We start from the raw sequence: 60,948 nt of genomic DNA on the forward strand, positions 1-60,948 counted from the left end.
TTATAGTAATCATAAAGATTTCAATGTTCTTACTATAATAAAGTACATAATGCTAATTATTATCATGTATGATTTCATTCAATATTGCAAAACAATGAAAATATACGTATCGGTGAATATCTTTCCTCACCTATTCAGGTGTCATATCTATCTATCTATATATATATATATATATATATATATATATATATATATATATATATATATATATATATATATATATATATATATATATATATATATATATATATATATATATATATATATATATATATATATGATTCCTTGATGGAGCCTATGCACTTAAAAGAACTGTTATTTGGAATATGATTTGTATTCGTTATATGTATGTATGTGAGTATATATATATATATATATATATATATATATATATATATATATATATATATATATATATATATATATATATATATATATATATATATATATATATATATATATATATATATATATATATCCTGTACCGAAGATTTTGTTCTCGGCGTAGGCAACTTCGACTATGTATTAAAGCCGAAGACGAATTTCACCATAAGACTAATTCGTAATATCTCAACACTTCAAGATTATCTCCCTTGGTCAGTTCTCCAGTTGATTATTTTGTTAATCATCTTTAACTTCCGGCTGGTCTTGTGTTTCTACAGTTTTCAAATAATGCCTTAGGGTCTCATTGATCCAGTGATTTTAGAGTAGGGAACATCGTCATAGAACTGGAGAATTTAATTTATCGAATTATCGCCCTGCATTTGTTTTGTTTATTTAAAGATCGCACTATTTAAAAACTTCCAGACAGCTCCGCTGGCCTAGTGGTTAGAGCATCCGCTTCGGACGCGGGAGGTCGCGGGTTTGAACCCTGCCGAATCATACGAAATAATTTTTTTAAAAATGCTAATAAAAGCTGCCTCGCTAGGCGCTTAGGATTAAAAGGTTAATGTTACGGCTGGTTGCCTGGTGTCAGGATAATTTGACTGGCCGGAACATCACGCTACCAGTCTGTGGCATGATGCACCAGTGCTAGACATCACCATAAACTGCCACACTGCAAACATCATAGCAATATGACTGGAAAATTGTTAAGGCTACGTCAAAAATCCTAATCTTACACTCAAATTTTCCGAAGGTCCGATTCTGTCATTATACCACCTACTTACGCAGACTAATATCAATGTTGGAGTCTTGAGGGCTATCTAGATTTTGTGAACGTTTGTATGGTTGCTATGATACTAGTAAGTGATCCATTCAGCGACACATTTCAAATTTGGGGTTCCAGGCGACGTTATACAAACCTTCATTGAGACTGAAGTCTGTCCCAATAAGATACAAACTTGCCACTCAAATCCAATTCAGGGATCGAATCGGCTAAAATTCTTCCGACAGCTGCTATCTAACACGTGTATCATAGGAAGTTGGGAACCTGAGTTTAATCAATGTTTTTACAACACGCCTTTACAAAGCATTATGATGCTCCTTCAGCCTTTGTAAATATGAAGTATCACTCAAAATTATTTTTTAGACAAAATTTACCTTCACCTGGTACATGCTGGTCCCTGTACCATGGTACATGAGTGACATTCACCTGGTGCATGCTGGTCCTTGTAACATGATACATGATTGACCTTCCCCTGGTGCATGCTGGTCCCTGTCACACGGTACATGAGTGACCTTCACCTGGTGCATGCTGGTCCCTGTAACATGGTACATGAGTGAACTTCACCTGCTGCATACTGGTCCCTGTAACATGGTACATGAAACATTTTTTCTAAGTATCAAAGCAGATGTGTTATAACATGTTGCTGCGACATAAACAAAAATTTTGAAGACCAATTTTCATAAAAGAGGCTTCAGAAAATATTTTTATTATTAACACCTAGAAGTAATATATTACCTAGTGGAAGTTGAAGGACATATGATAACTATGATAAACTCATTTCATGCAAGGGTTCTCAGATACATGACAAGCTTTCACTGTTCTACAGCCTGCGCATGCACATTACATAAAACAGTAGCCTGTTGAGTATAGCCTACCACAAAACACATTCATCCTGTTAAGTGTAGACTATCACAACACGCAATCAGCCTGTTGGGTGTAGCCTATCACAACAAACAATAAACCTCTGGAGTACAGCCTATCATAACGCACAGTCAACCTGCTGAGTGTAGACTATCACGACACAAAATGAACCTGATGTTATGAGGGGCGGTACTAACAGAGATGTATATAATGCTTAAGGTTCATGATTCTAGCATGAAAAATATACGAAAATAAATACCATGCTCAAAATTGAAACAAAGCCAGCAAAGCGTAAAATATGTGCCACGCTGACTTGCTTTCATGATAAGGGTTTAATGTTTCTCAAGACACACACAGTCACTAGTGTGACAAACTTTTGTAACAAAGGTGTAGTATTTATCAAAATACATCGCCTTAGATTTTAGAAATGTATAGGTTGTATACCACACGCAAGGCTCATATAGACGTCAACTAAATGCAGCTATTCTATTTTGATTAAAAAATCCTTAAATGTAGTCACAATGACTTATTTTGTTGTATGGATGATTTTAGCATGAGAAGAGCCTGACCAAGGAACTTCACAAACAAATATTTTACTATTATACATACGCACATACACACACACCTTTTTAGGCATAATTCAAACGTAGCGTAACAAAGCACATCACCTAGGACATTATCATGAAATAAACTTCAGTTACATTCACCCAATTTTGCCTTAAGTGCGTGGTACTGATAGAGATGCATATAATCAGCAAGTCCGATGATTCTAGCCTGCACAGAACTTAACAAACAAACTAAAACAAAATGTAACAAAAGTGCTTCAAATATGATATTTGGGTCACATTGACATACTTTTGTGAACAGGATCTAGTATTCATCAAAACGTTTCCCTTCACCACGATTCATTATACCAGATATAACAGTATTTATCCAGTCTGCAAAAGACGGGGAAAAACGCACAAACATAACCAGAATTGTTCAACTAGAATTTAACCCCATCTGCACGCCTACACCACCCCACCCCTACCCCACCCCATGTGATGGGGCGGGTATCAAACTAAACTATTACATAAAAAGCAAACATGGTTAGGGATATATATATATATATATATATATATATATATATATATATATATATATATATATATATATATATATATATAGAGAGAGAGAGAGAGAGAGAGAGAGAGAGAGAGAGACAGACAGACAGACAGTCAGACAGACAGACAGAAAAAGGGAGACATACAAATAGAGACAGATAAGTGGAGAAGACAAATCAAACATACAAACATTTTGGCCTTCATAACTCAGCCTGTTGGAGTCCACCTTGCCTCATGCCCTCATTTTATCTATAGATTTTATTTCTTTATTACTTGGCTTGACCTTTGAATGACACATTGCGTGTTTGTTTGTGTGTAGTAGTTACGCATTCCTACTGAACAGATACATCATAATCACGTTTCTTGGAAATTGGGTATATATTAAAACATGCAATAGGATACACTAATTTTCTCCATCGAATACTTAAAAGAAACAGCTCTTTCCATGGTAGTGCCCTTCACGGGTTACCCGGAGGTGTAGACGAAAAACATATCAATTAACCTTTTATTTATATTCCGTCATCAATCTAGCCATCGACAGGGCATGTTCCAGATGGTTGCACTGGGCTTTCCTCTAGACAAAACGAATTATAAAATTAGTTCTTGTGATAGAAACATAAACTATAATATTTATTTCAAGAGTAAGATATAAGATATCTACAATCTATATATGTGTGAGTGTGTGTGTATGTGTGTGTGTGTGTATGTGTGTATGTGCTTGTGTGTGTGTGTGTTTGTGTTGTATGTATGTGTGTATGTGTGTGTGTTTGTGTGTATGCGTGTATGTATGTGTGTGTATGTGTGTGTGTTTGTGTGTATGTTTGTGTATGTTTGTGTGTGTGTGTGTGTGTGTTTGTGTGTGTAGCAAATGATATGAGTTAATGGAGAAATGTTTCGAAAAAATTAAATATTGGCAATATTTTGTTGTACATCTAATTGACCTTTATTGTGACATTCAGAGAATGAAACGCCGATAAATGGCAGCCTTGGTATTCACAAAGTCACAAATAATTCATCGACACGATTCAATCGGGCAATCACATCCTGCGTTCGTGCTACTTGACTCTTCGACTACTGGCGATAGGTTCCACTTGTCGAATCAATAGCTTACAGGACACTCTCTCTCTCTCTGACTCTATGCTTCCGAATTTTCCATCGATTTTCAGATATCAATTATTATCTAGTCTAGTGCGACTTCAACACTTTTAGAAGGCGCTGACGTAAGCAAGGGGCGTGAATATTTAAAGAAGATTTGTCCCAATACTCATCCTCTCTCTTTAACAGTTCTGGAAAACAGGAGTGAAATGATAGAGGACACCATACGTGGATCGGTACAGATATCAGTAGTCTGACAACATACAGGCAAGAAACCAGCAAAGTTTATTTTTGCTGCTTTACAGTAAAGGTGAGTTTCATTTAAAATTCTTCTTACACATTGCAATAATTCATGATTTACAAGTGGTACAATGTCTTTATTTTCGATTAGTGTTTAATGTATCAAATAAAAGCGTATTTAGAATGAACTTACAATAAAATACAAAGGAGTTGAGCTGGGTTACACTGACAACACTGTTGTCCATGGAATATCATGTTAGCGTTTACGGAATAATATGATTTTTAAAGAAAGTAGTTCACTTTCCAATTTATGCTATTTTTATTCACAGCAAAGAAATATTTGAAATCAATCCTATCTTATTGCTAGATAAGCTAAAATAACGTGCGTGATACTTCGTCTGTTGAATTCCAATTTTGATTTCAGATAAAATTTTGATATACAAACTTTTATATGTCGAATCCATACTTGTACAGTATTCTGGAAAACCTTTATCCGTCAACTAACTGCGCGTGTCTAGTGGAATGTATATGAATCAAAGTCTTGCCTTATTCACTTTAGAATTGTGCCTGAGAATGATGGACTGTGTCGATTAAATGAAGCAAAACACGCCATTTTTAAACTTGAATGTCCAGAATAAGTCGATTGATTACTTTCTTTTTCTTAAGAGCTCTACTGGAACTGCGCAAGTCAGTATTCCATATGAACTTACTTAAAAATAAAAGACAATAGACATTGGTAGAGATCTTTTGGTACTCGATCACGTGACGCTATTTTAGCCAAGTTATCGATTGAGAATGAACAAAGTGGAAAATGACCAGAACCACGTGACGAATAATCGCTCAAAATTAATTTTGCTGTTATGTAACTCAAATGGCGTGAGAATCATATTACGTATGCGTAAACCATGATATATGATGGAATGTTATTTGAAATGAAATACATTTTTCGAAAGTTATATTTTTTAAATTTTAAAGAAAATAAAATAAGAATGTTAATAAATGAAAATAAATATTTATCGCATAGAAAAATGATTAGGTGATCTATATCATCGAGAAAGAGGAAAAGCAATTTTCGCACCGCCTTGTCACCTCTGTATCATTACGATTATTGATGTCTGTTATCAAAAGGCATACTAAAATACGAAGCAGCTCAGACTACTGTTACCATTTTTATTGGATTTTCTGTTTCTCATTTTATACAAATAAACACCTACAAATTACGAAGACATTAAAACCCCGTCGAATGTTTTCCCTTATTCGTCAACCGTAAATAGCTTTCAATACACGATAAACGCGTATGTGCATGATCAAAAAGATAGACACGACAGAAGATATCTTCCATTAATTTTAGTATCATGACCTATAAATAGGGGGCTTAATACATCTGCCTGATTTATGGGCTCTAAGAGCACTGTGTGATGCGTCATGGAAGTTTATGAACCTTTTCTTTACCAGCCCAAAATTGATACGGACTGTCACGAGGCCCTTCAGGACACACGGTGCTAATGGTATGGAAAAATGGGAACCAGCCTGGAAATGGGTGAACCTAAAATAGAGTATATATGGGTTAGGCTGACCAGGATTGGTTAATAATGTAAGTTATGTTGTATGAAAAGAATCTTTTGAGAGCTTATCCAAGTTTTAAGTGAAAATAAATAGAGACATTGTTTTATTGGTGGAATTTCAGTCCTTTAACAGTCTTGATTTTGGAACACTCGTTACTAACATTAGCACCTGACTCTTTGGTGCGGAATTGAAAGCACATGCTTCAAACACATGCAGATCCAGAAAATGCCGCGGCTCATATCCTTTCCTCTACACAGAAGCTGACATCCAGGTTTCATCTATACTGATAAACATAGGTTTGATCATGAGCACTCAAAAATTTTAAGTTATTGAATTTTTACTATCATGGTGTTTGCATAGGTTTACAAAAGGAACTGAATTAGTACCGTGAGTCCTTCAGTACGATGTATTATTATATTGTACCGAATGAGTAACAGCCCATTTTATGATAAGAAGAAAGTTAGCAATGTATAATTCCTCGAATGAAGCGCTTACCTTATACACAAAGGAGTTCGGCGGTCCATATTATGTTTTTTGGACCGGTCAGGTTACAACTAATAATAAGGACCTTGAATAAACGAGTTACACGTTTACAAGTTGTGTTTTTGCACCCCGACCGTTTTTGTATAAAAGTGACACGACGCGCGTTGTAAGGTATGCCTTGCTAAATTACACAGCTACTATATATTTAGCAAAAAGGTCATTACTTGTTTGGTAATAATATAACAAATACTGTATGCTGAAAGGTCCTATAAATGTTTTATGGACCAGTAAGTCACACACACCCCAAAAAAAGAAGTTATATGGAAGCGAAAAATGTTTGAATACACGGAACTGTTTATTTACTCTCTTCATGTGTAGATTGCCAATGAATTGTATTTAGTTAAATGGTTGTAAAAAAAGGGATTCATGAAATAAAATAAGTGATCTACTTTGATCCAAATTAACAGTTCTTTTTTACTTGCCTATAATGGGGCAATAAAAATAATTCCTTTCCTCAGGAAACAAATACTCCATGAAGCGGTTGGTGGATATGAGAGACTGGGTCCATGCTAAGATGTTATCAAATCAAAGTTATCGCCTCTATCACTGACAATATAAATGGTTTCAATTTGACCAAGAATTTCTTGTCTGGAGTCTCGACTTATGCAGGTCTGCATTATCGATAGGGCAAAGTGAGCAACGTGTCCAAGGCCCCCGAGGCTCAAGGGTCCCCGTATATTATCGTCTGATTTCACAGGCAGGGCCCCCGAGGCTCAAGGGTCCCCGTATATTATCGTCTGATTTCACAGGCAGGTCCCCCGAGGCTCAGGAGGACCCCGTATATTAGCGTCTGATTTTACAGGCAGGTCCCCCGAGGCTCAAAGGTCCCCGTATATTATCGTCTGATTTCACAGGCAGTGTTGTTAATAGTACTGTAACCATATATATGGACAAGGTAGGATAGCTATGGGCCCTTATGTTGGCTGTGCCCAGGACTCCCAAAGACCTTAATCCGGCCCTGGACTTATGCGTGCCCTTTGAATCTCTATAACGTTGATGCGTGCAACAGTTTGGCTTATTTAGAAAATACTTACATTTACGTTATAGTTTCAATAAAAGTGTCACTCAGAAGATCTCACTAATACAAATAATCATTTCCCCGATTAGACGATGACTTTAGGCTATACAGTACCAGTATATGCCATTATATTGTGTGGGTTTTTTTAATATAGAAATCATCGCAATCTTTCTTCATCTGATTATTAAAGTGGTGGGATGGACTGGTAAAGATCCGCTATTGTCAGACACATAATTTGTATTGAATTTTATATTTTGGGAAGAGCGGTATCTCATTTGGTTGAGAGTCGGACTCGAAATCCAAAGGTCGCGAGTTCGATAACCACCGAGGTTAGCCCGAGTCTTTGGGAAAGGCACTTAGCTCCTGCCTCCTCGGCATGAGAGAGCCAATAATGGAATACAAATCCGTTATAACAAAGAAGCAACAAAAGAAAAGAAGGAACAAATACCCTATAGACTGGTACACTCTCTGCTTAGTCATACAAGTTGAATTTCTCATACAAGAAAAATAGAGTACAGCTCATATATGCTATGGACGAATCAAAACAGACTACGCTGCAGTGGTTGTGTTGTCTGTATATGAAACATTACACATATACAATAAAGGCACCGTTGATAATCAATGCTCCGAAAGCCTTTGTCACTAAATTTATTTTCAAAAGGGTCAGGTAGGTGCATACTATCAGAACATCCATTGTATATGCTAGCATCTGTATGCATGTGTGCTGTAGAGGGGCGTGAAAATCCGTAAGACATATTTTGTTTTAATTAGAAACAGATGAGGAAAACACAACCATATTTCAGCAAATAAATGCGCTTGTTTTGAGTGATTGTGTACTTTTCCGTAAGACACTGTAAAAATACGACTGTAACTGTTTAATTCTAGTTTTCTGTAAGGTATTGTAAACCTGGCTGTAACTGGTTGATTCTAGTTTTATGTAAGGTTTTGTAAACCTGGCTCTAACTGGTTCATTCTAGTTTTCTGTAGGGTATTGTAAACCTGGCTGTAATTGGTTAGTTCTAGTTTTCTGTAGGATATTGTAAACCTGACTGTAACTGGTTAATTCTAGTTTTTGTCAGGTAGTGTAAACCTGGCTGTAACTGGTTCATTCTAGTTTTCTGTAGGGTATTGTAAACCTGGCTGTAACTGGTTAGTTCTAGTTTTCTGTAGGATATTGTAAACCTGGCTGTAACTGGTTCATTCAAGTTTTATGCAAGGTTTTGTAAACCTGGCTGTAACTGGTTCATTCTAGTTTTCTGTAGGTATTGTAAACCTGGCAATAACTGGTTAAGTCTAGTTTCTGTACGGTGTTGTAAACCTGGCTGTAATTGGTTAATTCTAGGCTTAAGTAAGGTTTTGCAAACCTGGCTGTAATTGGTTAATTCTAGTTTTCTGTAAGGTATTGTAAACCTGGCTGTAACTGGTTAATTCTAGGCTTAAGTAAGGTTTTGCAAACCTGGCTGTAACTGGTTCATTCTAGTTTTCTGTAGGGTATTGTAAACCTGGCAGTAACTGGTTAATTCTAGTTTTCTCTAGGGTATTGTAAACCTGGCAGTAACTGGTTAATTCTAGTTTTCTCTAGGGTATTGTAAACCTGGCTGTAATTGGTTAATTCTAGTTTTCTCTAGGGTATTGTAAACCTGGCAGTAACTGGTTAATTCTAGTGTTCTGTAGGGTATTGTACAGCTGGCGGTAATTGGTTAATTCTAGTGTTCTGTAGGGTATTGTACAGCTGGCGGTAATTGGTTAATTCTAGTGTTCTGTAGGGTATTGTACAGCTGGCGGTAATTGGTTAATTCTAGTTTTATGGGTGAGCTACATATACGACAAAAATGCTATCGTAGATACATACAATCCCTAGCATAAATCTAACAATGAATTGCAAATATGGCATCGTTTATACAGAATATGTTGCTGATTATGTCGTCTGACATGCACGTTCATGAATGATGTCGCCTGTCACAAATTAACTTCTTATTAAAGTCTGAATTTATTTATCTGCCAAAATAATTGGGAGCTATTTTGTTCTGTTTTCATGTGAAAATCGATGGTTATTATTTTCTGTATTTCAAGGAATTATTTGTTTCAGAAATTAGCACATTGGTCTTTTTTAACTACTTTAAAATTCAGCATCTTTGCTTTCATTGTGTCTCAATACTAGCTCTCAAATATTTTGGCCTGCAACACTGATGCTCAAACTTGATACTTTGGGCTTCATCATTAGCTCTCTAACGCCATACTTCAGGCTTCAACATTAGCTCTATAACAATACTTTGGGCTTTAACATTAGCGCTCTAACGCCATACTTTGGTCTTCAACATTAGCTCTCTAACGCCATACTTCGGGCTTTAACATTAGCTCTCTAACACCATACTTTTGGCTTCAACATTAGCGCTCTAACGCCATACTTTTTGCTTCAACATTAGCGCTCTAACGCCATACTTTGGTCTTCAACATTAGCTCTCTAACGCCATACTTTGGTCTTCAACATTAGCTCTACAACGCGATACTTTGGGCTTTAACATTAGCCCTCTATTGCGATGCTTTCGGTTTCAGCATATAATGTGATACTTTCATCTTAAATGTTTGTCTTCTAACACGATACTCCCAATCGCGATATATCTGTCTACAACATTTCCTCCCAATCGCGATATATCTGTCTACAACATTTCCTCTAGAACGCGATACTTCTGACTTCAACATTGACGTTCTAACGCTTCCGCGAGATAACGATATACTTCGGGGTTCGATATTCGCTGACGAATCTGAAATCCTTGTATTACCTTGGTGCAAATGGTTTGTTAAAACTTGAGACAAACAATTACGATATAACGTAATTAACATCTTTTCCAGTTATATAAGAACTCGTGAGTTTTAATACACCTTTTAATGGTTTTAATTTACACTTTTTTTTAAAATGAATTATAAATCAGAATACATAATGATAATTTTTCAGAACTTTACTTTCAATAATTAAGTGAGTTTTAGCAACCATAATATGTTATTCCTCTATTTTATTATGTTTATTTCTTTCTCTTATACTACGGCGGATAAGGACAAATAAAAGAGCTAAGTAAACTTGTTCGGCCATGTTAATCCATCATTGTCATGTACACATACACCAGGCTGACACCCTAAACCTCGCCTTTCGTGACGAGAGAATACGATATTATGCTTGCCTTAATTATGACATGTTGTGAAACTCTTGTAACCACGTCTCTATTCTTCAAAACAAGATCTGTATCCGGATACCTTGGAACCGGATTCCAAATACTCTACTCAGGTAATGTTTCTCAGAAAGCCATTTCCAATAAACAACATAAAAGAATAAAAGTAAATAGGAGTGTTCTGTCATCATTATGAACTCGCATGTTCAAATGTTCCATTAGTGGTGATATTTAAACCACGTTCTACGTCCATCTGCCATATGTATCGAGAAAAAGCAGGATGGAGTTTTTGTGGGTGAAAGATTGATGGGTGGTTTGTATTTCCGCCATACATCTTTGCTTACTCCAGTTACTGCAAATGAGAAAGCTTCTCTCGCGAAACGCTGCAGCTTTTCGAATGAGAAACCCAATAACTTTAGAATAGCTTATTCTGAAAAAAAAAATCATTTTCAGTTTTTTCTTTCCACGAGTCAAGAATCCTCATAATATTTGGGTTAAAACAGCAACGACTTTGATACTTAGAGAAATAATTTGATGATATGAACAAAAAGTACGTAAATAGATGCAACACTTGTTATAGTGTCCTGAAAACACCAACCCACTTTCCACCCGTAAAAATCCGGTAACGTTTGGAAATAATTTACAGAGTGCAGAGGGCCTGATAAAAAATAATTTGTATAATTTTTAACACAAGAAATGTCTTGTTTTTGCGTGGTTATGGAACTGAGATACATTACTAGATAATGCAGAGAAAATTATTTTATCGAACCATTCGTTGCTTTAGAGTCTGCTAGCATTGAAAGATGAGGTGTGTGATTGCGTACTTGAGTGCGTTCTTCGGTCTGTCTGTGTGTTTTTATAGTCATGGGGAATAATAAGCATACACATTTTGCAAGATGGAGCATACCTTGTACCATCTTTAAACCCTTCAACCAAAATATAATAGCCCGTTCATTTTCATTCTCTCGAAAATACATTAGTAAATGGGTTTACATTAAAAGGATGGGTAGGTAGAAAGGTGCATTACTATTACGTTCTTTATATAAAAGCAGTTAACCAGTCAAACCATAGGAGTGTAGTTTATGTAAAAGCAGTTGACCAGTCAAACTATAGCAGCGTAGTTTATGTAAAAGCAGTTAACCAGTCAAACCATAGGATTGTAGTGTACGTTAGAAGCAGTTCACCAGTCAAACTCTAGGATTGTAGTGTACGTTAGAAGCAGTTCACCGGTCAAACTCTAGGAGTGTAGTTGATGTCAAAGTAGTTCAACAGTCAAACTATAGCAGCGTAGCTTATGTAAAAGCAATTCACCAGTCAAACTGTAGCTGCGTAGTTATGTAAAAGCAGTTGACCAGTCAAACTATAGCAGTGTAGTTTTTGTAAAAGCAGTTCACCAGTCAAACTATAACAGTGTAGTGTATATAAACGCAGTTCACCAGTCAAACTATAGCAGCGTAGTTTATGTAAAAGTAGTTCACCAGTCAAACTACAGCAGTGTAGTTTATATAAACGCAGTTCACCAGTCAAACTATAGCAGCGTAGTTTATGTAAAAGTAGTTCACCAGTCAAACTATAGCAGTGTAGTTTATATAAAGCACTTCACCAGTCAAACTATAGCAGCGTAGTTTATGTAAAAGCAGTTCACCAGTTAAACTATAGCAGTGTAGTTTATATAAAAGCAGTTCAACAGTCAAACTATAGCAGTGTAGGTTTTGTAAAAGTAGTTCACCAGTCAAACTATAGCAGCGTATTTTATGTAAAGGCAGTTCACCAGTCAAACTATAGGAGTGTAGTTTTTGTAAAAGAGTTCACCGTTCAAACTATAGGAGTGTAATTTATGTAAAAGCAGTTGTCCGCTCCGGTGACTTAATGGTTAGCCAGCCGTAGGATTTTAGTGTATGTAAAAGCAGTATACAAGTGCAGGTTATGTAAAAGCCGATAACCAGTAAAACCATAAGATAGCAGTGTATGTAAACTTTGCTCATCAGACAGTTTAGGAATGTAATTGAAATAAAACAGTTCACCAGGCAAACTATATGAAAGTAATTTAAATAAAACAGTTCACCAGTCAAACTATAGGAATGCAATTTATATAAAACAGTTCACCAGTCAAACTATATTAATGTAATTTATATAAAACAGTTCACCAGTCAAACTATAGGAATGTAATTTATATAAAACAGTTCACCAGTCGAACTATAGGAGTGTAATTTATGCTCAAGATTTCTCCAGTTAAACTACAGGAATGTAATTAAAGCGAAAGAGTGCACCAGCCAAACGATAGGAATACAGTTTATGTCAGAGTTCAAACTATAGGAGTGCAATTTATATTAAAGAGATCACCAGTCAAATCATAGTAATGTCTTTTATGTAAAAGCAGTTAGTGAGATACTGAATCTAATATTTCTTCTTAAAATAAATATAGATACAATTATCTAGTGATTTACTAAGAGCATCGAGTCCATGAGCATGTGATTTACGATCAGTATTGATACCACAAACGTATGAGTTACTATCAATTTCTTCTGAGATGAAAGCAGTAAGACTTTCTGAATGGTTATTAAATAATACTTCGGCATCAGATCACGTTGGCATCAAATCACGTTAGCTTCATACATGGTGTGATTAAAAAGATTCAATGTTTTTATCCACAACGTTTTAAAGCATTTTGGAGAAGATTGGTAAAAAGACACGTGTAAAATTTTAGACTAAATTTCACCTGATTTAAATATTGCAATAGCATTCTTTAAGAAAGAAGGAAATTTACAGGACATAATTGACGACATAATTGACATGACAAAACATTTGAACAGGTGCACATAATTTATCGGCACATGTTTTTAAAAGATTACCTTAGACATTTTCACATTAGGTTCACTCTAAACTCTGAGTACATTTATGTCTAAGATGCATGAAGGTCAATGGATGGAATGCAACAGTGTATATCACATAAATAAACTGCATGACTGGAGTTTAAGACACTTTTAAATAAATTATTGAACATGTTTGCAATGTCTAATTGTAGACGTAAAAGTCTAAATTTTTTAACCTGCCTGCTTTTGTACATTTTACAAAACTACAAAGAATTTTATGGCTTTCTTGAATGGAAAATTCAAGACTTGTGATATAATCTTTGTATTTTATAATCTGGAAGTTTTGTTTGCGTTGTTTTCTCCTACCAAAAATGTATGGTTCGTTTCGAAGACTTTCACGCGTCCATACTTCACTTGTTCTCTCTCGACGCTGTCTCCCTTTCTTTAAATTCAGCAATATACATACTGGATACGCTGCCTTTGAACATTGATACCAGGCGGTTTAAACCAAGAAGACTTGAAAAATACAGTCATTCACAAATAAAATTATCTTTCTGCAGCTGACATATTTTCTTTTAAATAATTATCTAAATTTGCGTATTAGTCACCAAATAGCCTCTAATTACTGCAATAACAATGAAATATCCGGGATATAATTTGCGCTTACATAAAGTTACATAAAATGACATCTTATTGTCCATCGTTTTCTAGGTCTATATACAATATTTTCCAGCATGCGCAATAAGTTGAATAAATCAGTGGCGTTACGGAGGGGGTGGGGGTGCGGACCGCTCCGGGTGACACCATCAGAGGGGGTGACACCAAAATGACTGTCAATAAAATATTTGAATATTTGTGCAAGAAGGATGTCCTTGGAGTGACACCATGAGTTACCGCACATGAGTGTCTATACGATTTTTGAATTATTGTGCAGGAAGGAGGTCCATGGGGGTGACACCATGAGTTACCGCACTGGGTGACACCTACCCTTTCGACGCCACTGAACAAACTAGTTGAAACATATTGCATTTAAAGGTTTCATTCCTGTAGAAATAGTCATCTAAAGTTTTGAAAACACAACGGGTTTTCTGTTTTATTGTTTGTCTTGTCTCTGTTTTGTATTTGCCTTTGAAAAAGACTCATTAAAGAGTCGAAAGTGCTCATGCTAGCTAGATACTAATTTTACACTGTTCGTTGTCAGTTTATTGAATTTATCTTAATCAACCCATGCCACGCGTGATCCCTTGCTGTGCACTTGAAAGGACTGTTACTCGCCATATGGTTTGCATTCTGTACAAAGATGAAGATATATTTCAGTATTGCCATAGCGTAATTAAGAAAATAATATTTAGACGCTATCAAATCTGTAACTTTATGAATATCACTAAAGGAATATAAGTCTCATGCAGGGCTGCGACGGACAGGAGAATCAGATATGCAAATGAAACAGAATTATGCTGTATGCAGACAAAATATGGTATTGATAGTACAGGGGGTTATCAGTACAGTAACTTGTTATTTGTACTTGTATCCCGTCGAGTTTCATAGCGGAAGGAAATCGACAAATCCTGAGACCAGAAGGGTAGAGCTTGACTGATGTCTTCCCGCTATTAAATGAAATGCGACACAAACACCCAGATCTAGTTAATGCACTGATGATGTATTTATTGCATACCACAAGGCCTAAACAACTATTTTAGAGTAAGAAGAAAAGTTTTAATTTGTTGTTTTTCTTCTACATAGATTCCACCCATCTACTTGTATTGCACGCGTCCAAATATAACGTAAATATAGTAGTTCCTTCACGTGGCCGTTGTAATATGACGTCATTATTGACAGCGGAGAATCTATCAGATGTACTTCAGTCATAGTGTTTCACAACACTTAAAACAAAGTGTCCATTGATCTGTTCGAGAGCTGGGTAACCAATTAGTGACAATGCATACTGAAAACAGACGTTAGAATGGCGACATGTCTACCGTTAGTAATACTAATTCAATATGCTCATTATAAACCAGTCATGGCTTCCCAGTTCTTACAATGTGTAAAATTGCAACGACTTCGTCTTATTGCCTTGAACATTCTGTAATTGAACTTCATTCTGGTTGTGTCCGTGGTCTAAAGCGTTCGCCTTGCCGATCATTGCAAACCCACCTCTGTCTGAGTGGGTTCTAGTCTGGAGCTCGGCCGATGTGGGTATGCGAGAAAATTTGCCAGTAGCTTCCCTTGGATCGGTGGTTCTTGCTTGTTTGTTTTTTTAAGGGTTCTTTCTCACCAGTTATGCTGGCCCCCTTGAAAAGTTCATCTAGCGCTGAGAAATGGCGATAACCCTAAACAACAACACAACTCTTTCTGATGGAAATATTTCTAAGTGATTTTGCAAATGCCGTCAATGAACGAGTTTTCTTTCTCATTTTATTCAACACATACTTTATTTGAAGACAGCAAATGGATTGATAGGAGTTATTCCATTATTTAATACCTTTCACAGTATTTAACGATAAACAGATCGCCATCGATAATATTTCCAAAGGATTTTCGATTTGTAAACTGTCAGCCTATCCCAGCTCCAGGAATCGAATCATTTCAACCGAGAGGGCGTTTTACAGACAAGGTGATGGTAACGACAAGGATGTACTTATTTTTTTCTACAAAGTATAGCCGATACGCCTATTAGATTATTTAATTTTACTGTGGAATGTCACGTATGTGTTTTTCTTTAAATCCTCAATACCAAATTTGGATTATGTGGCATAACGTTCCAACAGTTATATTACAAGATTCCAAGCTAGGTTTACGTGATTTTCGGTGCATCTTTACAAAACTAATATTACAATATAATTACACTGATAATATCGGAAAATCTTACATCATGCAATATGTCAATCAGTCAATTAGTGTACCATAAGTTGCACGAGGAACGGGATGATATTCTATACATGTTTAGAAATGGAATACGTTCTTAAAGAATGATTCTTTCTCCTTGTCGTCTACGATCATTCTCCATTGTTCTCTTCCCTGAAATCTCCCAACAAGCAATAAAGAAAGCCACCAATCCCTGGCGTTGACAATCCGGAACAAAATTACACACGTTTTATCTCGAGAATGCACGAGAGATATGTCCCAAAGTCTTAACCATATCGACTCAGGCATTTTTTATTCTTAGTTTATTACCACTTATACATATTTGAGGTGTTGATGACAAGGCATACAAATCTGGCATACTTGTGCAACGTTAGCTAATTAATTTAATTATTAGTTTCCAAAATCACATTTTCTCTGATTGGCAGTGAAAAGTCAGTTATACTGGCCAGTCGGGTGATACATTTCATAAATAATTTAATGACAGATACGAATTCATCAATGCATAACCCTGATTTGAAGAAGAAAAAAAAAAACGATGAGGTGACTGAAAGATCAAGCTGAATTTGTTGCGGTTGGTAATTATATCTCGTTTTATAATGTATGAGACGGTTGGTAATTATATCTCGTATTATAATGTATGAGACGGTTGATAATTATATCTCGTTTTATCATGCATGAGACGGTTGGTAATTATATCTCGTTAGTTAATTCATGAGACGTTTGGTAAATACATCTCGTTTTATAATGTATGAGACGGTTGGTAATTATATCTCGTATTATATTGCATGAGATGGTTGATAATTATATCTCATATTATAATGCATGAGACGGTTGGTAACTATATCTCGTATTATATTGCATGAGATGGTTGGCCATAATTAAAAGCAAAGTTGTTGCCATCAATATTAGTATTTCAGATAATTTTTCCTCAAGTTTGATTTCCATTTTCTATTTGAACAAACATGCTCCATTTGAAGTTAACATTGTCACATAAAACTAATTACCTAGAATTCCAATCATAATCAAGAAAAAGTCAAAATATTTTGGCAATATCAAATGTCGCTATCTTCTCATTAGATCCACAATAATGTTCACTCTTCTTTAAAAAAAAAGATTCCAAAATAAAGAAATGAAAATAATTTTAAACCATGTATTGGAAATCATAGTGACGTTATCATATTAATTTTCTGATGTTATATTCTCACGGTTTTATGCATTTTATTCATTTCGAAACAAAGGTGTTATTACGTTATTTTAAAAATGCTTGTCTTTACCTTTTTTTAGTTCAACTCTTAAATGTCACATAATTTTAATGGCATTTATTTATTTATTTATTTATTTATTTATTTATTTATTTATTTATTTATTTATTCATTTATTTATTTATTATTACTATTATTATTATTATTATTATTATTATCATTATTACTACTACTACTACTACTACTATTATTATTATTATTATTATTATTATTATTATTATTATTATTATTATTATTATGTTCATGTTATAAAGAAAATGATGGTTCTAGTAATACACATAATCTCTTTAAACTGGTTGACGAAAAAAAATTCATTGGAAAACGCTTCTGATTAATTTGGAAAAAAATAAGAAAGTTTCGAGATACAAATCGCTGAATTTCAAACCTAACGTTTGACCTCTTTGAAAAAATAAAACCGGCTATATTTCCTGGACAAGTATTTATTTTTATAACTCCCGTGTAATTTGATGAAATATTTAGTACTTAGAATTCGGTTAAACAAATATTAACGCCATCACATAGTAACATTTAATATTATCAATAACAAAACAACGAGAACGACGACGACGACGATGATTATGATTAACTTGAATTCAGGGATATACACATTCCAATAAATATTATGCAAAAAGAAATGTAATATTTCAAATGAAATATAAAAATGATCCATTCACTGATGATTATCCCAGAACAGGAAAAAATATTTATTTATTTATTTATTTATTTATTTATTTATTTATTTATTTATTGATTGTCTGTAAGTAGTGTCAGCAAGATAGGCGTTTGCTAGAAACACGCGGTTCAGTTCTTTCTTTAGTTTGTTTGTTTATTTGTTTGCTTGGGTTTTTCTTTAACAAAACAAGTCAAAGAAACAAGCAAAAAGACACTTGTTTACATTTGTCACAAAATTAAATATAATATATGTGAGGTCCAGAAAATGCTAGAGAGAGAGAGAGAGAGGTGTACTGAAATGTTTTATTTGCTGGATTATGCTTATTGGTCGCACTACCTTTTTGATTGAGTAAGTGACTTTTATCCGGCATTTTTGAAAGTTTGGGGGACTTTGGGAATTTTCGCTTATCAATCGGTCTCACACTGTAATTTATATGAAATGAAACAACGTTTTATTTTGTTCCAATCAGAAGTTGAACCCGTGCGGATTGTAACGGCACTTATCACTCTGACCAGATTCATCAGCGATAACATTGATAAAAGGGATAATGATCAGAAACAATGTGTCCAACTCATTGCCCTCTCTCCGTTATATATTCAGAATTTAGAATCTTCTGTATTACAACTTCCTTTGATCTGCAATCGCTAAAAATGACTAGCCGAGAAAAGAAACCAATATTTAAAAAATTCGCTACATTCTATTTGCTACAAATTTTTCAAATCTCGCTAACCGGAATTTTTACGCGCGCGTGTGTGTGTGTGTGTGTGTGTGTGTGTGTGAATTTGAAATCCAGAAACAAATCAGTTGGGTCAGAGAGTGAGTTCCAATGATAATATAACATCTACGGGATCTGCTGATTTATAAATACATTCTGGCTGTGTTCTTACCTATAGTTCGGATTAACGGTTACCTACTAGAAGATTGCTATCTCATTTCTTTTGCAACTGGACATTGCCAGTTTCAAAAAGTTTCTTGTTGGACGATTTTTTCGATCGGTAAGCAGCTGTCCATTTCAAAATATATAATAATATTTCCATCACCATTCATATTATGCGATCCTATCACAAAGCAATGCCTTATGGATTTTGAAAGTAGAAAAAGTGGGATATTTTTAAGAAACCAAAAGGACTTACCGTAATCTTCAATGATGTTACAAATAAGGTCCTCTCCGTGCAAAAGGTGAATGATATATACAATTGAAAACACTAGCTATATCTAGCTATGTACGTAAATTAAGCACACAACCAGTCTGTATATATCTCTCTGTCTGTCTTTATGTGTCTCTGTATGTTAATTACAGAAAGTTAACAATAAATTAATAATCAATAAACCAGTCTTTATATCCATTCGCTCGTCCAACTGCATATTTACATACCTGCGTACATACATGCCTACATGCCTACCTACCTACGTATGTATCTATATGCCTAGATACCATATTCTGCTAATATTCGTAAAATATAAACCATGTGTCATACAAATGTTTTAAATGTAGAAAACTAAATTTAAAGTTTGTCCCAGCGTTGTACATACAATGACGATTGGCTCTTCTCTTTCTTGTAATACATTGAAACAATAGATTGCCGTTGCTAAAAGTATGAAGAAATGGTGACGTTTCCAACTCCGATGCTTGCTTTCTTCGTACTGTTGCTTTTCATATCACTATCAACTGCCACACTGCAGGCATGGTAGCGATATGACTGAAAAATTGTTAAAGCTACTTTAAAAATCCAAACACACACACACACACACACACACACACACTCTCTCTCTCTCTCTCTGTCTCTCTCTCTCTCTCTCTCTCCCTTCCTTCGTTTTGATAATGATTCTTATTGTGTAAAGCAATGTATTTACACAAAAAGGTATATTTATTTTTGGGGAAAGGTACAATTTTAAATTTGCTGAATGTTACTATCTTTACTGGAAGAATCACCCTAGGATCGAACGAAGGCCGACTAGTGTCTTCACTCATATGATCTGCAACCTACCGTCAAAGGTTGCATCGTTTTATTTGAAAAATCAAAAACCATATCTTTTGAGATTATCCCTATTAAGTGTTTGAGTTTAAGTTTCTTATGGGAATGTGCAAAAGGAAAATAAACTTCACAGCCAAATAAACTAAACCGGTCTGATGATGTCAAACCAATAACACCTGGACTGACCAAATCAATAACACCCGGACTGACCAGTTCATTAATACCCGGCCTGATGATGTCAATAGCACACGGACTGACCAAATCAATACCACCCGGCCTGGCCAAGTCAATAACACCCGGACTGACCAGTTCACTAACATCTGGTCTGACCAAGTTATTAACACCCTGAGTGACTAAGTCATTAGAGTGATTCCTAGTGTTCCAGTAGTCGATGTCTTAAGTCATAAAGACTGTGACAATAGACCATGACAATAGATCATGACAAAAGACCATGACAATAGAGCATGAAAATATACCGTGACAACAGACCATGACAATAGACCATGACAACGGACCATGACAATAGATCATGACAATAGACCATGGCAACAGACCATGACAATAGATCATGACAATAGACTATGACAATATACTCAGTGATTGCACCGTTTATACCCTATATTAACATATAGCATTATTTTTTCGCGAAAGGAGTTGATCTGTTGACACTTCTTTCCTTTAAAAAAGGAAAGTAAAAGAAAACAGTTCATATGTAGAGCAGACTGATATAGAAAAGCATAATACTGCCTGAGATTTTCAACAGAAAGGAATGATGAAAACAAAAAAGACGTGTTACATAATGAATCAAATTAAACTTAATAATGAATGTAGGGACTTTTTTCACCTGAAGCGAATGACCACAATTGGCCAACGAAATCTTAATTAGTGCTAGCAATAACATTATTGGCGGCTACTTCTCGAATTCTGTAAATGTTGAAAAGACAAATTTTGAACTGCCCGATGTTTAGACTTAACCCCCCCCCAATCCATTACAATTAATTGATAGAGTAGCGATTTTTAAATTGCACAGAAGCAAGTCATACATACATACATACATACATACATACATATATATATATATATATATATATATATATATATATATATATATATATATATATATATATATATATATATATATATATATATATATATATATATATATATATATATGCTGCTTTCTCATTTATGTAAGTTGCTTTTTTATTTAAATAAGACTGAAATATAATAGTCCCTTACTTCGCTGAAATCATTTGAGGTCCATCACTGAAACACATTTTTACAGGATCGGTTTAAATTTCTTGTTTGAATCGCATTATATTAGTGAATCGCTTCTGTTCCTTTTCATGGAGGAGGAGACTTTGTTCTGACAAATACCATTTAAGATGAGTTTTGTATGCAAGTAAGGACATGGGAATGCAATGAATGGGAAAGTATGTAATTTACAGTATATTCTTACATCGAACTACGTATTAGTTTCCGTCTTGGACTATCTAGGTGGCATGCAGCAGGTCATCTCGTGTCATGTTTGCATTCACGAATTTTCGGGATTCAAGTTTCAATATCGCTAGTTATTATTCGTTTCTGGCTAATGTGTCTGCCTTTGTGTAAAGTAACTGTATTTGTCAAAGCTATATAACGAATCGGTGTTGCGTACCAGTCAAGTCTCGATCAGTAATAAGTCTTCACTTTTTCCATGTCCGATAAAACACTCCAGAAAGCAGGGGCGTTCTCTGAGCGTGGGCAGTACACATAAAATTGGAAGTGCCTGGTAATAAATGGAACCGCAGTTAATCAACGAATCAGTTGAGAGGTAACATTTGAATGTAGTTCTTACTGCAGCTGATAGCAGGCTTCCATAACGGTATTGTCCGGTATCAGGTAAGTTTATTTATCAATCCTATTTATTAGAAATAATCTGGAACATAGAAAACTGACGATATTTTTACTACTTGTCTGTCATCAAAGTTTTCTTTTTTTCACTTCTGAAATGTAGCATTAACATTCTTAAATATATATATATATATATATATATATATATATATATATATATATATATATATATATATATATATATATATATATATATATATATATATATATATAGACACAGAAATATGGAATAAAAGAGGTCACAAGGCCCTTTGATGTGATTAGATTATGAATAGCATGGTCAAGTTTACCAACAGCTTCAGTCTTATATCAATCTTTTCCAGAAACCGCTAAAACGTGATACAGTACTGTCCAGTCAATGCCAAAATTTGATACAGTACTGTCCAGTCAATACCTAAACTTTGACACAGTACTGTCCAGTCAATCGTTAAAATATGATGGAATACTGTCCATTTAATCGCTAAACTGGAGACAGTGCTGTGCAGTCAATCACTAAAACTTGATACAGTATTGTCCAGGCAATCGCTAAAACTTAAATGCAATACTGTCCAGTCAATCGCCAAAACTTAAATGCAATAATGTCCAGTCAACCGCCAACACTTGATACAGTATTGTCCAGTCAATCGCTAAAACTTGATACAGTACTGTCCAGGCAATCGCTAAAACTTGATACAGTACTGTCCAGTCAATCGCTAAAACTTAAATGCAATACTGTCCAGACAATCGCCAACACTTGATACAGTATTGTCCAATCAATCGCTAATCCTTGATACAGTTGTGTCCAGTCAATCGCTAATCCTTGATACAGTTGTGTCCAGTCAATCGCTAATCCTTGATACAGTAGTGTCCAGTCAATCGCTAATCCTTGATACAGTAGTGTCCAGTCAATCGCTAATCCTTGATACAGTTGTGTCCAGTCAATCGCTAATCCTTGATACAGTAGTGTCCAGTCAATCGCTAATCCTTGATACAGTAGTGTCTAGTCAATCACTAAAACGTGATAGCGTGCTGTTCAGTCAATCGCAAGAACATTCGGGCAGTACTGTCCAGTTAAAAAAAATTACCCTCACGCTGGTATCAAAAGCGTCCGTAATTTTGTATGTCCCATCTAAAGTCCCATTACATATCCCAAACTACTTGGTGGACATTCATGAAACTTAGTGATATTTTTGTAGCCGTATTAATTTGGTGATGAAAGACACACATATATATAACCAGTTTAGTGGTAGTACGTATTACAGATATTGAAGAAAAATATTAAATGATTCATACGCATTTGAAAAGAATGAATTATTTAAACACAATCATTGTCATATTACATAAGCTAGAAACTAGAATGCCTGATAAATTAGGTCATCCGCTCATATTACATTTTAATAGCCAAGGAACATTATCTTCAGGTAATTAAATCAACATTTGATCTCCTTGCCTTTCCTACTCTTTTGTCTTTCGTAATGGTCTGTGCTTTAGGTAGAATTAAGTGGTAGCACTGGTGAAGGGTTTTCAGAAATATTTTTGTGAAGCTTTGGTCTTATAATTTTCGAAATTTTAGACACAACTTTTGTACACGTAGTTCCTTCCTTACGTGCGCAGAATGTAATCCATCGATCAAAATGTAAAAGTGTATTTAAATTTAATCGTGACCGCTCCGATGGCGTAAGTGGTTAGAACATCGGATGCGGGAGGTCGCGGTTTCGAGTTGGTACTACCAGCTGCCTCGCTTGGAGCTCAGCATTAAGAGGTTAGTGTTAGGACTGGTGTCAGGATAATGTGACTGGGTGGGACATGATCACACACGTCTGCAACATGATGCCCCAGTGCTAGACATCACTATAAACTGCCACACTGCAGACATCGTGGCGATATGATTGGAAAATTGTTCAAGCTGCGTTAGAAATCCAAATCACATACACACACACACACACACACACATTTACTCGTCAAAGAAGAAATTCGTTATATAAATGCACACATATTCACAAGTTGTTTTTTATAGTTTTGTTTATATTTTTTAAGTTATAAATCGTGTCCAACAGCAAAACTGCACAGACCCAGTTCTGCCCTCTCATAATGTGTTGTCTCATGTGGGCCTTTGCAGTTTGTAAGAAATAAGAAAATAGCATAACAAACAATATAAACACTGACCTGGTGGTGATCAGGGTCTATGATGGTGCACTATGTGATCAGGGTCTATGATGGTGTACTATGTGATCAGGGTCTATGATGGTGCACTATGTAATCAGGGTCTATGATGGTCACTATGCGATCAGGGTCTATGATGGTGCACTATGTGATCAGAGCCTATGATGGCGCACTATGCGATCAGGGTCCATGATTGTGTACTATGCGATCAGAGTGTATGATGGTGCACTATGCGATCAGAGTCTATGATGGTGCACTATGTGATCAGGATGTATGATGCTTGCAGTTGGACATATCGGTGAGTATATACGATAATAATCAGAGTAATGACTGTATCAGCGAATGAATCTCAATATTGATGTCGGTAAAATCAACGATAAACAGCCATTAGGACTGAGAGCACTATGCTGTCAGGTGTGATGCGGGATCTACAAAATTTTATCTTTCAATAATTACTAGACAACCCTTTAGAAAATGTGATAAAATTAGGAGAACAATCCCCAACTTGAAGATATCTGTGATGGTTGTATTGTCACGAATGGCGGTATTTATTTTACCGGTGACAGCTCCACAGTAACATTCGAGTCCTCAAGTAGTTCAATACAAGATTGCTATCTATTCTTTTAGATTCCAGAAAATGTTTAACTTAATCTGGAAACTTGCTAAATTAGAATTCCATTCAAATGGATTTTATCTTACTCACCTGGAAATTTGCTAAATTAGAATTCCATGCAAATGGATTTTATCTTACTCACCTGTGTTCTTAATAACAGATTAATAATCGTTGCAACGATCATCCAGACATGTTTCATGATACAGCGTAAGATTTCTAACCAAGCTATCGGCACCAGGCACCAAGTACATATTCACATTCATACAGATACACAAACATCTATCTATCGATCTATATATTTATTTATTTATTGCATAATGTGTGTGTGTGTGTGTGTGTGTGTGTGCGTGCGCGCGCGCGCGTGCGACTTCACTGATCCAGCTAGATAGAAATAAAGGGACATTAGCCCTCTCCATCGTTGACTATTTTCTGCCCTCAGCACCCTTGTCTCTCCCACTCATGCACTCCACCCCCTTATCCCTTGTCTGCTCTCCAGGCTCTCCTCTCAGCCTCTCCCCAGATTACTAAAACACCTTCTTAATTCATTGTTGTTTGGAATTTATTACGTTTATTTTTCCTGTTTACTGAATGCATGATAAATGTAAGAAATTGCTATTGTCTTTTTCACTTACCTAAAAGATTAAATTTTAATTTTATGTATATAAAGTCTTTTTATACCATTGTTAATAAACAAAAGTGTCATTTCTTTCAACATATGTTTCCCCCGTGCGGGCAGTACCCGTATTCCCTCCCCTCTGAATGAAATTTCTAGCTGTAAGAATGTCTACGTATAATGTAGAGAAGCAGTAAAAGAAAGAAAAAAATATTTTTTAACATGGTGGTTTTCGTCGGTAAACTAATAATTATTTTATGGTCACAGTGTATGAACTGAAAAATTTTAATATACGTGTAACCCCTATATAATATAAACTTTAGTGTCCAGGCAAGAACTATGACATTTTTGTCAGCTATAATGTATGCATTTTGATAAGAACACAATTCAGCTAATTACTATGCAACACGAAGGCAATTACTGCGTAATATTTTATCTGTTGAAACGACCAGGCTTTGTTGTATAACGCATACACCTTCGGACTGTTTCATGAGTATGTCTATAACAACCCGTCAGTAACCAATAATACAACACTCAACAAATATATAATGTTTATCATTTCAAATTGCAAGAAGCGTTTAAGTGTGTGTGCATGTGTGTGTGTGTGTGTGAGAGAGAGAGAGAGAGAGAGAGAGAGAGAGAGAGAGAGAGAGAGAGAGCAGGGGCGGGTTAAGGCTCACTGGTGCCCTAAGCACTGACAAATCTTGGTGCCCCCCTCCTTTCCACGTACACCTGGGAAGATAACCCTAGGGTGCACCATGATCAAGAAACAGAACATTATGATCGATTTGCACTAGTTTTTCAATTTGTTTTTTACAAATCTTCATTCGTTTAATTTTTTTCACCCTTTTCTCAACTTTGTGGTGCCCCCTTTGGCCCTGGTGCCCTAAGCCCGTGCTTAGTCTGCTTAATGGTTAATACGCCCCTGAGAGAGAGAGAGAGAGAGAGAGAGAGAGAGAGAGAGAGAGAGAGAGAATGAATTATCAATTATTTCTTTATGGAGTTTTAGATGTAATGATTACTTATCAAACAATTCCACTCTACAACATGATGACAGTGCATGATGATACGGTTTATCAGTTTATGAATCATAACATTTAACAGAAATTTACTATTAGAATTGTTGAAATATTAAATAAATCTACTTATTTACTTTATGAGAAGCAGAACATTTGAATAGGCTTCAAAGTTTCCAGTATTACTGTGGATTTGATTGGCTACCGATCGACCAGTCAGAAGGTGATCAACATTCTCAGATATTTTGCAGAATTTGCGGTGTTTCTGTCGCAAATTTTCATTTCATCGGATCGGCAATAAAACTAAATCAGCGATTATAAAACCACCATCAACGTCCTCACACACAACATTGTTATTTCCTAATTCCACTGGTATAAGATTAATGACAGCAAGGGATTAATGACAGCAACGGATTAATGACAGCAAGAAGAAAGGGGGTCCTTCTCCTAGTGGTACATTTTCTACTGACTCGTTTAATAGTTTTTCATATTTTCTTTTTTCATCACCTTACCTTAAACTTTTTCAGTCTTACCTAGAGATCCATACAATAGTATGCACTGTTGCTGCCAGTGAGGTCTTACAAGCAAGAAATTAAATTTCAGAGCAAGCAAAATTCCATCGAATTGACGCAACTAAGTTTTCAATCAGATTGTCTCCCCCTGAGCTGAGCTGATTATCTATTGTAGAGAACAAATCACGCATTGCACGTGCAGTAGATTCAATTCGCGGCGTAGGCAATACCGTATATATATATTTTTTTAATTTTAACAAAAATATACAACGACGAGTTGATGTGCAACGAAACAAAAATAAAAACACAGTGAATTACATCGAACATAAACAGTCACGCAAAAACCTGTATAATATAATTTTGATGGGTATATATTGAGGGAAATTTTCAAATGACACCATGGCTATTAAAATTTAAAGTTCATTATATACTGACCAACATTCGACTCTTGGGAATGGATGCGTTGTTTTTAACAAGCTCAAAATTTATGAACAATACAGTTTAAGTTTTCTTATTTTCATTTATTTGTTTACTGAGGTAATCACTACATCGTTCCTTCTTGTCAGTAGTATAGAAGTGTGAAAAAACTGTCTCGAATCGGAAAGAAGTGTTTATTTTCACAGCATTTCAGTTACTGCATTTAAACAAACACAGCGTTTTCTGCTGGTTTATTTTCACAGCATTTCAGTTACTGCATTTAAACAAACACAGCGTTTTCTACTGGTTTATTTTCACAGCATTTCAGTTACTGCATTTAAACAAACACAGCATTTTCTGCTGGTTTATTTCACAGCATTTCAGTTACTGCATTTAAACGAACAACGTTTTCTGCTGGATTATTTTCACAGCATTTCAATTGCTGCATTATAACAAACACAGCGAGTTCTGTTGGTTTATTTTCACAGCATTTCAGTTGCTGCATTATAACTAACATAGCGTTTTCTGCCGGCATATTTTCACAGCATTTCAATTGCTGCATTATAGCATACACAGCGCTTTCTTTCGGTTTATTTTCACAGCATTTCAGTTACTGTATTTAAACAAAAAACGTTTATTTCGAAAGAATCCGACAGGAATTAACACAACTTGCAGATCAGAGAACCAATACCTGGAACAAGAAACAAATTGTCAGTAGACTTGGTGGAAGTCGAATTATAGAACCAGACAATAATCATTGTTTGCTTATGTCAGCAGATCCTAATGCGGCAAAGATGACAGGGAAGAAGAAGAATAGAGCCTCCCCTGCGAGAGAAAAATCATCTCTCAAGAAAATATAAAAGACAAAGACGAAGAAGACAATGTGGTATTCCACAAGAAATACAATAAGAAAATTCGGACTCCTTTAAATGTATCATTGTTATCGCCTAAGAAAATTGACAATGAAGAAAAACATTCACTTCGAGTTACATTATAAATGCATGCCAAAAACAAATGTGTTTATGCTACCAGGTATTACGGTAACTTCTTTCAGACTTTTTCCCTTGTATAAGAATGTATTAAGCGACATGAATTTACAGCTGGGATAGGTGTGGTTTTTATTATAAAAATCAGTAATAACTTTATGTCGATTCGACGAGTAAATTTTTGTCCATTAAACCCAAGTTAAGAGCCCACAAATCGCGTTGACATTGAAAAAGCAATCCATTAATGTGCACGCTGATTGTGCAAAGAAAATCTCTCCAATTCCATGCCGGATTGTACAAAGAAAATCTATCCAAGTCCGTGCCGGATAACAGGATAGAACGCATAAATATATAGTACCATGCACGATCTCAAATATGAAAATGAGCACAATGAAAAAAGCCCACAACGAGACAAAACAAAAACAAAAGAACCAAAAGAGATGGTTCTTGCATGATATTGTTTTCGACGACAGGCTTACTCCAAGTGGTGATTTGATTTATGTCTTGATTCAGATTAAAGGTTATAAGTTATTCGCAACTTCGTTGTACAATGTGATTTTATTCAATAACAGAATGAAACATATGCATGCAAAAAAATCTTACAAATTCATGAATCCAAATCTAAGCTCTATCGCTTGTTTCACCAGTTTTTTCAATCGCTTATTTAAGAACGTGCATAACATGCGTCCGTTTTTGTCTGTGCATGTGTGTGAATGCTTGACAAACAGGGAACTTCGAAATTGTAATAATGCTGGAATATATATTAAGATGGTCAGATGTTACAAGATATGCTCCAGACTCGACTTGGAGGTGGATGTTAACTCTGAGATTATCTATCAGTTTATTCATTCTTCCAACGCGAACTAATTTAAGCGATGCAGAAATCCGAACAGTATGTGTCAAGAAGTATTTGAGGTAAAAGAGGTAAACAGACAGGATATTTAGTTAAAAATTCTACGAGTGATCAATATCTTTCGTATCGATCACATATTCATTCGACTTGACGACAAATGATCACATATTCGTTCGACTTGACGATAAATTCGATAATACAAAGAAAATCACTGTCTATATTTTTTTGTTGTTGCCCCTATTTGTATTTTACATGACTGATAAATCTATTTAGTTTTAGAAAAAGAAAAAAGATGATGAATTTGGTAAGACTATGAAGACACAAACTGGAAGTGTAAATTAAGTATATAAGAAATTTCTACTGTCACTGTATACATTCTTTAACTTCTGGCAGATGTCGGAATTTCATATTTTTGGTTCAGTTCTAATGTATTAAGCTGAGTAATTGTTGACAAATTTGCGAAAATTAAACAGAATGACGGAGCGATAGGGAATATACTTTCATGATAAATATTATGTTGCACTGCACGTACCATACATCAGTGGTATATTGTACATGAAGTAAATGGTTGTAATCATTGCAGGCTTGTATCATATAGCAATGATACATTTTACCTCAAGCAAATGGCCTGAATCATTACACGCGCCGTATAGCAGTTATATAATTTACCTCAAGTCACTTACCTGAAAGGAAACTCCACATCTTAAAAATGGGGATCATATTTACTGATGCATGAAACTGAATGAAGGAAATTTGGAAAACAGAACCCGAAGAGAGCCATTGATAGGGTTGCCGACCACAGCCTTTCTTGTCATAATCACGGAATCTAATTCCGTGTCACAGCTGTACAAAAATAACTGTTTCACATTTTCCAAAACTTGTATCCTGTCACGAGACGTTAGACTTCTGCATCGCGAATAAGGTGCAGTTAGCCTCAAAGTGTGTTACAAAAGATGAGTTGGTAACGATATATTTTCTCTTATTATCTATAATTAGGAAACTGCTCGATGACGTTTGCGGATATCTCTAGTAATCACTTTGTCCATCCGTCCATCTCTGAAGAATTGGGCTTATGCAAGATAATTTTGCTGTCAATAATTTTATTTTAATCACAGTTTAACTTTGCCAAGGCTTATTTGGTCTGACCTGAATTTGGCAGGTAACTTTTATATTGATTAGTCCCTAAGGGAGTATGGTTTCCGGTATTTCACGATATGTTTCACGTGAATTTAGTGCCCATCCTCCTGACATTGATTTCCGCAGTATTATATGCAAAGAAACTGGGACACTTCAACCAAATTTTGCATGCAACTTAGAATTGACGAGGCACTGAAAGATATCGCTTTTTAGCACAACACTACATCATCATTTACAGCAGTTATGTCCCTTTTGCCGTACTTCTGACTGGTTTCCGCATCGTAAATTTAGCAAGGTTCCTTAGAGCTTAACCTCATTTAAGAGACAACATTATGTGTATGTATCCTTAAATGAGTTTTGACTTTCAGCGTTCTACAACATCGTTTACAGAATTTATTTCAAAGAAGACTAATCAAATAAAAAATCTACAACTAATCGGAATTATTAATTTATTAAATAATTTTATTCATAAACAAATGTCTCATACAATTTTTTGACACGAATCCAACATGCAAATACAGTCTTGAAATATTATATCGATATGCATTATTTGACGAAAGAGACGTTATAGGTAATAATGAAATGCAATACGTATAGAATACGTATAGAATATGTATTGCAAACATGACGAAAATAATACTGGATATGATTGGTATAAAATTTTAATAAACATCAAGGTTACACCTGAATGAGTGCTTATTGATTTGCAATAATAACTTGTCACTAGTGAAATTCAGACTTGTCACTGGTGAATTTTCAGACTTGACACTAGTGAAATTCAGATCACTATCAGCACAAAATTCATATTTCATGGCGCAGTAACAAAAGCATAAATTTCTTGACAAATACTTAGTTAAGTCTATACGATACTACGCATTTAATCAAACTATCTTTGCAGGAGGGGTCAGAGGTCATATGAAGGCGAGACTGATTTCATATTAAATGTCAAAGTCTGTAGGCTTGTATAAAAATATAACATGTTATTTTATTAAATAATGCAAAAGCTAATTATTTTTTCTCCAACAGTTACCCGTGAAGAGAAACCACCGGGACATGGGAATTAATTAGTCATGATATATTTCTTTGCTGGTTTTATTCCCACTTTACTTGATTCTGCTTGTCTTTACAGGCGTTGTACACAATAAATAATATAACTTTGTCGACCACTTCAGTTATATGTCGTTAACAGTTTGGTCGACCCTATAACTGAGCCAAACCATTCTTTTACTAATACGTACACGGAAAACTGGATATATTTGGGTCACTGTCACATACCATAAAGCACGTGTAATACGCGGACAAAAAAAGTGTGACAGACCCCATTTATGTGATGTCACAAAAGTGTAACAAAGATATCGTCATCTAAAGCCGTATTCTTAACAGCATTCTATAATCTAAATCTGTAAAGAGATTCCTAAAACGATACCTCATGTGCTGAAAAAATGGCGTTAAACCCAACAACAACAACAACAAAAACAACATACCTCGATACATGTTATTTCAAGATATACATATTTAATATGTAATGAAATGAAATATGGTGGGTCTGTAATGTTGGAAATATGAAATAATTATAGTTTTTCTCAAACAATTACCGTGCATGCTTTGCCACTACAAAACGTCTCAAAACGAAATCCATTGGGACAAAATTATGCTAGAAAGGTTTTCGGCTTACTGTTATTAAATTTTACCTTGTACGGCTTTGGGCTGTTTCGAAACCGTTGACTACCACATGCTCTTGTTAAAATTGTTAGCTGACCACACCCACTGGCCAGGGGTTAGGTGGTCAGCTGACCACATCAATAGCCAGGGGTTAGTGGATAAGCTGGTCACACTTAAATGCCAGATGTTAAACGATCAGCTGACCACACTTAACTAATAGTGCTTTAGCTAACCACACTTAACTAATAGTGCTTTAGCTGACCACACTTAATAACAAGGAGTTAAAGGATCATCTGACCATACTTTACTGCCAGGGGTTAGGTGTTCCAGCTGGTCATACTTCACCGCCAGGAGTTAGGGAATATGAAATACATTCTTAATTGCTGGAGTCAGGGGATCAACTGCCACACTTAATTGCCAGGTATTATGGGATCAGCCCGAATACACTTAATTGCCAAGTGTTTTACGAAATCGCTCTACGAAATATACTTAATGAGATTATGGGGCTTAGCTGACCACACTTATTAGCCATGATTTAGGATAGAAGTCTCAAACACGCGGCCCGCCAAACCGTATCCTGTGGCCCGCAAAATGATTGGCGTCACAAGGTGTCAATAGAGATAACAACGGTGGTGCATCCCTTGGGCCATCACTCACCCGACCCTCAGGTTGATTAAAGTTTGAGACGCCCGAGTTAGAGTATAAGCTCGCCACGTTTGATAGCCAGGGGTTAAGGGATATGTGGGTATAAGCTCGCCACATTTGATTGCCAGGGGTTAAGGGATATGTGGGTATAAGCTCGCAACATTCGATTGCCAGGGGTTACGGGATATGTGGGTATAAGCTCGCCACATTCAATTGCCAGGGGTTAAGGTATATGCGGGTATAAGATCGCCACATTCGATTGTCAGGGGTTAAGGGATATGCGGGCTACACTTAATTTTCAAAAGTCATGATATCAGTTATAGAAAACATTTGTTTTCAGTTGTTTTTTATGTAAAAGGTATTAAATCTGTTTTTGAATTGGATACGTACTGTATAAAAAAAATGGAAGACCTATATATAAGCAATACTGGGAAATAAATGCGATTTTATCTCACACTGTTCAAATCCTAGAGGAATATCTAGCTTGTCAAGCAGTTATTTTTGGATTATTCTTTACAGAACGGATATAGATATGCCATTGTCAGGCATTATAGTTGATTGACATCAACATATATCGACAAAACATAGACAATCCTATCTGACACTTACCACATATCATCATATATCGTGTTGCTCTGTGTGTGTGTGTGATTAGGATCTTTAACGTCCCTTCAACTAATTTTCAGTCATATCGCTGCGATGTCTGCAGTATGACAGTTTATTGTGATGTCTAGCACTGGGGCATCATGCCGCAGACATGTAACATGATGTTCCACCCAGTCACATTATCCTGACACCAGGTCGACCAGTCCTATTACTAACCCCATAATTCTGAGCGCCTAGCGAGGCACCTGTTAGTAACATTTTTTATAAATCTTTGATATGACTCTGCTGGGGTTCGAACCCGCGACCTACCGCATCCGAGGCGAACTCTCTAACCACTAGGCCACCGAAGCGGTCCCGTCATATATCGACATAACAGAGACAATCCTAACTGACATTTGCCAACATATCTCGCAAGAGCTTAGACAGTCCTAAGATACGCTAACCAACATAATCGACAAAACAAAAGTAATCACAATTGATACTTACCAACATATATCGATTAAATACAGACAATCCTAATTGAATATAGACAATCCTAATTAAATATAGACAATCCTAATTTGTATACTGAACTTATAAAGAAGAAAAATATAGTTCACAATTACAAACTAAATATGCAAAAAGCAGGAGGTGACTGACACCAGAGCATGGGAAGTTTATAAACATGGTGGGAGTGTAACATTGGAACATATAACTAAGTAAACAAGCTGGACTTGAATTTTTTTGGCATTTAATTACAAATATAAAAGATATCGCTATTGATCCAGGATAGTTGGCATACCATTATATTATTCCAGAATATAGGACAGATAATTTTATTTATCCAGTATGTGGGACAAGTCATTCTATTAATCCAGAATTTGGGACAAGTCATTCTATTAATCCAGAATTTGGGACAAGTCATTCTATTAATCCAGAATGAAGGATAACTCATTCTATGGTTTTAGGTAACAAATTGCTTTTGATAAAGTCGAAAAGGGCAAATGTTCTGGAAATGTTCAAAATATAAAATAATCAAGCTACTGCATACGTATAAGAGCATTATAATTTCAGTGAGTCGATTCAAACAGAAAAACTACACCCTTATCTCATTTAAAGTTTGAGAATTCTTTGTTGTTGTTGTTGTTGTTATTGTTGTTGTTGAAATGATTCTGCTCGAAATTATAAGTTCACATGCATCTTACAAGAAAACAAAGAAAAATCATCTCTGCCTAGATACGGTGCCTAGATACGGTGAAAGGCACATACAGCGTCGGTATTTACTATGCTCTCACAATTATCCACAGTGGCAAAAGCGGTCACCTGTTTTGTTCGGTACTATTCCGATGTTATCGTAAGAACACATACTTTTTTGGACATTCATCACCATCCGAAATACATTACGTCATTCATATCTCGTTCATTGTTTCGTCTATCTAGTCTTCATTGTTATTCACGCAGAAGATTTGACGTATTTGTCACACATGAAAAACACGTGAAATGTGATGATATACTGGGTTACCCTTGACAAGCACATGCAATGGTATGATAATGGGATTACCCGTGAATGGCACGTGAAATCTGATGCTTTATTTAGGTCACTCAAGGCAAGCATGTGGAATGTAATGGAGGAAAAAAAATCATAGTCAACATCTGACCATGTAACGTCCAAAGAAGTGAAAATAGTATTGAATTTTATTATTATTATTATTATTATTATTATACACCTCGCTGCACCGAATGTCTAAAAAAAACCCCAAACAATCTCTACCGACGGCAGGTTTTGTTTTCCAGACAACCCTGCAACTCGGTGTATAACCTATTCCTTTAACACCGATTCTAAAACATGATTGATAGCATGCTTGTTCGTACATGAGAAAGGTTTATAGTCTTATTTCGTCAGGCTTCCAGTCAGATCATTACGGAGATAACTCGGTTGAGAGTATTTTCCAACTCTAGACATGAATGGCAGCCTAATCCACAGGCTTCATTATTGAAAGACTGAACAACAAAACGAAAGTCTTGACGTATGCTAATTGACAAATAAACCAGTCCATCTTAAACGGTAATCACATTTAGCTAGCTTAACTGACGCCGTAAACCATTCCAGACAAAACATTAGCGAATAATTTTACATGTGTAAGAGTTGATGAGACTCTTAATTTAAGGGGCAAACAGCTTGAAACATCTTTGCTAGATATTATTGAGAATTTTTTTGTGTTCCCATCTATCCAGAAACTCAATTAAAATATTCGATCATGCTTCGGTGACTGTTCTTGTCCTGTCGCTAGCTTTACCTTTAAAATAAACACTCTGGAAGAAACAAATGTCTTGTAAAGCTAGAACAAGGCTTTCCAAAATTTGGAAAAGTGATTTGATTGGCTGGTGAGATGAGGTGAAGTCATACGTGATTAAAATGAAGAGATTATATTATCTTACACGTAAACATTGACAAGTCTTCTGTGTCGTCTGTTTCTAAAGACAATGTGTTTGATTATATCCATTAAGCTGTAAATATAAGTTTGTCTTCAATGATTGCAGAAAGTACACTTAAATAAGCTTTGAGTCAGAGAGAAATGTTTCTACAATTTACCTTGTACATAGTTTCACAGAAGCGCCTACTGTCGGTAACAGCGATCAAATAAAGCATTTTGCCAGACTCTCGTATGAACTTATGAAGCCACGCAACTAACGGAAGACTGCTTCACTTTTATACTAATTTTTTTTTTGCGGATTCTGGGTAATTCATGTTTGTTGCACGAGCCAAGTAAACATAAAATAAATTGTTTTTTCGAAGTTGTTATCGATTCTAGGACTAATATTTTGAAATGCACTTTGGCTTAAATGCATGACGATTGGTGATAGGAAATGTGAGTTTGTATTGTTTTAAAAGATAACTTTGTCATAATGCAAGGAATGGGTACGCGAACATTGTAAATTGAAACTACGGATTTTAGAGAGTAAAATAAGATGGCCGGTTTTATGATTTTTGTTATTTTCATTTTGTGCAGAACTTAAGTACGCACAGTCAGTCATCAGTTATTTGTGGGGATTAGTGCCGTATAGCCCTATATGTAAGCTGAAGTGCCGTATATCCCTATCTGTAAGCTTGAGTACCGTATAGCTGTATCTGTAAGCTGAAGTACCGTATAGCTGTATCTGTAAGCTGAAGTACCGTATAGCTGTATCTGTAAGTTGAAGTACCGTATAGCCCTATCTGTAGCTGAAGTACCGTATAGCCCTATCTGTAAGCTGAAATGCAGTATAGCCCTTTGTGAGGGCTTAAGTGCCGAATAGCCCTATTTGTCGGCGGAAGTAAGTGGTCTTAATTTGTCGTATTTCCCTATTAGAGGAATTAAGTGACGTATAGCCCTATTTGTGGACTTAGGTACCACATAGTCCTATTTTTGTGCTTACATAACATATTGCCATATGTGTGGGTTCAAGTGCCGTACAGCCTTAATTGATGTTTTCAGTTTTATAATGAATTAAGATTAAATTTAGCTCGGACCAAAATATAGACCCTGTCTAATTTGTATAACTACGAGAGGGAAATAATAGTGTTACGAACCTGTTATTGGTAGGTACGTCTCTGTATACAGCTTTCTTAGATCTTAGCGATTCATTTTTTATGATATAGACTCTGTGTTAGGAAGTTCTATGTCGGCCTGTGTACTTAGCCAATTTTTAACAGCTGACGTCATAATGTATAATATTCCCGAGACGTTATGACATCGATTAGTTTCGTAAAATGGACCATCGCTTATTTCTTAACATATGGAATTATCTGGGTATTTGTTGGTATATTGGTTCTGTGATTGAGATATGAATGTTTCTATTTATTCCATATTTGGGTCGTGTTTAGTATTGCATAGGCCAAGTATTTATATTAGACTTGGAAATTTTTATTGATAAATCATACAAATATGAAACAAGGGAAACATCACACGAGTTGAAATTTCAGTTTCTTATGGTGTGGCCATTAGATGATTATTAGAGAACAGTAAATTCATAGAATTTGCGAGGTTAAGAACCCTTAAGTTGAAAAAGACTGTTATCTTTAGTCCTTGGAAATTAGGAAACATGGATTATCTAGTCGCATGCATGTGGGTGTTTCATTCCAGTGTACCCTTGGTATGAGACTCCTTACCTGTAATTAATGTCAACTCTTACCTGAATTGAAATAACTAGTAATTAAACCATATGGTCCAAGATTAAACTTGATAATCCCCTCTTCACTCTACCAGTGTATTGTTTACAATAGGGTTAGTCTATTATTCTCAATACGGTAATTTTATTGTATACAATATGGTTGAAGGGTTTAACTAATGCACAAAACAGAGCGATGTCATAATCTTTTCAAACCTATTAAATGACCCTTTTATGAATGTTGATAACGATTCCTTCAGACATGTTTTCAGGAAAAGTTTTGTTATGAAAATAAAAAAAAAAATGTTTTTTTTTTATTTAAAAAAAATTCACAAAATTATGAATGTTAATTCATCATTAAAGGTGAACATAAAATTCATTCATGATTTAACTGGTCCATTGATCTTTCCACGTTTGAATTCGCTGATGGCTTAACTTATCACTTCTTCTGTAATATCTACATTTAGCAGTTCCAATCAAGACTACCCCTTACCTATTTATTGTAAAATTCAATAGTATCATTATCAGCGATTAAAAAGAAGCCCCAGGCATTTTGGAGACTTTGGAAAAAAAACTTAAAATTCATATTTATTTCAGTTGCTTGTTCTGTTGCGTATTATTCTTGCATCCAGTAGTACTTTCCAGCGTTGTTAAAACGCCTATTTAACAATTGTTTGGCTTGCCCATCAGTGAATTGAGCTCTACTCTGCCTGTTTTTTTTTTTAAAGGTTGCACATGCTTCAACCACATGTATTCTACACGACCCTGTCTTATTTCTTATGTAAATAGTGTGTGTGTGTGTGTGTGTGTGTGTGGTGATTTGGATTTTTAACGTAGGTTTTAATAAAAATCAGTCATATCGCTACAATGTCTGCAATGTGACAGTTTATAGTGATGTCTAGCACTGGGGCATCATGCCGCAGACAGGTAGCATGATGTCCCACCCAGTCACATTATCCTAACACCAGGCCAACCAATCCTAACACTAACCTCTTCATGCTGAGCTCCAAGCGAGGCATCTGTTAGCAACAGTTTTGTAAGTCTTTGGTATGACTCGGCCGGGGTTGTAACTCGCGACCTACCACATCCGAGGCGGACGCTCTAACACGTAGGCCACCGGAGTGGTGTGTATGTAAATACTTCAGCATTGATTAAATTGATTTCATTTTCCACGTCAAACCAAGGCGTTTTTTGTCGTTGGAACCGATCATGCCTATTTGTTTGTTTGTTGTTTGTTTATTTGACGCTTTTTTACTTGGAGCTTTAGAAAATCATGATCCGTTATAGAAAAAAAACTTTTATAAAAGGTCATAACTGATATATGAGCTGTATCACAATTCTCATATTATTTCATCAAATTTATATTGAACTTATTGACAAAATCATCAGCCAAGTCGTTTACCCTGTGATTATTTATACGTATCGTTCTTAGCATTATTACATTTAGATATATAAGAATACTCATAAACTTTTAGCACGGGAGAAAGACAATGATCACAGTTAGTACTCAGAGAAATCACAGTGCTCAGAAAGAGGGTATAGACAATCACAGTGATCAGAATGAGGGTTTGGATAATCGCAGTGATCACAATGAGGGTTTGGATAATCGCAGTGATCACAATGAGGGTTCAGAGAAATGACAGGGATCAGTATGAGGGCTCAGAGACAGGACAGTGATCAGAATGAGGGTTCAGATAATCGCAGTGATCAGAATGAGGGTTCAGAGAAATCACAGTAATTAGAATGAGGGTTCATATAAATGACAGTGATCACAAGGAGGGTTCGGAGAAATGACAGTGATCCCATGGAGGGCTTGGAGAAAGGACAGTGATCAGAATGAGGGTTCAGAGAAATCACAGTGATCAGAATGAGGGTTCAGAGAAATCACAGTGATCACAAGGAGGGTTCAGAGAAATGACAGTAATCAGTATGATGGCTCGGAGAAAGGATAGTGATCAAACAGAGGGTTCAGAGAAAAGTCGATATTTTGCATAAATGGTTTCTGATTTTTATCAATATACTAAGTAAACTAAAGATTTAATTTGAGTTAATTAATAATATGAAATAAGTCATTTTGTACAGTTACACTTTTAGTCTCCAGGACATTGACTCCAGATCGTTATATAATATTTACCGTAGAGCATAATGTATTTTGTTCGGACAATATATTAATACAATGTATGTATGCAATATATATATATATAGTAATCATCTGTGTTCTACTAGAAAATTAACTTTTGTTGATGGAACGCTCCAATACTTTGATGTTGAGTCATTGTCTTCAGCACACTGCACCATGTTCATAAATTATTTCATTCGACAAAGTGAACTGACAAAATATTAGAGCTATCAGGTTTGATCCCGTTAGACTGTCACAATAAACTTTTCTATAAAGTTGTTTTAAAAACAATAAACATTGATATTTCGGTACCTTGCATTAATGGTCTGAATACAGTTATTTAGGTAGGACTACAAATGGTGTAGTTTTCTCTTGCCCTTGTTTTCGAATACAGTATATGTGTAGATTTTAATAACACACGTGCATGGAATTCCTTATCACATATGCACAGGGGATTCCGAAGTCGTGTGAAAAGTGCTATAAATAGACCATGCACGTCGTGTATTAGGCTGGCGAATGTAACAAGTCATGCAAACACACGCGACAACGACGGGTCCTAATCAAACGCGGCCTTCTTATTTTACAACTAAAACTAACCATTAGAATAAACACTCTGGAAGAACTGTTAAAAATAAACACTCTTGATGAACTTTTAAAATACACACTTTGGAAGAACTGTTAAAAATAAACACTCCAGAAGAGCTCTTAAACGTTAGTAGACGAGTTTTGTTATTTCAATGAGACCGCTCCGATGGCCTAGTGGTTAGAACGTCCGCCTCAGATGCGGAATGTCGCGGGTTCGAATCCCGGTCGAGTCATACCAAAGACACAATAATGGTACAAAAGCTGTCTCGCTAGGTGTTCAGCATTAAGAGGTTAGCGTTAGGACTGGTCAGCCTGGTGTCAGGATAATGTGACTGGGTGGGACATCATGCTACATGTCTGCGGCCTGATGCCCATTACTAGATATCACTATATAACTGCCACACTGCAGACATCGTAAAGATATGACTGAAAAATTGTTAAAGCTACGTTAAAAATTCTAATAAGTCAAACACACACACACACACACACACACAGACCCTAGGGTAGCCATTTTTGAAAAACTTATTTTACTTTATTTATATATCGTCCTATTTTGAAATGTAGATATGGAATATAGTGACATTTTATGAAGCATGACAAAAGTTGGTGGGGAGGGAGGAAGGGACGGCTGATATAAATTATTTCATAAAGTGTCGTTCTTTTGGGTTTAAAGCCATTTTGCAGCACACGATGGCCTATACATGTCCGCCAGTGTATCTGCTGCAGAAAGAAGCCGGGAAAAGCCATCGACCCACGAGAAGCTTTTTTACATGCCCATATTTTGCCGAGTCCGAGACTCGAACCCACGCGGACAGAGGTGTGATGACAGTGATCGGTAAAGACGAGCGATTTAGATTATTCGGCCACCGGGGGCCCCATTTCGTAAAGTGAGATGAAAATGAAAAAAAACAATGAAGAAGTGGGGGGAAATAAAAGTTAGATTAATAAATGTATGTACTGAAATAATGATGTAAATGATCATATCAGAACCTTAAAAACAAAAGGAGTATGGAATACCTATCACATCAAAGCTGTCCTCTTCAGTATTTTACTAATGTTAATGATTAAAGTTCAAGTTCTGTTTTGTGTGAATATATATATATATATATATATATATATATATATATATATATATATATATATATATATATATATATAATTTTTTCTCTTATTTCCAGTATGGCTTTTAGGGCATGTTATTTGCCAAGTGTTTATGTGATAGAGATCAGGACTGGATTAAATTTCTCTCATGGAGCAAATTTATCAATATTGACAGCATAGAAGTAGTGTGGGTACTAACACTGGATAATAGTTGTGTTTTGGTATATATATATATATATATATATATATATATATATATATATATATATATATATATATATATATATATATATATATATAAGCTCACATATTCAGTTCACAACGAGGCTTGATTGAATTTTTGGAAAAACACGATTGCATCACTGAACTGTTTGCTAGACTGATTTACACTTGCTTATAGATACGTACTCTTTCCCTCGTGCTGGACGCGTGATTGGCATCAGGTGGAAACGTGTGAAGAAATCGTCGAATGACGATATAATTTACATATCATCTCTGGAATGCAACCAAACAATAATGTTTAGTCTGTTGGATACGTACCAGTCTTATCAAGGATTCTGGCCTGCTGAGGATTCCAGTTACTCAAGTAATGACTTCTGCTTTTACAACTTCTTTAGTTATTGATCACCAGAAGTACCACACAAACACCATCACCACCTGTACAACAACAACAGCAATAATAATAATAATAATAATAATAATAAAATAATAATAATAATAATAATAAATGTCAAGAGGCATTTAATATAAGGTTTATTTGCCTGTTTTGCGAAAATGTTAAAATGTACAAAATTGTATCAGAAACGTGTGTTCGTTTGTGAAGATGGGGCCTTTATGAAAACTTGAGGGTAGTGGTTCTGAGCAACACTATCGCTGGCATTTATGCATAAAAAAAGAAATATAAACAGTTATTTCCTAAAAGTATGTGCCAAAAATATTTTACATACTTCAATCCGGCTTACTAGCTAAACCGTCTAACCTATATTCAACGTCAGATCAACTTAAAAAAAAAAAAAAATCACTGGGTCAACATAAATAATAGACCACATTCACGCGCAGGAAAAGACTGCTGGTGGGTATATTTAACTGTTTCCACACTCGTGCTGCTGGAAGGGCATGAGCGTTTCTAAAGAAATCTCATGTGGACTAGTAGAACTCGGAATTTGAAAAACAAAATGCTAGAAAATGGTGGATTTAAAATTCATTTCATCACGTGAGTAAATGTTATTTATAGTAAGCATTTAAACAATTATACATTTGGAAAAGAACATTTTTAAACAATATAGATTACCTACCACAAGCAGTTGCAATTTAAAGTCGTCTTAGGACGTGTCTTTCACAACGCTTCGGGCTTGACTGTCACTGTTGTTGCTTATCACTGTTGTTATTTATCACTGTTGTTCTCATAGAAATATGTGCATTCTATTATTGCAATGAAACCGCAAAATACATTATTTATTAATAGTTGTACTGGTATGATTTAATTGCTGTGCAGGAAGCTAAACGAAAAAAAAAAAAGGTTCGTAGCATAACCTGGTAAATGTTAATGCAGGCTGCAGAATGTAGAGCAGACTAAGTTATTAAAATCTGGCATTGTATCAGTTATGCAGCATGTATTCAATTGTACAAGTTAACGCTGGTTTGATCAACCATATTGCATCATAACACTACTGTATGAACAAAGCATTCATTTTTACGGAATGTATGCTCCAGTAGTTCTCTGATCAAACGGAAACTCGGACAAGCAATCTTAAAGTTGTAAGCAAGGTAACACTTTGAATATCTATAATTTATATTCTAGATTTAATTGTAACTCTTTATGCGACCCAGCATTCATAAAAAATTCTCCATTTTGATTACGTACTTTGCTGAAAAGTTATTACACTATACAATTTGGATACAGTTCAAGAGGTCAGTAGGTGAATGATAATATATGAAATAATCTACTTTGTGTAATTTTGAGGTTTCTTTCAATTATTCTATCGTTGCTTAGTAGTAATTAGCATGTAAACTTGGGCTGAAAGCGAGACCACATTTTCTGTACTTTTATTGTTGGCATACACGGAGTGTGAGTGAATTAGATTACAAAACAATGGATCTATTGAAAGCGTGCCTAGTTTCTAATTACTTTGTCACGTTTGACTGCGTTTATTTATTTATGCCCTATACATATTTCCAAAGAACGTTCAATAGAGCAGATTCAATATCGTATTGCAGCTCTGGTATTTAGAACATAAAAATGTGTTCCGACCCAAAAGCAGTCTCAATCGTGGCGGTAAAATATTGGTACATGCGAATTAATTTCTGGGGTGCCCTGAAAGAAATGTGAGGTAACAATGTGCAACACGCGCTGCCTTGAGACCAGCTTCGTTAAGCATTTACTTGTATAGAGCACTCAATCAATGTACCATCTTCGCTAACATTTAAGGAAATGTAAATTATTTTTATCATTTGCACACCCGTGGTTCGGTATCCGTGGACATTAATATCTACGAGATTATAACATTACCTATTAATTTTTATTTATTTTTTTAAATTTTATTTTTTATGGGTAAACGTTGTCCTTTGTTTTCGTTGATACATTTACTGGTTTATTTGTTTTTCCACTGAGGATCACATAACAACCAGCAATACACCCAGGGGATCCAGCAGAATTATTTTCGGGGGTGGGGTGGGGCAAACATTTACTGGTCAGCTATTAGATATCACGGATGTGGAAAAAAAATATATGTGTAGAGGTGAAATCGAGGGGAGGGGGGGACAAGTACCCCAACCTCTTACCATTATGTGCGGGCGCCCTTGAATCAACGTTGAAATTGTCTCTTCTAAGACCAATTTTTTTGACAGAACACTTTGCAAGTGTGTTATTAACCCATAGCCTGTACTTTTATACGATGCATTAAAACATATGGCGTTTTTTTACCAAGGTGTTACGGTCAAAGTTCAACAAAATATCTCAACATTCTTATTAATGAATCGGACGCGTGTTAATTAATTAGTCTGATTGTTTTATCACTTCATAGAAATAGACAGCTAAATTGCTGTTTTTAGCTGGTTCATTATTAATGATATCCGACTGAAGGCCACGAAGCTCTATGGAAAAAGACATACTTTTTGTTGTTTCTTTTTCTGTTTGTTTGCTTTGGTATCTTTTTTGTTGTTCTTGTTCTGATTTGACGCTTTTGATCCCTAGACTACTCAAGTTAGGTTACCTTTTCGAAAACAATAATGAAAACATGACATTTTATATAGATAAGGAAACATATGAAAATCTACAAAGGTATACATAAATTGTTAATATAAGCGAACGTCCTATAACATAGGTTTAAGCCTGAGATATTATCAGATATTTAAGACATTTTGGTTTGAAATTTCTTCACAAAATAGCTTTTTTTTTGGTATACTTTAAATCACGGTAATATCTGAAAATGCGTGCACAATTATTTCATGTTGCTCATTCAAGTGAAACATTGGACTCCGTCCGTGAATTTTCTCTAATTTCGTGAATTATTTTGTTCAAGGGACTTAGAAATGACTTTTCAAATGTTGATTGGGGTCACCCTTTTTATTCTGCGAATCTAGGACAGTCTAGAAAGAACTTATGGAGAAGTCCTTTTTGATCATTCATAACAGACACGAACGCGACCATCTCAAAGACAGGCTTTGGACAGGAAATATGTATGTAATCAAACAGAAACTCAGACCAGCAACATTTAACTATTGACCAAAGGTCACACTTTGGACACCTATAATTCATGTTCTGTTTTTGTAATAGTTCCAGCAGTCCCTGCACATACATGATCAAGGGTTTTATTGTTGCTGTTATTGTTTATTTTTCAAAATATGAGATTTTAACATAAACTTGGCAGAAACTAGATTTTATGAATCTTTATATGTTAACTTGCTACAGATTGGTAGTCAAGACCTTGTATTCAAAGCTAGGGTTAAGGCCTTGTATTCAAAGTATAGAGTCAAGGCCTTTGTATTCAAAGCATATAGTTAGACCTTGTATTCAAAGCATATAGTCAAGGCCTTATATTCAAAGCATATAGTCAGACCTTGTATTCAAATCACAGAGTCAAGGCCTTATATTCAAAACATAGAGTCAAGGCGTTGTATTCAAAGCTACGGTTAAGGCCATGTATTCAAAGCACAGCCAAGACCTTGTATTCAAAGCTAGGTTTAAGGACTTGTATTCAAAGCTAGAGTTAAGGCTTTATATTCAAAGCGTAGAGTTAAGGCGTTGTATTCAAAGCTAGGGTTAAGACCTTATATTCAAAGCATAGCATCAAGACCTCGAATTCGAAACGTAGTAGTCAGGGCCTTGTATTCAATACCTAGAGTCAAGACCTTGCAGTTTAAGCGTCGAGTCAAAACCTTTTATTGAAAGCGTATGGTTAAGGCCTTACAGTCAAAGCGTATGGTTAAGGCCTTGTATTCAAAGCCTAGGGTTAAGGCCTTGTATTTTAAGCGCATTGTTGAGGCCTTGTAAAGCATGAGTCAAGGTCTCTGTATTCAGATAGTTTGACTCTTTGATCGAGAATTTACGAGAAACTTCGAGATGAAATATTTAAAATAGTACAGCACAAATGTTTATGTTTACGGTAGGAAATATTAACGAAGAAGCCGTAAACATGGTTAATTTAATTTAATTCAATTGTTTATTCTCATAAACCGACCGCTCCGGTGGCCTAGTGGTTAGAGCGTCCGCCTCGGATGCGGGAGATTGCGGGTTCGAACCCCGGCCGAGTCATAACAAAGACTTATAAAAATGGTACTAACTGCTGCTTCGCTAGGCGCTAACCATTAAGAGGTTAGTGTTAGGACTGGTCGGACTGGTGTCAGGATAATGTGACTGGGTGGGACATCATGCTACATGTCTGCGGCATGATTGACCCAGTGCTAGACATAACTATAAACTGCCACACTGCAGACATCGTAGCGATATGACTGAAAATTTGTTAAAGCTACGTTAAAAATCCAAATCACTCACTCACACACACACACACACATACACACACACACACACGTTTTCATAAACATGTGCATTTACATAGGGTACAAACTGTATATATTGCGTGTTTACATCGAATGCTATATATACGACGTTAAACATAAACTCTATATTGTTTTCCAAGAAAAAGTTGGAAAGTAAAGGATGGACGGATATCGACAATAGTCTGTCTCTTTTTTTAAATGCTTTACTATTAAAGTTAACTAATGCTAATTTTGTTTTCTTATTGCTAAAGGTCATTACTTGAATGCATATATTCATGGTTGGTGAATTCTAGAAATCCTTTCAAATTAAATTTACACGTAAGTTTGTATAAACTGAACACACTAAAACAACATTTTATTTTTCTTCAATATCATGGTTGTCACAAAGCACAGAATGCATTTCACTTCTATCAATTTATTTGTCCTTATCTCTCAGTTTCAATCCTCAGATTATGAAGAAATCACTGGAAGTTTTATCAAAACTGATTCATAGCCCTCTCCTTTAGGGATCACTGCCATATCACCCCTGTCTGCGTGGGTTCGAGTCTAGGATTCGGCCAATGTGGGCATGTAATAAAGCTTGCCAGTAGCTTCTCGTGGGTCGGTGGTTCTTCCGGTGTTTTTCCCGGGTTCTTCCTCCACCATTAACACTGGCCGCCATGCATAGCCTATCGTGTGCTGAAAAATAGCATTAAACCCCACAACAACAACAACAACATAAAAACTGGTCTATCTCCATGGTTACACAAGAAGCTTAAATAATCATCCAAAATCAGTTATCATATGTTCTTACAGACAAGGATAATCATAGTTATTTTTTACACACTTTTTTCTTCTTGTGCTAGTGAATGAATCACGTGGTAATCAAGTATGGCGCATTTCAATGTTTACGTGTCTATGTTTGTGCAGATAGATTAGAAATGTAATAAATTTAGCAAATATAGCAGCGTTTTTAGAATATCAGTTTTTATGATATGATTAGAGTTGTCTACCTTTTTTCCTTCAAAAGTATTACAACAAGGGTTTAAAGCATCTCCTGTTTATTATTTGTTATTTTCTTACTTGGGGCGCCTAAAAGAACTTTTTTTGCGTTATTAAACAATCTTGGCAAAGAAAGGTGGTTCGAAGACATGTTTCCATGTTAGCTTGACGTTGGAAGACATGTTTCCATGTTAGCTTGAGGCTGGAAGACATGTTAGCTTGACGTTGGAATACATGTTAGCTTGACGTTGGAAGACACATTAGTTTCAAGCAGCTACGATGACGTAATAACATATATTCTGATACTGAGAATAAGAAACAATGTACTCGTTCAGACAGAAACGTAATCTATATTTGTCTCGAGTTACGGCAAATGTAAATGTTGATGCACGCGTATTAGTTTCGGTGGCACCAGGCCCGGTCCTAGAATGTGCGGGACCCAAGGCAGCATGCGCGGCCCAAGGCAACAAGCGATCAAGCAAAAAATTACATTGCCTGAAAGTATGGGGCCAAAGGCGGTTACATCATTCGCCTTGTCCTAGGGCCGGGACTGGGTGGCACTCGGAAATAAATGAACTGGATCGATATGCAGCACATGCAACCTCGAAAGAAATTTGACTAAAAACTTACGAGTATAATGCACGCGTACGGTATATTTTCTGTCATTTTTATGTCTATCGTCGAGTTTCCCACTGCTGATCACCAGTGGAGGATATTTCTCTCGTTCATCATATAACTGTTCTTTCACTCGTGCTTTCACTACATGACCTTCTAGTATGGTACTCATATAGTAGCGAAACCTCCGCCATTTCGATCACTAATTGATCATTCTTTAACAACAATCAAAACAAATATTGACTTCAACACATTTACGTACTAAAACTAGCAGCGGTTGCAATTAGTGTCCCACTACAGTATGTTTAGGATTCTGCTAACGTGGATATGTGAGAAAGCTCGCCAGTAGTTTCTCGTGGGTCGGTGGTTCTTCTTGGGGTTTTCCCGGGTTCTTCCTCCACCATTAATACTGGCCGCCATGCATAGCCTATCGTGTGCTGAAATATGGCGTTAAACCCCACAACAACAACAACAACAACAACAGTATGTTTCGCACTGATTGACCAAGCTATATGTACAGTAGCTACAATCATAGTGTCGACTGACATTTGGATAGGTCGAGGCCACGAAGTGATGCTACAGATGGTAATGAAGCAAGAAAATTGCACTCCAAGGTACCAAGCAAATTTTATATCTTACTGAACATAAGTGTCTTTAGGATGTTATGGTGGTAGTTCATTTGATACCTTGCTCATTCTTCCGCGTGATTTCGTCTGGAATAAACTAAGGAGGGTTAAATCTATAATAGTGTGCATGCATTGCAACAAAGATGAGCGAAATTGTTGCAAGCAACACCTCATATTGCTGCATACAGGATGAGTGTATTACTCCGCCAGCGAGAGTAGGCTGGAGTACTACTATTAACACATCTACAATCTCTGTAGCTCGATTTCCAATCGAAAAAGCTGCAGTTATAATTTTTATTGTATGAAACTGTTCTTTTTATTTTTATGATGGGTAAATTAATCTGGATTAAAATTTTATCTTTCATTTTTTTTTTTTGTCCGTAAAGTTTAATCTTATGCTAACGACGGGACTTTTTTTGTTTACCTGTTCACAATTATATTATTATCAAGCTATCTTTAGTACACACTTCCGAGGCTTTGAATATTTGTAAGACTTTAAAAGTCGCCGAATGTTTACCCTAAATTATTTCAGCGAGAAGCTAACTGTTTACGTTCAAACGTTTTTACAATGTTCAATGGATATTTTGCTGTTTGAAATTTGCATCACTATTTACAATATACCATTTGTTTACATTTTGTATACCTGTGGTCAAATATCAAATGTAATTATTTTCTTCAACGCTATAATATCTGTTAATGTCCTTCGAATTATAAGTTAAACGCTGATGTGGTTTGTTTTTCTGAAGACACGTACTGGTTCTATTAGCTCCAGGAACATCCAGAAAGGCACCAACATTAAATTCGGTCATGGTCGAGACGATTCAATGTTACATTTCTTATGTCTCCTAGGTACTAGAATTTTCTGGCAGTGCAGTTTACAAGTGTGTAATTAACACAAAGCCCATAACGTTATGAGATCTATTGAATGTTATATCGTTTTTCTATGAATTCGTTTGGATCAAAATTCAACACAACGCCTCGAGAGTCCCTTTAATAAATTAACCTAACAGGCTGTTTTATCACTTCATATACATAGATAGCCGATTTAATTTGTTTAGCTGATTCGTGTTAAATCATATCTGGGTGAAGGTTATCCTGGCTGGGCCACACTGGCTCTACTTAATAACCGAGTACAATCGTTCTATAAATGTAATTGTTCTATTTTTAACTCTTCTTTCTTTCTTTATCCGCTCATATAACACATTGAATCGTGTAGCCAGTTTACCTTTTTGAGAAGTCTTGTAAAACAATAATTTCATTATGAGATAACGAAAGATCTGCGAATGACACAGACATACGAGTATTTCAATATAAAATAATTTAAGGGATTATTTTAAATATTTCCATAAGAGTGGTATGAAACTGAAGTATTGTAAACTATTTAATATATAGATTTGTTTTAAATTTGGTGACAAAATAGCTGATTTTGTATTTGAATCTAAACAATGCATAAACGCGCAATAGTCAAAAGTATTTGTGGATCATAGAGTTTAAATACTGGATATGTGCATTTCTGTGACTTTTCTTAAATTTCGTTAACAAAAGTTACAGTGTGTAATAAATAGCTTTCCCGAATGTTCAGTTACCTTTCGAGCTTACAGTTTTGTTAACCCATGCATACACACATGCACACATATGGACGTTCATTTTTCTTTTCGACATATCTATGAAATTTATATAAAATGTATGCAACAAAGATGGATAAACGATATATCTTCTGACTGTCCTTCATGGAAATAGACATTACTTATTTTCGCCCAGGAAACATTATACAAAGATGTCGAAAGTTATACAATGGGCAGCACGTTTAAATATTAGAACCTCTCCATGGCTGATCACAATTAAAGATATTCAAGGGTACACTATTTGTCCTAAAATAAGTTAAATCTATACGGATTGAGGATATTCGTACAAAGATACAAAGAGTAGAAAGGCGCACCTGCATGAATACCAAAATCGGATTGTTGCGAACATCGAGCGTAGCACGTAATCAACTTATTTAGTCACAGGCTGGCGATTTGGGTATCTTCTACCAGTTCAGTAAACTTAAAATGTAAGGAGCAATTCTCTCATAACAAGTACTGATTTTAAGTCCCCTAAATTTGCAGAAATGAGAGATGGAAGTATCTTAGTTCGAATTTGATATTATTCACATAAGAGCCTGGAGCAGACCATAGTGTTTGAACTTGCTGACTTGATATTAACTTTTACCTACGAGTCAATATTATGAGTGCGTTAGATATTGCTTGATCGAGCCATTTCGACTTTGGTTGTAAGATTTTATATCTAGATGACACAGATCTGTCTCTTTTCAGGGTAAACAAGTAACAGTTGGGATGCATCTATCGTCAGTCAGATCTGTCTGTTCCAAACTCAGGATCAGGTTCTGCATCTTTGTACTCGCCGTTTTCGTGTGTGTTTCTGAAACAAGACCGCTTGATGATGATCTCTACGAACTGAGGGACTCAGACTTACAAAAAGCAGTGAACTCTTATCTAGCCAACCAGCTTCATCTAGGTTTGAAAAGACGATTTACAGACGAAAGTCAGTCAAATAATTTAGGACTAATTAATGGCCGCCAAATTTTAGGTAAGGACTTCATCCTCCTAAAACTTTTTACTAGTTTCATTTTTTATTGGTTGACCAATTTCCCATGGCCTGTTCATTTTTGGTTGAAATGTAGATTTCATCTGCTTCTGTGCATTAACAGAATGTTTGAGAATTTGGGGAAAAGGTTACCATAATTAACAACTTCGTTCTATTCATGGAAAATATCGTAATATTTTAAATTGTATCGTCATTTATATGTATTACGAATATTTCATCGGTAATAAAATAAGTCCTTGCACGATGACAAGCAAAAAAGAGTCAATTCAAAGTAAGGAAATCAGAATTTATTTCTTGTACACCCGCCTGAAGACAAAACAAAATATAGTTTTTATTTGAATGCTTGCATCCCACTGACCATTTCTATATAAAAATTCCATTTAACGTGCTTTAAAAAGCGATTACTTTTGTCTGTATCTGACAATATGTGTAAGTTCTTTGCAATAGTAACCCTGCGGAAACATGAACTGGTATATATTTTGAAGCAGTTCGGATAAGTCTGATAAGAATAAATTACTCCAATGTTTTGCATTGTACGTCTTAAGTTCGAGTTTAGAATTTTAGAAAGAAAACCATTGTACCCTGAGCAGTCTGGCCACAAGGAATATCAGCATTCCTAATTCTACAGAGAAAAAGAAACTTCACCACCGATTTTTGTCGTCTCGTTGAATCTAAAGTCCCCTCGTTGTAGCGATACATCTCGAAAAAGAATATCATTTGAATCTGTTAAAATACAGGTCTTCTACATTTTCTTCTGAGATAGACCTGTCCATATTCGTTATCTTATAGCTTGCAAATTTATTAAATCTAGTAAAACAGGAAACAGCCTGATTCGTGACGGCTGTCCTATGTCAGATGGAATGACAGGGTGAAACAACAAAACTTTCATGATCTCATCATGTGACTCTTAAATTATAGTTGTCCGGTGTCATACAACAAAACTGTCATACAGATCACCTGATTTAAACAACAAAACTGTCATACAGAACATCTGAGGTAAACAACAAAACTGTCATACAGAACACCTGCTTTAAACAACAAAACTGCCATACTATCATCATTTCTCTATTGCATAATAGCTGTCCTGTGTCATACAGAACACCTGAGTTAAACAACAAAACTGTCATACAGAACACCTGAGTTAAACAACAAAACTGTCATACAGAACACCTGAGTTAAACAACAAAACTGCCATACTAGCATCATTTGTCTATTGCAAAATAGCTGTCCTGTGTCATATAGAACACCTGAGTTAAACAACAAAACTGCCATACTACCATCATTTGTCTATTGCATAATAGCTGCGCTATGTCATACAGAACACCTGAGTTAAACAACAAAGCTGTCATACAGAACAACTGAGTTAACAGCAAAACTGTCATGATAGCTGTCATGTGTCAGACAGATCACCTGAGTTCAACAGTAAATCTGCCAGAATCTCTTTCGTGATACGAATTAAAGCTAAATTCTAGAGTCATAAATAAAGGTTCAACTGTATATTGAATGCAAGGACTTATCATCATGTAATAATTAGTTTTATGGACAAAGACATTATTTACATCCGCTTACAGGCAAACCAATAAAGCATCAGCTCAATGGACTATTTCTGTTGACACGTAAAATTTCGAAATATCGCTCCAAAATTTTAAATTTACACGATCGTACATAATACAATATTTTTCGAAAAAAGATTTTCTTTAAGGGCAATTTTAAACAATAAACGTTCAGTAAATTCTAATCTTAAAATTATTTCGGGTACCTATGTCTTACCTGACATGTAATAATGTACATCTTACTCGATACGTTTAAACCTATATCTTGCACTATAGGTAAAAACTCAGCGAACTTTAATTAATTTGACATATTTGGTTTAAAGTATAATGTTTTGTATTTGCTACAAAATGTCAAAGAGTTTTAGTGAAAAGAAAGTGATGCTGAAGTGTGTGTGTGTGTGTGTGTGAGAGAGAGAGAGAGAGAGAGAGAGAGAGAGAGAGAGCAGAAGGAGATTGATGCATTTGCATTGATTGTGAGCTAATTATATTGGCTGTTAGTAGGTCAGGTGTACTTTTTATTTGCATTTAAATATATAAATAACTATGACTGATTCGTAACCTCTCCATCTGATCACAATGTCAGTATTATCAAGATATAGTGGAAATGTTGGAAAGTGAGAGCATGTTTTAAAGTCCTTCACATGTTATCTTGTGCTAGTTTTATCCTGGGATCTACTTACCCCACATCAGTATTTATATGCAGTTTAATTCCAAAACAAAATTTACAGTTATTTTCATAAAACCTCTCATTCTTTTAATAATATTGGTTTTTCATTATATTTAGGCTGTAAGAAAACTCTGTTTTCTTTTAAATGAACATGTTTGATAATGCAACAAATGATTACCTTCCGTTTATTCTTTTACTGGGCTAACATTAATGCTTTTGACTGGCCTTAATTTTGGTCTTATACTGGACTCTCAGTGGTTTATGATGGCCTTAATTTTGGTCTTATACTGGACTGTCAGTGGTTTCTGATGGCCTTAATTTTGGTCTTATACTGGACTCTCAGTGGTTTATGATGGCCTTAATTTTGGTCTTATACTGAACTTATATTAATGGTTTTAGACTGAACTCAATTGTTTACGGAAAAGCGGCAATATCTTTGTAGTTCTCATTAAGTCCAGTTCATAAGGTGGGACATCATAGGAAAGAAATAAATTACAGCAAGATTAAGAACCAAAGATCTTAAAACGAAGAGTTTTTATCGCAGCAACGCGTATTTGAAACTTATCAAGGAACTAGCAACATTGGTTTGAAAAAGATGATGTTTGGACTGGGATTCTAACCCTTATATCTTAATTCAAAAAAATTTAGTGAAGAAATGAAGCTAGTAATAAGCCATTCGACCGCAGACATCCGAGTTTAACAGCAAACGAAAGAGCTGCTCAGTAAGTCAGTTACTGGCCTTACAGCGTTGTTGTCAAGGTGTTTACATGATTTGCTTGTGCGCATGTCTCTTAAAGAATCATATACTTACTTCTAGCTAACTGTTATTTTTAATGTTGAACAAGTGGTTGACAACCTAGACACTGTATCTGGTTTGTACAGCTTTGCACGACAAAGAAGATATTTAGAAGAACCATTTATAAGGCTATACACTAAAGCTCGAGGATACATATTTACATTCATACATACATACATACATACATACATATGCTTTAGGTCATACTATAAAACCGGGAGCCATTAACTCTGAGTTAATGACAGTAATGACATGACCGTGTGATATCGGTTAAGATTTGATGATATTTGTCACACAAAATGACCTTCTAATCTAATAATAACAACAAACAGATATTGCACGTTCATATGATCAGTCCATCGGTGATTTTATAGCATGTTGTTTGAAGAGAGTTTGTCCTGTATTTCCGCCCTGCGTGGCGTAAATTAAAGTGTGAATGTACTACGACAACTAGTTTTCATACACATTTTAGTGTCTTTTCCTTTGTCCATCCTCATATCTCCGTTCATCAGTCCATCCTTCCATTCACTCAATTATTTATGTATTTGTCCATCTGTAGTTTACTCTTTCCTTTGCATGAAAGGTTATATTGATGCCGAGTTCACCTTCCTTAGAAACGTTATCGACAAGAAAAATGCTATTCAGAATTGTTATTTAATAATATCGTCAGCTCGTAATTGCTGAATTTCGCTGTATGTGTATGTGTGTGAGTTGGTTAGTGGGGGGAGGGAGGGGGTCGGCACAATGAAACTCTGTAGTAATTAAGATTAAGGCAAATTGGGAAGGTATGCATGGGAATTAACCTTTCGGCAAATTTAGGACTATGTGGTCCCCTAGTATTAGCGTTTCTTCCTTGGTCGATTTACCATTACAGATGACACTATGCCAGTCTCTACGTTCTTTGGGAATTTAATATTACGGATAACATTATGTCCCCATATGTAGATTTATTGCTCAATATGTTACTATCAGGCTTATGAGAGTTTAACATGACGCGACACTATATAGAATATGAAACTGGGTCAGACACAGCTAATAATAGAAAAGAACTCACTGACTCATCATAACCCATTTTATCTAATACCTATTGCGATATTTTGACCGACACCAATGCTGACTGCGTACGTGCGTGCATACATACATACATACATACATATATACATGTGTGCGTGTGATTTGGATTTTTAACGTAGCTTTAACAATTTTTCAGTCATATCGCTACGATGTCTGCAGTGTGACAGTTTAAAGTGATGTCTAGCACTGGGGCATCATGCCGCAGACATGTAGCATGATGTCCCACCCAGTCACATTATCCTGACACCAGGCCGACCAGTCCTAACACTAACCTCTTAATGCTGAGCGTCAAGCGAGGCAGCTGTTAGTACCATTTTTGTAAGTTTTTGGTATGACTCGGCCGGGGATCGAACCCACGACCTACCACATACATACATACATACATACATACATACATACATACATACATAGACACATACATACATGTGTGTGTGTGTGCATTTAGATTGAAAATTATGCATCAAATATATCCATATCACTCTGGTATCATGTCCCCATAAGCAATTACGATAAAGTTTCAATTTTTTGCCTTTTTATCGTATTCATTTGTTTACACTATTCTTCTGCAGATAATGAAGACCTGCTGAGGAGCAGAAAAAAGCGATTAAGTAAGTATTCGAAAAATTCTAAATATTCTTGATAGTCTTTCTCTAACAAAAGGTTTCTTTATTAATGACTCAAGAAAGAGTGACTTTCCAGACATCGATGATTTCTTTCAACTGTCCTTAGATTATTATAACGAGTACTTTACTACATTCCATTTCATACCCTCCTCACCCAAACAATCAAGTTAGTTATGTAAATTTAGTCATGCTCTCATCTTCCCAAGAATTTATAAAATTTGTTATTGCACTCTTTATTCTTATTACAATATCTTTAAGATATTAAAATGAATGACAGTTACGCGTTAATAATAATAATAATAATAATAATAATAATAATAATAATAATAATAATAATAATAATGATATTAATAATAATAACCATCATCATCATCATGAGTAATTATTGACTAATAATTGAATATTTATATGTGTAATTGTAAGCATGATTTCATCTAAGTTATTATTATTATTATTATCATTATTATTATTATTATTATTATTATTATTATTATTATTTATGACTACAACATCATGAGAGATCATATAAAAATATAAAACCTATGGTATAATAATACAAGATCAGATTTAATTAATTATATGGTTTTTTTTGTTTCTTGTGAATAGAGCCTGAATTACCAAAGTTTTTGATTTTGAAACGAAGAGTTTTATCCACATTTATGTTTGCCATTTTAACTTGAACGCACATTAGATAGGTTAAATCCATCAATGCAAGTCACCGATATATCTGTAATATCCACGCGTGCGGATTGAAGATGATCGTTTTAAAGTTTGTCTGTATTGAAAAAAAAATATGTTATCAATCTTCGAACCTCAAATTAAGACTGTGAACAATTGCACCACCTCCTTCCTGGCCTTCTACAATTACATTACCTCCACGGTGATAAAACGCTTTAAATAGACTCGAGAGAGGAGGTCATCTTGATTACCTCATTAACCCCTGGCGACGAGTTTACGTGGCAGGAGGTAGTAGCCTACTGCCAAGCTCTGTAGCGTCAAGGTCATGTATGATTCACTAAAGTGGGTGGTATTATAGAAAGGTAGACAGATGTAGCTCTACAATGATACCAAATAATCTGGAAGTTCTAGTTGTACTACAAAATACAGAGGGACAAACGTCATTTTTGGACCCGATTTTTTTCTACCCAAAATTCGCCCGTGGTCGGAATCAGATTTTGTGTCCGGATTTTAGACTTTTTAGTCTCGTATCTAAGGCAGACCGGTATGAGCTGCAAACAGACAGATGAACCTTTGCAAAAAGTAAGATAAGATGGGCATTTAAAATAAATAGTGGCCTCGATACCAACATAATGGGTCCGTTAAGCAAACGAAAAAAAAAAGAAAAAGAAAAGAACTCCAACTTTTACCCTTTTTCTCATGCGCGAGCCTAATAGCCAATGAAACACGATGTTTCTAACACAACTAAGCATTATGTTATTGGAAAATCATATGGAAGTTGTTGGATTAGGATGTATTCAGAAATAGCTTTCAAAATGTATTTCCTACTCGAATTTCAGGCGAAAACGACAAAAACCTCCAGGGGTTAATATGTTAAAGCTGATAGCCTAGTTTCCGACAGAGAGACACGTATCGTTCAAACGGGTTTACATGTATCAGGCTGCTGGCAAAAAATACGGTGAACGAATAGGATAATCGCAATAGCAAATGACCCTTATTTAATGTTGCAGATTGTTGGAGTCTCTTTCCTCGGAGATCACTCTCACGATAGTTCTGTTTCAGCTTATTTTTTGTGTGCAAACTTTACAATATCCGCTAAGAACACACATATAAAGAACACATAAAGGCAAGATACATTGAGAGTTAACACTTTCCATATCGAAGTTTTAATATCACTCGTTAAGTTTCACCAGCACTTATTTATTTTAATTGTTTTTAATACTGTATTTACCTCTTCTTGCACTTTCTGAGATGTTACAGTTGAATTTTACACAAAAATGTCTTAATTTGTTTCAGGTATTGGTGGATTGGAAAATCTGGACCTTTTAACGAAGACTCTTGATAAACAGCGCCTCCCAAGGCCTGGGGGTCCAGGAATGATGTCTGTCGGTAACATGTCGTTTGACAAACTTCGTGATTTGATGGGCTCCCTCGGCAAACGTCGCCGCCGATAAACAAGTCGATTTCTACCGATGATACGTCTGAAATCTCAACCCTACAGACGCTTATCACTATTAAATAGTTTCTACGAAATCCGAATGACGGTATTTTCTGCGAACAGATTCTCCGACCTGAAAAACTCAATCCACTTGAAGCTTAGTTGTGTTTAGTTTTCACTGAAGGATACTTTCAATTTCTGAGACTCTTATCCTTGCAAAGAAAGACAATTTCCATCGAATTTCGGAATCAATGGAATCAGTACTAACCGTGATAACACAGATCATGCTCTGTTATTTGTCAAATGCATGGAAGTAATACAGACCGTTTGAATTGTCGCATCAAATAAATGACTGTCAAAATGAATGGGCTCCTTTACGAATTTCGCCACATTCACTCTCAATGTAGAAATGACATTTCATAATAATTGTAAAGAAAGATATTCGATTCATTTCTATGTTTTGGATTCTTAATTAATTAATTATGGTTTATAATGGTTATATTCACAATATTCCATATTTCTTTTAAAAATCTGCCTTTCACAATTTTGAAAACTGTCTTTTGACATAAATTAATTCATGCAAGTCTGTGTACATTAATCGGATTAAAGATTTCACTTTTATCTCTATCATTTCTTCTTTAAACAATTGCGTTTACATTTACAATTAGTGTTTATGTCGTCCTTGCTACACATTGTATCACATTTTAGTCTGATAAAAGGTTACGTGACTTTGTACAACATAGTGTTGTCTTGGATGTATTCTAACAATCTTGGCACTTTTTACCATGCGTGCGCACGTTTCATAATTTCCGAGGGTTTGTGTTCTCTAATCATTTTGTCCTCATAAACCGTGTTTTCCGTTTCGTTTGACCATGTGATTGTTATGACTTTCAGACTTTTCTGAGATAATTTTTTCGGTTTCCACTTTAAGAGAGGACAGAAATAACTGTACAACAAAATGTAATTTAGCCTTTACAATCTGTTTACTACGCGAGCTCTGAGCGCAAAACATTTTAAAATAAACATAAGGTAATATATAATTCTTTTTTACGCGATCTCACAGTGCAAACCTTTAAAAAATAAATATAAGTTAATATGTACTCTTAAATTTAATTAATTGAATTTATGTAGAAATACTTTCCAAGATGATAGAAGTATAAATGTATTATACTTGTAATATTATTATTTATGGCCAAATGAACCAGTCACATATTGCTACATCAGTTTTAGATGTTTGCATTTAATGTATATAATCTGTCTTTTTCTTGTGTTCGTGTTCACATAAACTCAACAGTTATATTTGACGTCTTCTTCTGGTTTTAGCATTGTTCCACAAATTTCAATCAAATATTGAAGAGCTTTTGTCTTCGTACTAAAATATATAGTCTGACCTGCCGCCATTACGCCTCTTTTGAGATACCTCAGTTAACCATGAAATGTTATATCCCCATGACTTTTCACCCCGTGTCGTGTGGGTAGTACACTGAGTGCGACTCAGTTGTTTTTGTTTATTTTTCCATGTATCGATATTTATGTTTTTGTTCTGCTTTTTTATTCCTTCTATTTATGAAATTTGTAATAAACTGGAGATGCTCTCGTGCTTTACAATTAGACGACTTTATCATTTTATTACATTCGTTTATTCGGATATCCTTGCCTGTTCGGTTCAAATGACGTATTCAGAGACAGATTGTTCGATCATATCCTTAAGTTTATTCTCGCCGTCACGCTCGGAGGAATATATTTCTGTTTTATAAAAAGTGCCCGAACTGATCAATACTAAGAAGAGAGCTATTCTTCCTCATATATGGGTGAATTTTAAATTGTTTTTTAGATTAATTTTTCTACATGACATAACTGAACAGTATCCATCTCTAATGAAACCTATTATCACTGTTCTCAATGTATTGTAATTGTATCCACAATCAGCAAAGCTTTCGTTTTTGAAATTTTAAGTTTGTAGGTACTGATCTGTACTTGCAGTTCTGATATGAATCACACACACGAACTCATTGATAAGCAAAACGCCATCACTCTGTATCATGGCACGGCCAATGTGTTACGATTCTGTGGTCTTAAACTTTGTAACAGAAAAGAGCGAAAACCAAGTTTTGTACAGTTCAACAAATAATTTATTTCGCTAGAATAAAAAAGTGAAAAGTTAAAAAGAGCTTTCATTATTGTGATTTAAATCGCATGGAATTTTACAAGGTCCATCACAAACCCAAAAGTATGAATATTCCTAATGAATTCCAGTGGTGTTCCGAATGAATTCCAGTGGTGTTCCGAATTAATTCCAGTGGTGTTCCGAATAAATGCCAATACTGAAATTGCTGATGTGCCAGTAGTATCGTATCGTGTTTATGTCGTAAAATTCTTGATGTATCACAATGATATATTTCAAAATGTCCTTGAATAGATTCACAGCATTCCCAAAATAATGATTTAGCCCGAAAATATCGTGCACTTTGTAATTCCAGTGAATACTTGAAATAAATAAGTCCTCTCAAATTAAAACTGAATTCAACAATACGACTGATTCCAGTTTGGATGTTAAGATATGTTTGAATAATTCTGAAGTAAACACCATTTATTTTATATAGAAAACTAAGACACAATAACAGAACCAGGATGAAGGTCATTTCTCCATCAAAGTCGTAAACAACTTCCTTCTAGGACATTTTTAATTTCTTCAAAAACAATAGACATTGAACTCAACATATGTAAACATGTTTAACTTCATAATGATCTAAATATATCATAGAGAAATGTTAGTTCTGTAATATATTGTTTACAAAATGACAAGACATTAGTCAGGTAGGCCCAAACTCGGTTATTGAGAAAAGCCAACTCACAATGCATAACAAATATGCATAATAAATGTGGTCTTGTTATATGTCATACTGAAGTACCA

At 35.3% G+C, this 60,948-nt stretch overlaps 1 protein-coding gene across 5 annotated transcripts; it reads left to right on the forward strand.

The window, feature by feature from the left end:
* The first annotated feature begins 4,416 nt into the window (after positions 1 to 4,416).
* On the forward strand, positions 4,417 to 58,655 carry LOC149792456 (uncharacterized). Of its 5 annotated transcripts, XM_089971039.1 has the most exons (5): positions 4,417 to 4,537; positions 22,068 to 22,231; positions 50,914 to 51,187; positions 55,865 to 55,903; positions 57,893 to 58,655. In XM_089971039.1, exons 3-5 carry the CDS (start codon positions 50,935 to 50,937, stop codon positions 58,048 to 58,050), a joined length of 450 nt encoding a protein of 149 aa, XP_089827165.1. In that variant the 5' UTR covers positions 4,417 to 4,537; positions 22,068 to 22,231; positions 50,914 to 50,934; the 3' UTR covers positions 58,051 to 58,655. The 5 variants fall into 5 exon arrangements, with proteins under 5 accessions (XP_089827165.1, XP_089827163.1, XP_089827167.1 ...); XM_089971037.1 differs by lacking the exon at positions 22,068 to 22,231; XM_089971041.1 differs by lacking the exons at positions 4,417 to 4,537; positions 22,068 to 22,231 and adding an exon at positions 41,846 to 41,964.
* The last annotated feature ends 2,293 nt before the right edge of the window (positions 58,656 to 60,948 follow it).

The sequence above is a fragment of the Sinohyriopsis cumingii genome, chromosome 9, assembly GCF_028554795.1.
Source record: "Sinohyriopsis cumingii isolate HCF-2022 chromosome 9, ASM2855479v2, whole genome shotgun sequence".
NCBI classification, from domain to species: Eukaryota; Metazoa; Mollusca; class Bivalvia; order Unionida; family Unionidae; genus Sinohyriopsis; species Sinohyriopsis cumingii.

Coding starts and splice junctions, on each gene's coding strand:
- LOC149792456 (XM_089971039.1), top strand. CDS start 50,935: ATGCATCTATCGTCAGTCAGATCTGTCTGTTCCAAACTCAGGATCAGG. Junction 51,188..55,864: donor TAATGGCCGCCAAATTTTAG/GTAAGGACTTCA, acceptor ATTCTTCTGCAG/ATAATGAAGACCTGCTGAGG. Junction 55,904..57,892: donor GAGCAGAAAAAAGCGATTAA/GTAAGTATTCGA, acceptor AATTTGTTTCAG/GTATTGGTGGATTGGAAAAT.